At 31.1% G+C, this 72089-nt stretch overlaps 2 protein-coding genes and 1 long non-coding RNA gene across 3 annotated transcripts; all 3 read left to right on the top strand.

The window, feature by feature from the left end:
• Positions 1-36466: 36466 nt before the first annotated feature.
• LOC143084242 (uncharacterized) lies at positions 36467-44941 on the top strand. Its single transcript, XM_076260650.1, has 3 exons — positions 36467-36683; positions 43967-44164; positions 44928-44941. Exons 1-3 carry the CDS (start codon positions 36566-36568, stop codon positions 44939-44941), a joined length of 330 nt encoding a protein of 109 aa, XP_076116765.1. The 5' UTR covers positions 36467-36565.
• Positions 37240-39446, top strand: LOC143081871 (uncharacterized). Its single transcript, XR_012980127.1, has 2 exons — positions 37240-37301; positions 38860-39446. It is a non-coding gene; the product is annotated as an uncharacterized LOC143081871 (long non-coding RNA).
• On the top strand, positions 44933-46708 carry LOC143081870 (uncharacterized). Its single transcript, XM_076257538.1, has 3 exons — positions 44933-45024; positions 45458-45638; positions 46393-46708. Exons 1-3 carry the CDS (start codon positions 44952-44954, stop codon positions 46448-46450), a joined length of 312 nt encoding a protein of 103 aa, XP_076113653.1. The 5' UTR covers positions 44933-44951; the 3' UTR covers positions 46451-46708.
• Positions 46709-72089: the final 25381 nt, after the last annotated feature.

Below are 72089 nucleotides of genomic sequence, written 5' to 3'. Positions count from 1 at the left end.
TGTTTAATTATTGTTTATACATGTGTGTTTGCAGGTTTATGAATCTGAGATTAATTGTTTTCCATACCAATGTTTATTTTCTGATGGAAATTCCTTGCAATCTAAAATTGACTGTACCGTTAAAACTTATCATATATATATAGGAAGATGTGGTATGAGTGCCAATGAGACATCTCTTCATCCAAGTAGCAGTTTATAAAAGTAATCAATTATAGGTCAAGATACGCCTTCAACACGGAGCATTGGCTCACACCGAACAGCAAGCTATAAAGGGTCCCAAAAATTACTAGTACTAAAACCATTCAAACCATGGATACCATAGTTTACCGGCGAAACCCTTATACGTTACACTTTATTTATCTTCATTAGTTCATAAAAAAATTGAAAACAACACGTTTAATAATATCATGCGTCTGAAGCAATTTTCTGGATTTACCTTCATCAGAAACGCCTAAAGCAAAACATTTGAAATCCGAGGGACGTATAAGAACCGAAACTGTTGAATGGCTATATATCATAAAAAAAAAAATTAAAACAAATAGCCAAATTCATCTATAGTCAACTTTGCCTGAGGGAGTTGAAACCTTAGTTTCTGGAAAATTTCTAAATTTATAAACAGACAATTTTAGAAAAGTTTGTTAAATCATGTCAGTAGCGAAGTACTGACTACTGAGCTGATAATACCCTCGGGGACTGATAGTCAACCAGCAGAGGTATCGACCCAGTGATGTAAAAAAATTAAAAACAACATGTTCAATAATTTCATGCGTCCGAAGCGCCTTTCTGGATTTTCATTCATCATAACTGTCACACTGCTATTCCGGTTATTTCAGCATTTTAAAGCATACAACGCTCACATAATATGATTGGTTAAACGTCTCCTACCAAACGTTAGTTGTGTTTTAGAAGGTACAATACGTCGCTTAGCTACAAAAACAGAGAGCTCCTATCTAAACCGAATAGTTTATTTCTTGAGGAATATAATATTATGTCACAGCGTATCATTTGCGCGTTTTTACTTGCTTATTCGTTATTTTATTTTGTAGAGTTTCCGAGTAATTGAATATACTAATATGTGATATCAACTTTGAAATAGGCTATGTATCTATATTTATTCCAAAAATAAAAAAAATATATTTAAGAAATAATTCATGGAAGCCATAGACTTGTTGGAAAATTACACATGGCCTGGGCCGTGCTATTCGAATTTTATCCTGAGCGTTAGCGAGGGATAAAATTAACGAATATCACGGCCCAGGCCATGTGTAAATTTACAACAAATCTATGGCTTCCATGACTTATTTCGATTCTAATAGGACAAATACGATCATTTAAAAACTGAAGCGATGATGGATATACCGTGTGTGTGGCTGTTCTATTTTACCCACTGTTCGACAAATATAAAACAAATCTAATAAACCTGCATGATTGATTTCTTAACTAACCGCTAGAAAAAAAAGATGTGATTCCTTTTTTACTTCCCAGTAAACCCAACATTTGCAATTTTAAATCTATATTTTTTATCGTAAGTTACCGTCAAAATCACTGTTGACATGTTGTAACCAAGGAGCCGCCATGTTGACTTGATGAAATCCGTAAATATTGGGGTTCAGAGACCGCAAAGGAATGTTATATTGAAGGTCCCTTAAAATATAGAGTATTTGTTTCCAAAAACTTAGATTTATAAAATTAATAATATCGACTCTTAATTTTCAATGTGAATTAAGTTCTATGAACAAGATAAACATTATAGTTTAGCACATGGCACTGTCGTGTTGGTATTTAATTTTGACTTTAATTTGGTTGTCATTAGTGTTATGAGGCTTGTGTGAACTTTATGTGTATAGAGTTAGGTAGTCTATGAGCATAAGTAATTATTGAATAAATGTTATTTCATTTCTTCAATTATTACTAACGCTCATAAACTACCTAACTCCGTTTGAAGGAACTGAATAAGATTGAAATTAATTTCTTCCAGTTGTCTGTTCTAAGATCGTTATTTGTATTCATGCCCTTCATGGTATGTAACCATTCAATACGACAAAACCGACACTATAAGACGTGTCTCACAGTTATTTTATTTTATAATGAATTGCTTATGTGAATGTATTTGATGTTATATTTAATGTTTTCATTTCATAAGTATTTATAAATTATTGACTTTGTTTGTCGACAAAATATTATGTATGATAACGTGCAACTAAAATCAGCACATGGCACTGTTATGTAGGTATTCAATTTGAACTTTAGATTGTTTTTTACTGCCAACTAGAGTCATTTGACATTTAAGGTAGATTCATGGTATACCGCCATCTTGGATTGTACAATCACAGTACAAAATCGGTCTAGTTATTTGCCCAAAACAGCAAATTTTGAAACAGATTTGAAATTTAATGGTTAGACTGTTTATTTATATGAAGAAAACTTGTTAATTTATTGTATTAATTAGAAAATGTTAACAAATATCAACCTTTTTAGGTTTTAAAATCATTTTTTTCTAATGAGCCATTTAAGGGAGATAACTCTTTTAGTACAAAATTTATACTGGGCTAATAGGGAAATGTTTTATTTTTACTTGTGGCAAGAAAACAAGTTCGGCGACACCATGTTTTCTTTTTATTTTCTTAAAACATATAATGAAACCTATCTTCTCACAATTTATTTCAAAATTCTATCTCATAGAAATTTTGTTATGTTCTCTTATGTGTTTATCCATGAACAAACTAACCAAATTTAGGCAATTTTCAATGAATCATATCTTGAAAAATAGCACGGTGACCCATACTTTTTATTATATTTTTTAAAAAAGCATAGTAAAATCTTCATTTTGGCAAATTATAAGAAAATTCTGTCTCAAAAAACATTTACTTATGATCAGTGATGCTTGAAGCTAACCTTTTAAAAAACAAAACGTCATCTAAACACGACTGAAAAAAATAATAACTTGCAATCTGAATCAGAGCTATGCATGTGGGAGACAAAATCCTAAATTTTAAATGAAATATACCTGTCATGTTTGTTATAAGTTCGCCATAAACTTCTACTTCACAGAGACATAGTGGAAAAGCGTTGATTCGTCTTTTTATCCGTACGAATCTGCCTTTCACATCAGGAGGGCATGTTGCATTCATTAATAATGAAACTGGCTGCTGATAATGACAAAGTGATGTCCTTCCTTTTTGGAATGTTGCCCATTTATCACCAAAACGTTTTGAGTATTCTATTACATCAATGTCATAGTTCTGTAACCAGTTAGCTTAAATGACAATCATTGATGTTAATGAGAAACAAAAACAAACAAAAAACTAAAATATTACACCCATTTGTTTTTGTTATTTTGATTCCTATGATTATTCAGTCTTTTTTAAGTTTTAGGTTACTGTCACTTCGCATTTATAAGCCTTATTCATTTGTTTCTTTTATTGCAATTTAAAATGTCTAGACTAAAGTTTATACATATCTTATCTTAAAACAACGAATGGGCGTATCACGAACATTTTTATTACTAACATTCGAAGCTTCCGATATCAACCTCAGTTTTATGTGAGATTGGGGTTATTTGGTATCTTTTTGTTGTGTTCTACATATTCTATGTGACGTTTTGATTTGTATACTGTTGTGTGCCTTTTGTTCGTTTAATTTTCGTTTTTGCTATGACCTTGTCAGTTTGTCATCGACTAGTCAGGTGGAATATTTCATTATTGTTTCTCCCACCCAGTGTCAACACAGCACAAATGTGAAACCATATGTTAAAGAGATACTGAAGTACATTATAAAAGGTGAATTAATTGAAAATGAAAAAGCAAAAAATACCGAACTCCAAGGACAATTCAAAACGGTTAAGTGAAATGACAAAATAAAAAGCTCAAACACACCAAACGAATTGAGAACAACTGCCATATTGCCAACTTGGGAACAAACAATCAGTTATGGCATGTTCCTGTATACGTGTTTGTCAGACAAGTCTATATAGTGTATTTCAATGTTAATTTAATAGAAATATTTAACATTTGATGTATTATCTTCAATGTTTTCGGTCCTTATACATCTTAAGCTTTGAAATAATCAGCTTTGAGCGTTCGTGATGAAAAGCAAAATCAGAAAAGCGCGTCGGACGCATTGAATTTATAACGTGCTGTTTTTTTATTTTTCAGAGTAGTTTGAATACATAGAGGAAAATAAAGGATGAAGATTCCTATTTGGAGTTAAATGTGTTTGCTATTATGTGAAAATATCCTTCATGTTTCATTTTAGGGCTACTACCTTATGAAGGAAGATATTGATGACATTTATATTTTCGATTTGAGTTTCGTGTACAATTTATGAATCTAGGGATAACTATACAACTGTCATACAATTGACAGGTTTGGGTAGTTTTACAACAAGGTCTTATTCTCCATTTTCTATATAATGAAATGTCAGTACCAAATTAGGAATATGACATTTGTTTTCCATTTTTGAAATATTTTTGAGCTTTTGATTTTGCCATTTTGTAAAGGACTTTGCGTTTTGAATTTTTCTTGAAGTTCGACATTTATGTTATTTTAGATTTTTGAGTCTTACTCTAGTTTTATCTACGGGTTTCTACTTACAACATGAAGATTTTCTATTATATATAACAACATGTGTGACTTTGTAATGTCCTTCAAGGTCAACTGCCCACCAGCTTAACTCACTGGTATGTGAGCTGAGAGACTGTGTACAACCATACACACTTGATGGTAACCATTCTATATAGTTTCCATCGACAGCACGTTCAGATGTATATGTAAGGTAAGTTGTTAATTGCTTAGTTGGTTTTCCTAATGCAATGTTATTTCCTAAAATATACAAGGTATACACAGATGTATTTATACACTGATAACATATTGTACATATTATTATAAATTTAGAATATTTTAACAAATAAAATCATAAGCAGTCTCAGAAAGCATCACCTTATGCAAAACCACAATGTAACTATGTTTTTTTTTTATAGTAATCAGTGAAAATAAAGAGATGTCGAATACACAAAAATTGGATAGCGATATGTTAATGAAAGTTAATCACTAAATGTTACATCGCAGCTGTTTGTAATGATTTAGCGATGAAAACAATGAAAACAAGCTAAAGAAAAAAAAAGATCAACACAAATATCACCTTCAAACAGTTTTCTCAATAACAAAAATGCATGCACAAACAAGGAATCGTGTTTCATTTGTTTAAAAGATAGACTTGGACGTTATATAATACCGAGAGTCATACATGTACATATCTACGAAAGATGGTAAGCCAACTAATCAATCAATAAATAACAATTTCATAATAAAATGATTATATGTACTTTGCAGTTATATGTACATCATCCATAATGTCCAAATTTTATACATTCATTAAAGTGTTAAATGACAAAAGTATCATCAAATATTTGTCTTTACACTTGGAAACACATCAAACTAATTCAGTTAAAACGGGAGTATGAATTAATTATCGTCATATAGATTGTTTTCTCTTGATCATCAAATGATTGGACAAAGTTCAGTTGCAACTACAGTTCTGAATGTTTGTATTATTGATAGCAGCACTTTAAAAAGTCGTTATCATCACTTATTTCCACTCTTTTAAAAAGATCCGGCCACGGATTGAAATCGGTAATTCTAGTCATCGTCGTCTTCACCCAACTTATCCAGTCGTTATAGTCCGACTCACTATCGATAGATCCGTTAACATGTAGAGGAGACTAATCGATAGAGGACACTGAATCATGCGAGTTATTAGACCCTATAGATATCAAATTATATTGTTATTGACATGGTAACAAATCTATTGACTGTCTTTAATTTCAGTGAAATTAGAAGTAAAAATTCTATAAAGGGGTCGTTCAAAATTCTTAAGAAAAATTGACAACCTCATGTCAAAAAGAGAACAATTATTATTTAAAAGACAACCAACAAACTTGTTTAACTCCGTCATAATTCGGTGTGTACATTTGTATATATGACAGTTTTTATCCATTTGATGTGTTAGAGCTTGATTCTGCCATGATTTGTTTAGGAACTTTACGTTTTAAATTTTCTTCGGAGATCTGTTTTTTCGTGTTCAGGAGCCCTTGATTCAGTGGTTTTCGTTTGTTTCTATATATCATAATTGTGTTTCGTTCATTATTGTGCTCATAAATCAGGCGGTAAGTTTTTTCTTTTATATGAAGGATGGGAGAACTCATTGTTGAAGGACATACGGTGACCTCTAGTTTTTAATGTCTGTGCAATGTTGTCTTTTGTGGAGAGTTGACTAATTGGTATCTGTGTATTCTATAAGTCTAATAACCTTGTTTCCTATAATCAGTAACCACCCTTTGAAATACGGAGCCCCGCTAGTTACATGCAAAAAACAATATAATGTTCTTCGCAAAAAATAATATATTGTGCGTTAAACTTGAATATATTGTGCGCACATAATACAATATTTTGCTCACAACTTAAATATCGTTAAACTCAGAGAATTGTACATGCTTTTATACACAAGTATGACCAAAGTTATCAACACCTCCCCTTCCGACTGATAGATGTGGGCAAAAAAAAAAAAATTATCACTGCTTTCTCAAATTGATTATGATCAATATTAAAGTGTTACAAGACCAAATGATTCATTGTAAAAAGATGCTATGAAAAGATTACCTTCAATAGGAAATCTTCTTTACAGATTTACAAAAAATGTTTTTTTATGTTTTACAGAAATGCCATAACGCTCATCACCGTAAAAACCAGTTCGGGGACAAATCAATTTTATTAGGTCATAATGATGCAAATAGTTAAATCGCTTAGTTCATAGGTTTTTTTTTTACAAAAACGGTGAACCAAGAAAAGGGATATGTTTGGCTTATTGTTCCCATGGCTACGGTGTTTTTTAGCCCATATAATTAAAAGTCTTGTTTATAGGATTTTTTTTAATGAACTTTTGAATTAAAATGTATTACTAATGAATGGACCACATTTATTTATATATATATATATTATTCAGTTTTATTTTTTATAGTCACTGGCATATTCCAGAAGAATTTAAACACAATCTTCCTTAAAACAACGTAAACATATCGCAACTTTGAGCTTTCCACCTTAAAAAAAAGTGACGATGTTCTATTTTTTTTTAATTGATTGGATACGTCCTCCTGAACAAAATGATGTAACATAATAGTATAATATCAATAAAAAAAAGATCCAGAATTCAAGCCAACCTTACCTTAAATAAAAATGAACATGTCAGATAAATGTCATTATGATACTTACGACTATAGACGGATTGCTTCACATCTTTAAGATATTTCCCAAGATTTTGACACATTATTACTTAAAATAAAATGAAATGGCAAATGTGAAGCTATCAATTGTAATTTGTACAAAAAGTGTTTTTACGAATTACACTTTGTACAAAATTTGAATAAAATTCCCTTATAACTTTGACTATAATTTATGGTATTAATTTTGTTTAAAAAAAAAGCATCGATACACACCATAAAATGTATTTAATGATCACCCAATAAACCTCATTCACGAAATACATCAATTGTTTTGTTAGAGTATGTGAGTGAATTAAGGCATCGGAAATTGCACAAAATTGTTGTTACAATTTGTACAAAGTCAACACACAAATTATAATTCATAATACTGTTTGTGTACAAATTGTAATTTGTACATTTTTTTGGTAAATATTATAATTTTTACACAACATACAAAAATAGATGTTTCTCTGAATAGTCACGTTGAGATAGTGCGGTATAATAAGTTTGTAATGATTGCGCTGAAATGCTGATCGAGGAAATTCCATTGCTAAAGTTTGATTTGTTTTAAAACTTTTTTTTCAAAGAAAAGGGACGTAATTTGTACTTATAACTGAATGCATGGCTCAACCATTATTCACGTAGATAAGAAAGTTTATTGTCTTGAAAATGTTAAATTTCAAACAATTTACCTTTAATGCTGGAAACACAAATAGCAAGCAAAATAATGACAGTAGTACTCTTCATTCCCTGCAAATAAAACAAAAACGCATTTTAAACTTAAATTTCAAAAACACTCAAAATTTGAAAAATCCCAAATAAATATTATTTCACTCAAATAAAAAAAAAATTATGACTTACTATTCCTTTCTGTTCTATTCGTCAAAGATAAGCAATCAACTGAATTCTAATAAATCTGTATTGCTCTATGAACCTCCCAGTTTTCCTTTATATTTTAAAGTTACTGAATAATCATGAATATATACCAATATTAGAATTTTATACATAATATTGATATAAAAATTACCGGATGCAAAACAAAAGATTTCAAAACGATTTAAGTGCTCTATGAAATAAGAATTTAAATAGTAACTAGCGGTATTCCTGTTTCTTTTCACGCTCGATCTCAAAATACATTTATTGATAAATATTTTGATGGATTCAGTCGAGGATTATGACAGGCAATGGGCTAAGCGCGAGAAGGAAGACATAGACACTCTTTCCGAATGGATTAAGGCAGTGAGGTCGTTGATACAAATCAGAATAAAGAAACTGAATGGGTCCACCAATGCCCATGCTACGTCAATCGTTAAAGACCCAAATGTTGCAAAACACCTATCAGACCTCCATGACAAATATGTTGTTGTCCCCGCAGATAAAGCCCCAAATAACATCGTTTTTGTGTGTAAAAAACACTACATCAACTGCTTGATAAACGAATTAGGTATTGACAATTCACTTGGAAACTCAACATATACCCTCACGACACTTACCAAAGAGGAAATCCTGGATAATCATAGGTCTGTTCTATGTTCCTTTGGAATTTCAACCAAAGATGAAGAACTGGATCTTCCATCACTGTATTGGATACCTAAACTACATAAGTGTCCTTACAAACAACGGTATATTGCTGGGTATTCCAAGTGCTCCACGAAACCTCTTTCTACATTATTAACATCTATTTTATCAGCAATCAAAGACGGGCTTCAAAGTTATTGTGAAACTGCCTATTCTAGAGGTGGCGTGAATCAGATGTGGATACTTAAAAATTCAAAAGATCTTTTAGAGTCCATACAATCTAACTCTCTTTCATCTTGTAACAGTATTAAAACATTTGACTTTTCTACTCTGTACACAAGTACTCCACATTCCAAACTAAAAGACAAATTGAAAGAGTTGGTATTACTTTGCTTCATAAAAAAGAATGGCCAACGTAGATACAAGTATCTTGTCTTAGGGAGGGATAAATCCTACTTTGTAAAGAATCGGTCTGATTCAAACAAAAAATTCTCTGAAACTGATATTATCAATATGCTTGATTTCTTGATTGACAACATATTTGTTACGTTCGGAGGACGTGTTTTTCAACAGACTGTCGGCATTCCAATGGGAACAAACTGTGCCCCTCTACTCGCCGACTTGTTTCTTTATTATTATGAGGCTGACTTCATGCAGGAACTTCTTAGGAAGAAAGATAAGAAGTTAGCAATATCCTTTAACTCTACTTTCCGCTATATAGATGATGTTCTTTCACTAAACAATTCAAAATTTGGTGACTATGTGGAACGCATCTATCCAATCGAACTAGAGATAAAGGATACTACAGATACAGTTAAGTCGGCTTCATATCTTGACTTACATCTAGAAATTGACAATGAGGGTCGTTTGAAAACAAAACTTTACGACAAAAGAGATGATTTCAGCTTTCCAATTGTGAACTTTCCATTTCTAAGTAGCAACATTCCAGCAGCACCTGCATACGGTGTATATATCTCCCAATTGATACGATATTCCCGTGCTTGCATTTCCTATCATGATTGTCTTGATAGAGGTTTGCTGCTCACAAGGAAGCTATTAAACCAAGAGTTCCAAATGGTGAAGTTGAAAGCATCCCTTCGTAAATTTTACGGACGCCATCACGAGTTGGTTGACCGTTATGGAATAACCGTTTCACAAATGATATCGGATATGTTCCTTACGTCGTAACTACAATCCCCTTCCCTTTCATGAATATGACCTACCGAATTAGACTATTTACCGGATTTGTTATCACATAAGCAACACGTGGAGCAGGATCTGCTTACCCTTCCGGAGCACCTGAGATCACCCCTAGTTTTTGTTGGGGTTCGTGTTGTTTATTCTTTAGTTTTCTATGTTGTGTCGTGTGTACTATTGTTTTTCTGTTTGTCTTTTTCATTTTTAGCCATGGCGTTGTCAGTTTGTTTTAGATTTATGAGTTTGACTGTCCCTTTGGTATCTTTCGTCCCTCTTTTATTGAAATGCACTTATCGATCAATACATATAGAATAACCCATGCTTCTGAAGTGTTTTTAGTACATATAGACCTTTTTTGCATATAAGAGGTTATAATTTAACTTTTATCAATAGTGTAACAAATGATAAAAAAGCTACTTTTTATTAAATTATAATTCATTATTTTGAGTTGTTATAAAGAACATTATTTAGGTTTTGATAAAACTCTTTCTGTGTGTACCATTTCCGACATAACGAAAGGAAACGAGACACTTGTAACGGTTTAAAACGTGTTGATCATATCGAAAAAATATTTTGGTTCTAAATCTTATTACTAACAAACAGGAAAAGTGCTGAACATAATGAATATCCAATTTTTTGTTTGGCTTTTTTTTTAAAGGAAAACCATTTATAATTTATAATGATATAGAACAATATCTTTGTCGTTTTTAATCATGAATTAAAAAAAAGGTTTTTAACAAAGGATTCAAGTAGCTACTTTTTTTCTAATACAACAAAACATATCGTGATGGCCTGCATCTAACTATTCCGAAGGATTTTGTCTATGTTAAAATCGTCATCATTTGACGTTGTTATGCTAAAGCCAATTGTTTTGTCTGGAATTGAGATGTTTTGTTTACGGAACCTTATAACCCAATTGTGCCTTTAAATCTTCATAACTTGGAGACTAGAAGAATTTGCTTATATTCAAAGTTAAACTTTTTTGTGTGCTTGTGAAAAATATTTTCAGAAATATCCAATGATAGGTACACAAAAGCTACGATTCCATTTGAAATGTGCAAGTGTACTGACTTTTAAAAACTGACTTCTTGATCGAAAAAGTATCATTGTTGAAACAAATTATCGTGGTTCATAAATAAGGTGTTTGATGTGTTTTGTAATTTATGAAAGAAGGCAGGATCCATATATCCACTGACCCCTAAAGCATGCATAAGAGTTGATTTTGTCATCCACTTCCCTTTATAAAAAAAAATTAAAGCATGAAGTTTTATGAAGTTAACCTTTTTTTATTTCCATACAAATGACATTAAATGAAAAAAAATATTATGCTTAGAGTAGTCGCCAAATGAAAAATTGTGTGAAGTATCTATGTAGATATTATCAGCAAAAACCATAGTGATCTATCTTATAACATCTTATATGTATACTTACCTAATTGTCGTCACGCATTAGAATCCTCAAATCATTTCTTTCTTTTCTTCTACAGATCTTAATATCCCAAATAATAATTATTTCACTCAAATAAAAAAAAATATGACTTACCATTCCTTTCTGTACTATTCGTCAAAGATAAGCAATCAACTGAATTCTAATAAATCTGTATTGCTCTATGAACCTCCCAGTTTTCCTTTATATTTTAAAGTTACTGCATAATATCAAGAATATTATACCAATATTAGAATTTTATACATAATTTTGATATAAAAATTACCGGATGCAAAACAAAAGATTTCAAAACCATTTAAGTGCTCTATGAAATAAGTATCTAAATAGCAACTAGCGGTTTCCTGTTTCTTTTCACTCTCGATCTCAAAATACATTTATTGAAATACACTTATCGATCAATACATATAGAATAACCCATGCTTCTGACGTGTTTTTAGTACATATAGACCTTTTTGTGCATATAAGAGGTTATAATTTAACTTTTATGAATAGTGTAACAAATGATGAAAAAGCTACTTTTTACTAATAGAATTCATTATTTTGAGTTGTTATAAAGAACATTATTTAGGTTTTGATAAAACTCTTTCTGTGTGTACCATTTCCGACATAACGAAATGAAACGAGACACTTGTAACGGTTTACAACGTGTTGATCATATCGTAAAGATATGTTTGTTCTAAATCTTATTAGTAACAAACAGGAATAATGCTGAACATAATGAAAATCCAACCTTTTGTTTGACTTTATTTTTTAAAGGAAAACAATTTATAAGTTATAAAGATATAGAACAATAACTTTGTCATTTTTAATCATGAATACAAAAATAAAAAGTTTTTAACAAAGGATTTAAGTAGCTACTTTTAATTTAATACAACACACCTATCGTGATGGCCTGCTTCTAACGATTCTGAATGATTTTGTCTATGTTAAAATCGTCATCATTTGACGTTCTTATACTAAGGCCAATTGTTTTGTCTGGAATTGATAAGTTTTGTTTACGGAACCTTATAACCCAATTGTGCCATTCCATCTTCATAACTTGAAGACTAAGTATTTGCTTATATTCAAAGTTAAACTTTTTTGTGTGCTTGTGAAATTTTTTTTCAGAAATATCCAGTGATAGTTACACAAAAGCTACGATTCCATTTGAGATGTGCAAGTTTACTGAGTTTTAAAAACTGACTTCTTGAAGGAGAAAGTATCATTGTTAAAACAAATTATCGTGGTTCATAAATCGGTTGTTTGGTGTGTTTTGTAATTTATAAAAGAAGGCAGGATCCATATATCTACTGACCCCTGAAGCATGCATAAGAGTTGATTTGGTCATCCACTTCCCTTTATTAAAAAAATTAAAGCATGCAGTTAACTTTTTTTTTATTTCCGTACAAATAATATAAAATGAAAAAATGCTTAGAGTAGTCGCCAAATGAAAAATTGTGTGAAGTATCTATCTAGATACTATCAGCAAAAACCATTGTGATCTATCTTATAACATCTTATATGTATACTTACCTAATTGTCGTCACGCATTAGAATCCTCAAATCATTTCTTTCTTTTCTTTTACAGATCTTAATATCCCAAATAGTTATTATTTCACTCAAATCAAAAAAAAAAATTATGACTTACTATTCCTTTCTGTTCTATTCGTCAAAGATGAGCAATCAACAGAATTCTAATAAATCTGTTTTGCTCCATGAATCTCCCAGTTTTCATTTATATTTTAAAGTTATTGCGTACTATCATGTAAATATACCAATATTAGAATTTTATACTGTGGTTGATATAACAATTACCGGATGTAAAAGAAAAGATTTCAAAACAATTTAAGTGCTCTATCATGTCTATGAAATAACAATTTAATAAGATTTAATCATTAAGCATTAAATCAATTTAATAAATAGAGATTATCGTCTGCTAAACTAGGGTTAACTTTTCTTTAATTTGGAAGGAGTTGGGCGTCTTTTATTTACCTACATAATTTCAAAAGCGGTGTTCCCGCTTTTATTCTGTATAAAATTGCATGCTTTTCGTGATTTGTTCATTGCGTGATTTGAACTATTAAAAGGAACACAAAAAGGATAGGCTGATTCAGACATAAGATAAGTACATATTTTTTTGAAAAATAGATATAGTTATTGCAGTTGAATTTTCCGAATGATTTTATTTCTGTAATTTGTAAAATAATGGTTTAATTTTATTTGAAAGTTTTTTCTTGCAAATAGTTTGATTCATTAATTCAATTTATCGCTTACTTGGATAGCATTTATACTGATTAAACTATTATTTAATAGTTAAGTTACATTTGTGCACACTTATATTAACCATTGAATAGCATTTAATTAAAATGCTTTAATACAGGTGCACTATTTGTTCTGATTGTTTTCACAGTGTAGATACTATTCTGTACGCTATCCGGATGTCGCGATTTTCGAAGCGAGAACTTTTCGGATCACATTTTAAATTTGATGTATATACTGAATTAAACGGTAAGTTGATCATCTGAACATTGCTTAATGATTAATTCAGCTGACATCGATATTCTCAAATGGTTTAGAATTAAATTCAGCACATTCAGTATTCGTATCTTTATCAAGAGATTTTCAAGTGCATCACTAAAGAAAATCAGTCGGTGAACCTAAAAACAATCTTTTTACCCTCTTAGTGTACAAATTAGCTTAAAAACCAGACTTAATTAACTAAATGAAGTATATTTCAAGTGGTGGTAAAAGTTTCAACCAGATCTTTGAATCCAGAAATAAAAAAATTACGCTTGTTTGAATTTCTCAATGTACGATCAGTCTCGCTTGAAAATTTTGAAACTGTATGAGTCTTTATTTCACTGTATTCTAGTGGTGATTTCATAGTTATTTACGATACATTAGAAGGTGGCATTTTTCTAAATAACACAAATATATTTCAATAAATTCACATCCTGAAAACTTATGAAACATGTTTAAGCTTGATTGGGTGTATTCGACTTAGTACATTAAGTATAAGGATGCTTAAATGTTGCTAAAATAAGCGGAAGGTTTGTTTCAGAAATGTTCTACGTCATACTAAAAATTGTAAAAACACACAGGTTTAATTGTTATATAAAAATGCATGTAATTACACACATTCGAGGCCGTACTGTAGCCTATAATTGATCACAGTTCCTTCACTTTGTTTTGGATGAAGAGCTGTCTCTAATACTAATACCTGTCATTGGATTATCCTAAAAAAGAAATATATCTTTCGTTTACTTGAAAGCATCACAGTATTTATATTGATTTGAATTTAACATAAAATTGAGAATGGAAATGGGGAATGTGTTAAAGAGACAACAACCCGACCAAATAAAAAACAACAGCAGAGGGTCACCAACAGGTCTTCAATGTAGCGAGAAACTCCCGCACCCGGAGGCGTCCCTCAGCTGGCCCCTAAACAAATATATACTAGTCCAGAGATAATGAACGCCATACTAATTTCCAAATTGTACACAAGAAACTTAAATTAAAATAATACAAGACTAACAAAGGCTAGAGGCTCCTGACTTGGGACAGGCGCAAAAATGCGGCGGGGTTAAACATTTTTGTGAGATCTCAACCCTCCCCTATACCTCTAACCAATGTAGAAAAGTAAACGTATAACAATACGCACATTTCATAAAAAATTTTCAAATAACAAAGTCAGTGGACTAGATATTAATGATGTGCCTCCCTCTCAACCCATCCCAAAGTGGGTCGACCTATACCAACTTCTGGCCTGAATGTTTCTATAATGAGGCAGATGTAAATGAAAAATGAAGATAAAAAAAAAACATAACCGACTCCCAAGGAAAATAAAACAAGAGCCTTTCAGAAGAAAGCAATCCAGATTTTTTTTAAATTTATTTATATCTTACATTTTTTAATCTTTCAAGAACCATCTTTCATGAACGTTGAATGTGAAAATCATCCATATCATACTTGACCTTCATGTTATTATCAGTAACAACATATTTTAAAGTTTGAAAAGTTGTATGATTGAACTATTCATGAGTTAACGCACGGACACGACTGGAAACACCATTTTTAAATCTTTCAAGAAGCATATGAAATGACATGAGAGCAAAATTTACATTTTTAATGCACCTACCTAATACACGGCTAAATTATATATCACTGGAAAGCTAAGAATGTGTACTTTCTAAATATCCCGGTCGTCAAAAGAAATTATGGTGCATTTTTTTTTAAATCGAGATCAAAGGTCATGGGTGCAATTTCACTTCACGGATACTTTCAGTAGAAAAATCGAGTCAAAACAAATGCAAAAATGAAACAATTTTATAGGTATGCTGTATTACTATTTGGAAAATATATTTCTATCATAGTGTTACTTAATTTTGGTTGATTTAGCACTATAAAACCAGGTTTTATCCACCATGTTCTACATTTGAAAATGCCTGTACCAAGTCAGAAATATGACAGTTGTTGTCCATTCTTTTTTCATGTGCTTTGTTTTTTGATTTTGCCATGTGATTAGGAACTTTCCGATTTGATTTTCATCCAAGTTCAGTATTTTTGTGATTTTTCTTTTTATTAGTTGATTATTTGATATAGTAAATTGTATACATCAATTTAAAAGAACTGACACGGAGGGAAAACGAAATCGTGATACTTGTACATGATTTGACGTGATTTGTAATTTGTACAAGAAGGTAGGATCCATAAATCTAATAACACATGAAGCATGCATAAGAGTTGAATCGGTCTTTCAGTTCCCATAAAAAAACATGACATATTCTAACTTACTTTTTTATTTCCACATTAATGATATTTTATGAAAACCTAATCTTATGATAACCGTCGAATGATAAATCTACTTAAAATTGTTTTTTGAACAAATATATAAAATTTCCCTTTTATTATCAAACCATGATACTGATAATCCGGTTTTAGCTCCATTATACAAAGTTTCTCATTAATGGATTTGTTCTTCTTGATAACAGCACTTCGCCATAATCAAACACGTCATTCATCATGGGATTTGAGTTTCCAGCATTAAAGGTGCTTTGTTTGTTAATTAAATTTTTCAAGTACATTAAGTTTCTCATCTACTTGATTAAAGGTGCACTAGCTACGAGATTTAAAAAAATCTAAAATATGATGTTTTTTGCGCAATATTAAAAAAATGGAAATAGTGAAATAACTGTTTGCTTTTAGAAACCAGTATGGTTTAAATTTGTCAAAATAAGCTAAGAAACATTGATGATGAATTATTTACATGCAAGTGAACAATTCGACCTCATTGAATCTGTAATCATGTGAACTTCAATTTAAAATCTTTAGTTACGTATAGATCGATAACGCATGCATTATGTGTGCAAAGGTATCAAAAGGAAAAGAATGCCAATATTGAAAGTGAAACAAAGGTAAATCATTTAATTGACTGATTCGATACACAAAATCATTCTTATAAAGGTAAATCGACGATAAACATATATTTTTAATCTATAATATGAAATTAAACACACCCCACAAAAAAACAACAATTGCAATTAAATTATTTATGTTGACATTGCTTATAGGGTCATTATTTTTACTTTTGATACTTTGTATAAATGCTTTAAATTGTTATAAACCATATATTAGAAACTTAGTTTAACCGGTTAAGATCAATTTGGCAGTTAGTGTCCCTTTAATAGTTGAGCCCTACATTCAGTTATTATAACCAATTATGTCCCTTTTCTTTAAAAAAAATATTTAAAAAAAAATATTACTTTTACAATAACATTTCCGTATAACTGTTATGACCCTGTCTTGCTGGACTCGCCCCCCTATGTTTTTAAGCGAAAACAAATTTTGTTGGTATATAACCCTTTAAACATGAGAAAAGAAGATTTGCATGACATATTTGCCTACATTTCATTTCAATTAATATTATATCTATCACATACGTTGATATTTTAATGCGGGGATTTTTCAGGTGTAGAATCAAATTGGCTCAAACAAGAGACAGATTTGATGCGTCGACCTGACAAGTCCTCCTGATATGCATCATCACCCGCAATACGCACATGTCAAATAAAACGTCGAATATGGTCATACATGTAATTAGCTTCTTTCTAATTTTACAACGAATTCGCACATGTCAAATAAAACGTCGAATATGGTCATACATGTAATTAGCTTCTTTCTAATTTTACAATTATTCAGCTATTTTATGATCTAAATATATGAAAACATCTAGTGAGTTGAGAAAGAGACCTATTGTATCGGTCAATCAATTCGTTATAATTACCAAACTAGTTTTAGAGTGTGAATTTCACTCTGACAATTTTTAGTAGAAAAAAGACGCTTATGCAGTCTGTTCAGTATGAGTAATCAATTAAGTCATGTAAACTTTACATGCTTTAGAGATTATTTTGGTTATTTGGAAGTTATTAGTATCATATTTGTCATCAAATTTAGTTTAATGCTGTCATTCTGTATCAAACTCGAGGGAAATATTAAAATATGAAGCAAGTCGTCTAATGTAATAAGTATCATTATCAAATATGATATGTAAATTCTTATTTAAATAGCTCGCTGATTCCTATGTTTTCAGCCTGCAGTTTTTTATTATTACAAAATCAAAACGAATCAAAAGTCAAAACCGGAACTTATTACGAAATGAGATTTTGACTCATTAGACCATCTGCCTTACAAATTGACAAAATAAAATAAATAGATTCTGTACTTTTCAGTATCATATGCATAAACATTATATATAACTTGACAATACTTATAGCAGATACAAATACACTATGTCGGATTTTAAACGGTTGTTTCTTCTAATATGAAAATAAGGTTGTTATTGGACTTGTTTTTGGGTCACCGTTTGGCATTAAACAAAGAGTAAAACCTATATCAAATAAGAACAAACAATAATCGCCTGATTTGTCTACAAAATAATGCACAAAACACAAATAAGCTTTATAGAGCAAAGAACGAAAACCACTGAATTAAGGGCTTTTGATTTGAGATAGTATACACATAATAAGCTGGTTTAAACGTATGTCCGGTACGAAATGACAAATGTGGGTACGAAATGGTAAAGGTACGAAATGACTTGCTCCCCTTTCTGTCAGTGTCCTTCTCGAAGTTAACGGAGCGATCGAAATTGAATCGGAATATAACGACTTAAATACTCTAGTTTCAACAGTGGAATCAAGTACTTCATTTCGATTGTTTGCCGGCTCATTCAATATATTTAACCTTTGAAAGAGTGGAAACATAAAATGATAATAATTAAGTTCCTGCTTCCAACATAACAAATAATATGTTAAATTGCCATGCATATACGTTGCAACAAAACTTCGTTAGTTGACATGTAATGCCAGTTGATGATCTATATGAAGATGTGCTACTACTACCATGGTCCGACACATACTTCATTCTATCGCTCTACTTTACTAGTTTTTTACATTTTAACATGTAATCTCGATTAAAAAATCGGTATTATACTTTGTTCATTATGGATGAACCAACTACAAGTATAAACAATCAATTCATAATGGAATGGTTATTGATTATAGTGTCTGACAAGATTTTGTGAGGTAGACGACCGTCTTGACTTTTGATGTCCACAAATTGGCAGATCGGACATGTTTTGACTTTATTGAATGATTTCTTTAGTTTGGGATTAATTGTAATTAAAATATTCAAATGAGAATGAAAACTGTTTTTCTTATGAAGATAAACAATAATTTTACCTGGCGTATCCGTCCGTCAAATGTATTTCGGCATTTCTCTTCAAAAAATGACTTGTATAATGAAATAAAACTTCTTATTCGTAAACTTTCTCTTTTTTCTTCGGAATAGGCTTTTGAAAGATAATATATTTACTGTGTATTCGTAAAATTTTGTGAAAATAGAAGAAGTGGCGATTCTTACCTTTTATACCTTTACTTGCATTCATAAAACGTAATATCGACTCGTCCAGTGTCCAATTTGAAGGTCATTTAAATTACTGTACACATTCATATGAACGTTCTGATTTCATCAATGGTCATGTATGCAAAGCATTAGGTTATGAAGGTAAACTAATAACACCTTAATCCAATCAAATTTCATAAGATTCATTAACAATGACCAGTCCACACCATAACAAGTAAAAGGGATAAACTGGGTAGGTAGACTATGTCAGATATTTAAGGTTCAAAATTTTTAAATAACGAATAAAAAATTGAAAACCAAAAGTTTTATTTTAATTTCATAAAATTTCGTTCTATATTTGTATAGTTTTTGAATCTTTCATTTGCGTATTTAAAGCAATAGTAAATTTGGGTTTCAAGAGTCTACATAATTATTGACTTTATAAAAAATAGCCTTTTAAAACATTACATAATGCACAAGTATTAAGCGACTTCAACGTAAAATCATTTCTGAAAACACTGCAGATAATTTCATTCTTATTGATATAGTGGTATTGTCATAAAGTGCGTTGGAATGAACAGTGGTATAGCAAATATCGAATTCCTTCACAAAATGTTATAACACACTATATTTGTCATCTTTGAATATTGTGTCGTGTCTGTTGGTATGTTGAAATATTGATTGAAGGTCAACAAACGCTAAAACATATTGCTTGCTATTGAGACTTATTATTACGCAATCTCTGATTCTTACATTGCAGCCTTGCACAAGTACATAATTTCCAGGACTGCTTATGATTTTATTTGTTGAAACTTTCATCATGTTCAATTTAAAAACAATTCTAAACCTTATTACAATATGTCAAATATGTTATAAGAGTATAATTAAATTTGTGTCTGCCTTGTCTTTTTTTTTGTTATAGAAAATAACATTGCATTTGGAAAAGCAACTAAGCAATTAACAACTGTTAATCCATGGACATCTGAACATGCTGTCGATGGAAACTATATAGAATTCACATCAAATAAGTTTGAATGTACTCATACTAAAGCATATTTAAACACTGAGTTAAGCTGGTGGGCAGATGACCTTGGAGGATATTACAAAGTCACACATGTTGTTTTAACCGGAAGGACGCATACATGTTGTAGTGAGTACAAACCTGTACATTAAGATAGATTAACCTTTATCAAGACTGTTTAATAACAAGACTACCGACCTACAAAAAAGTTCAAATGAAAAGCCTTTAACAAATAGGCAAATCCAAAGGCGCAAACACACCTAACGAATGTAAAACAACTGTTATATTCAGGAATTGGTACAGGTATTTCCTTACGTAGAAAATGGTATATTGAACCTAGATTATAGCTACATGTAACTTAACCTTCCACGTTGCATAGTCATCCGTTAAATCATAAAAGGTACACGTACCTCAAAGCTAAAATAAAGGTCTCATCAATTTCTTTCTTAATAAGATAGTTGACCGTAAGAGAAACATGACGGATAAAATTAACTTCAAAAAGTTATCTTCATCATTTATTTCCCCTGTGCATTTGGACTGCCCTGAGAAATGAAAACAACACTTTTTTTACGTCCGAGGCGCTTTTGTGGGTACCCTACCCAGGAACGCTCAAACCGAATACTTGAAAGCTTAGGATGAATAACAATGTATAAGGACAGAACATTTTGAGATGAAACATTAAATGGTAAATATTGCTTATATTTTAACTTTAAAATACGCAATATAGACTTCTCAGTGAAACACACATAAAGGACATGTCAAAACCTTTTGTGTGTTTTCAATTAGGTTCACCTTTTAATTAAATGCATTTTTCATGTAACAATATTTTTCATTGGCTCAAAGTTATAATCAAATCCACAGTTGAACAGTCGTTACTAAGGACCCCTATTTTTTTTTTCATTTTGTAAGTTTGCATTTGTATGACGTCATGTTTAGCCCTGACGTTTTTGCGCCAAAATCATTCATGAAGTTTTGCTGAATTCTATTTTATGTCAAATTTATACATTTTTTCAAGCGTATTATTTCTTTTCTGCATTAGAGTTTTGATTTTGATTTGACAGACGCAAACTTCCGTTACGCGTCACCAGTTAACTGCATTTTGGACCGTCAAAACTGAAAAGGACGGTGGCAACAAATCAACTGCAGTACTTCAATAGCTCTTCAACTGATGGTATCACTTTTATGTTGTGTTGACATTTAAAGAGGAACAGAAACAATCAATGAAATATTCAAATAGTTCTATTATTCTTTAATTGTACGTCATAAGCTCTTAAACTGATGATATCATATTTGTGTTGTGTTGGCATTAAAAGAGAGGCAGAAACAACCAATTAAATATTCCGGTTGCCTAGTCGATGACAAACCGGCAATGCCATAGCAAAAAAGAAACCCCCAAAAAAACTAAATAACACCAACCCAACGAAAAAAAATAAGGATGACATCGGTGCTCAAAAGATTAGTAATAAGAAAGTTTGCGATAAAAATTAAAGCACGTTCTTTATTTTAAGATAAGGTTGAAACTTGACAATAATAGACAAAAAAGTAATAAGGCTCATATTGCGAAGAGACAGCAACCATAAACTAAAAAAGAGGACCAAATACCTATAGGAATCAAAATAACACAACAAGTTGTTGCAATGTTCTCGTTTTTAATTGTTAGCACACTGGTTACAAAACTATGACATTGATGTCATAAAAGACCCTCAATGCTTTTGTGATAAATGGGGAACTTTTCAAAAAGGAAGTACATCACATTGTCATTATCAACAGTCAAGTACAACATATTTGAATGCAACATGCCCACCAGATGTGAAAGGTAGATTCGTCAGGATAAAAAAAAAGAAGCAACGATTACCAACTTTCGCTCTGTGAGGTAGAAGTATATGGCGATCTTATTACAAACATGTCAGGTAAGTGTCATTGAAAATTCGCCTTTTCAAAATCTAAAAAATCGTGGGAAATTTTGTTGTTCGTATCCCAAAATGAAAATAACGTGACGTCATTGGCTAAATTTCCATGGTTTTGGACGTTTTTAACCAATCACCACGTTTTGTTGTACATTTTTGAAAATATTACCCAGAATGCAGTAGATTCTGAAACGGCGAATTCAAAATTGCATCTCCTGTATTCAAATCTCTTAATCTAAGTCCCTCCTATGCTTTTAAATTTGTTTTATAATACTCACTCGTCAACATTTCTAAAATCTTTCGTTGTTTGCCTAAACTTGAAACATAAAAACAGCAGCACTAAAATTATTACCTCTTTAGTGATGCTGAATTTTAATCAAATTACAAAAACCAATTTTTATATAATTTTGAAATTACATCTTTTAATTAAATATGTTACATATGTAACCATCATACTAATTGTATCGTAAATTATTGTTGCGTGTACAATCATATTTTGTAAATGAACATGCAGACATATTCTAATAAAAAACAAAACAAACTCTGAAATGCTTGATGAAACTTACGGTGTATCCCAAGGTAATATATTAGGGCCGCTTTTATTTTCTTTCAATTATGTCATTCAATTAAGTGAATGGTTTACAAGTTAGCATTGATACTGGTTGTAAGGTTTTCTCATTTTTTACATTCATATCCAAAACTGATTTCTAGAAATAGTTATCAAAGGTATCAGGCTTATAATGTAATACGCCAGACGCGCGTTTCGTCTTCATAAGACTAATCAGTGACGCTCAGATCAAATTAGTTAATAGAAAGCTATCACATATGTTGAAATCATGTAAAGATTGGCTGGTTGATACTAGTAGTTAGTTTTCTCAACACTTAGGATAGACTGAAAACCGTTAATTTGGACCAAAGACAAACTTCAGATTGTTAATGAAAAATATTTTTCCATTGAATGAGATCATATTAAAATTGAGAGTAAATCATATAAAATATTTCGGTATAATTTTTTATGTGACGAACCAGTTTTTGATAGTATTATAAATAAGGCTAATTATCGAATTTTTATAAAGATATAGAGAATGTTTGTCTCAACAATTTAAAACAAAAGAGTTTGTATTGCATTATGGCAATGCCATCTGGATTATGCATGCGCTTGTTGGTAAGGACGCTTATCCATGAAATTTAAAGACAAGCTTCGGGTTCTTCTCCAATAGAATTATATAGTTTATACTATATCCTCCTCAGCGAAAACGAATCACTTTAAATGATTTCGAAAAAAATGGATCATTGAAGGTTTGTAACCGAGTGTAACAACTTCGTCTAAATCAAGTATTTAATGTTTTTCACATCAAACAATGTCCAAATTACTTAAAAACTGATTTTACAAGAACTTCCTCGAATAGAAATACTAGAACATATGCTTACAATTGATCTGTTGCAACTGTCAAAGGTGTAGAATATTTTTCTTTCGTTTTAGTGGTATTCAAAACGGGAATGCATTGCTAGGTTTTGTAAACTTTCATGTGAATTCAAAAATGAAATTTAAGTATGAAGTAAAAAAAAAATCTAATGAGGAAACACAGGTCAATGTCAGATTCAGATTTTATATTTTATCAAAGTCCTTTTATACAAATATTCTAAGATGTTAAATTGATTGATAAATTATTAATGTTATTATCAAGACTATAAGGACCACTATTGGAAATAATATAAAAAAGAAGATATGGTATGATTGCCAATGAGACAACTATCCACAAAAGAACAAATTGACACAGACAATTAACAATTATAGGTCACCGTACGGCCTTCAACAATGAGCAAAGCACATACCGCATAGTCAGCTATAAAAGGTCCCGATAAGACAATGTAAAACAATTCAAACGAGAAAACTAACGGCTTTATTTATATAAAACAATGAACGAAAAACAAATATGTAACACATAAACAAACGACAACCACTGAATTTACAGGCTCCGAATTGGGACAGGCACATACATAAATAATGTGGCGGGGTTAATAAACATGTAAGCGGGATCCCAACCCGCCTCCTAACCTGGGACAGTGGTATAACATAAGAACGAACTATACAAATCAGTTGAAAAAGGCTTAACTCATCAGATGGACAAAAATAAATAAGCCTATTTGCTTTCATGAGTTATCCTCGGGTTAAGTCATTAGTGGTACTATACATATACAGTTGCTATATTCTAAGGTTGTATTATATATTTGTAAATATTGCCTTACCTGAATAAATATTATTACTATTATTATTATTATTTCACACTGACAACCAAACCGTAGGAGTTTCATTGAAATTCGACGGAAACAATCATACACTGTTGTTATTTAGAACATGGCTATGTATCATGTGTATCTTGTATTCTACTTTGTATTCCTCTATTTCCGAAATGAACTTGATTGTTACTGGTTGAGGTTTAAATCAGTAAGTTTTAACATCATTTAAAACAATCTGGTCAAGGCTACGACTGCCAAACTCTGTTCTCTGCTCGTACCGTTCTATATAACGTAATTAAAAGCTGTTTTCAGATTATGCAACAGTAAAGACTGTGCTTGCGTTTCCAATACGACTAAACACTGTGACGGTATACTATAAAAAAATTAAAACCGAATGAATTCGTACGTATAAATGCAGTTATGGTTTCATATCCTTATGTTATAAATGGCTTACATCAAAACAATTCTAAGGGGTTATTATGGAAACACCGGAGATTATAAAAACTAAAATAATGGACACTACTTTAACTGCATTAAGGATAGCTGGAAAAGTACTGGTAATATTTATAGAAACACTCTCCTTTTCCAAAATACCGTGTCGTTGATGCAGCTGTTGGTTACGATTAAAAATGATCTAATGAACCGCTTTAACTATGTGTGAGCAGTCAACATATTGGTGTTTTTCTGAACTCGTAAAGTAAACGAATACACGATTCATTGCTTGAGATTTATGATTGCTTGATTGATTGGTTTAATGATTTGGTGATTTGTTTACTCAGCATCAGCACACAAAAAAAAAAAAAAAAAAAAAATGCCAGATTAAGAAATTCTCGACTTTTCAATATATCTAAATTTGAAGTTCAAACTGATTTTGCAATTATTCAAAATATCCGAGTTCACGTTTCTGTTTCTGTTTTTGTTTGTTATATTATATTATATATGCATATGTGTGTAAAACGGCACAATTTTGATTTCAGATATATATCATCCATATAAAACTAAAGCATACGAATTTCCTGGTAAAGTTTACAATGGTCTATTCCTACAGAAGATGCTTGCCAGGAGTAACTTTGAGTGCATAAACCAATGCATTGGACACATGGGTTACTGTGCTGTAATATACAATAAGGCGACAAAAGAATGCTCCTTGATGAGCAAATCTGACAATAATGAAGAAACGACCCATTCGTTTCATGAAGATGATAACTGCTCATCATTTCTTATTTAAAATGGTTTCAAGAGCAATGAACCTTGACCATATCTTTTTTAATCTATTTGGTTATAAAAATTGTTATTTCAAAGTCTACCTGCTTACAAATTAAGAAAAACCTTAATTAATCACTGGTCCTCATCTTGGCTTGTTTTTATTTGGTTATTCGTTTTCCTGGTTAGTAAACCTTCTTTGAGTTGATGTATACTTTCCTTTAGAATTGTCTTTCTCACTCTGTTGTCATTATATTATATTTGCTGATCTGTCCTTACATTATCTCTATCTTTGATACATTGTTTTCTTTTGAAATTCGATATGTTTGAACTATTACTAGTTTTCAAGTTTATATCTTGATTTAGCTGTTCGTTGTGTTCTGTTTTTTTTTGTCCATGCATTGAATCTTTTTGTTTTCAAAAAACTTATTTATCCTAAATGCTTGTTAAACCCAACAACGTATTGGCAATGTTTGGCCACAGCCTTTAATATTATTTAAATGTATACAAATTGTATGTAAGCAATCTCAAAATAAATGTATGTATGTGCCGCAGATCGCTGGCAATTTAACTGTTACTTGTATATCTGAGGTTACCTTCATATTGCTGATTATGACAACCGTACAATTAAATATATATATAAATGACTACAACAGATTGTGGTAACTTGCTCCTTTAAATTTAAGTTTGGTATATGAAGTATGAACATTTATTTTGCAGACCAATATCAGTCTTTTCAAATGTTTCTCCTGAGAGATATCCTTTATTGTTATTGTATTTCACATTTTTGAAAATATCTGTTTCTATTACGATGTAAAACATTTTGCAACACAACAAAACGTTTGATTTAAATGTCAAGTGCATATATGGACATTCTACACAAGTCTTTAAAAAATTGGTCAATCGAATAACACAACTCTATTCCAAACTTACTTATATTTACAAAATAACCAATTTACTGAGAAGAATCGGGGTTTCGTGGTTTTATATTAGAGTTCAATTGTCTCCTGCCTTCCGATTTGGATTCTAATTTAAAAAAGGTTCGTTACGTCAGATTTTAGGGTTCAGTAACCACCAATGAGATTATGTTACAAATATGTACATAAACTTACTAATAACCAAACAAAATATATAGGGCACAGCGCACCGATAACTGATGATAACTAAATAGAAGTACCTGACATTAATTCTAATAATACAACAGAAGTTAAGGATACAAAAGGGACATTCAAATTTATATTTTGAAAATAAACAGACAATGCAATGGTCAAAAAAGGACAAAAGTCAAACAGACAAACAATAGTACACAAAGCACAAAATCACAACATAGAAACTTAAAGACCGAGCAACACGAACACCTACAAAAACTGGGGGTGATTGCAGGTGCTACGGTAGGGTAAACAGATTTAGCTCTACATGTGGTACCCGTTGTGTTGCTCAAATTAGTACAGGCTCGGATCATAAAGAAGCAATAACCAAATTTGTGTAGCGAAAAAAATATCTGATCAGTTTTAGAAATACACAGCTACCTTTGCATAGGTACTATTTCTGAACTAAAAATATGTAGTACTGGAAATTTACTTTAAAATTTAATTTTCAGTACTATTTTGTTACTTTAAAATTATTGTAATATTTAGGTACCTGTATTTTACAGTACTTGATTTGTACTTGATATTTAGGTACTACAAATTTTTGGTTACTACCGTTACATTTTCAGCATTTTAAAAGTATTTCTATTTCAAATCTCTTTACATTATGATTTTCAAACATGAAATATTGTATTATTTCTGTACCAAAATATTTAGTACAAATCAAGTACTGTAAAATACAAGTACCTAAATATTACAATAATTTTAAAGTAAAGAATAGTACTAAATATTAAAAGTAAATTTCCAGTACTACATATTTTTAGTATAGAAATAGTACCTATGCAAAAGTAGCTGTGTAAGAAGATGTGGTGCGAGTGCCGATGAGACAACTCTCCATCCAAGTCACAATTTGTAAAAGTAAACCATTATAGGCCAAAGTACGGTCGTAAACACGGATCCTTGGCTGACACCGAACAGCAAGCTACATTGTATAAAGGGCTCCACAACGTCAAGTGTAGAACCGTTAAAACGGGAAAAACATATCCAACTATCTCCGTCATCACGTGACTTTTACACTTAAGTTGTATATCATTAATGGCCGATTGATTATCAATGAAAGTGAACGGGGTACATAGATAAAACGGTCATAACTTTTTTGTTATAATGTATATTTTCCCTCCCAACCCCGCGTTTTACAGTTAATAATTTTTTACATTTAAATATGTTTTAAGTTTCAGTTCAGAAATATGATTTCGTGCTTCGAAATAAGTTTGAAAATTGAGATGACATAGCCACACAGCCCCCGTTGACATCTTCGTTAAAACTCGATAAAATTGCAATGGGACCTTTTTTGTAAAATCAAATTTCTCAACTAATTTGTTGTTACTTATATCCTCCCAACCCCTAAAAAGATCGACAACATATTTATTTAAATGAAATTGCAAGCCATATCAGTTCAGGTATTAAACTTTTTGCTTCGAAATTTGGTTGAAAAGTTCATATTTTGGCAGTTTTCAGTAATATTTTCAAAATGGCGGCCACTGTTGAGGGTTCACAACGACACAACATGCCGGTATTAATTTAGTTATAAATCAAAAAGTAATAATTCAAAAATTTATCAAAGTGTGTCTTTTTGTACGTAAGAAATTTCTTTTTTTAACATGTTCTTCAATATATTTATTAGAAACAGTCTCTCACACTAAAAATAAAGATTTACATGCACCGACCATGCAGTTTACATGTACATTGTTAGCTTGGGGCGACATGGGAATATATATTTTTGAAGATTTGTATGATAAAAATCAAAAAATTGTTAGATGCATGTCTTTTCAATAATTGTCTTACCTTAATGCAGCATAGAATTAAACATTGTTTCCCTCTGTTAAAGTGGATACATGCTATTTGTTTTGATAAAATTTCGAAGTTACATATAACAAAATGGCGACCAAATAATTTTCAAACGTAGACGATGTTCGACACTTATTGTGCACATGCAAATAATGCAATAAGATTTAACTGTTTGTATTGCAATTAGATATGACACGTTCTTGTAACTCGTATGATAATCAAGGATAAAACTTGATTGTAGAGATATTAATTAAGTCATCAACGTGATAAAAGAAAACAAACATGTCAACGTGGCCTAATCACGATGAAGTTTTGACAATACCTAATATATATATATATTAGTATTATACGATTGTTTATGAAATCATTTTATTATAATATTTTATATTAACAAAAGGAAACCACGGATGGATGGTAAACTAACAAAGATGAAATATCTATATATATATATATATATATATATATATATATATACATATTTTGAAATCATTACACGGGTAACCAGTACATTTTACATAATCCTAATTAAACCAGTCACATACAGAGTTATCGAACCTAATTATGACTGGAATAGTTGCATATGCCAACAGTTTCATCCATATAAAACTCATTAAGCTATTTTGAGGCTAGACTTGACGGCACAACAAGACATCCCTACACAGAACACTTAGCACTTCATACTCTCAATAGTCATGCACCAGTAGTGACCTAGGATTAGTAAACCAACAGTAAGTTGTCGATTTATCTATTTCATGTATGGGTGAATAACTGAATGTCATTCTTTACCACCAATGAACACTTAACATAAAATTGATATATCCTAACATAGTCAGTATGGTTTATATTGTTTTTGGCAAAACCTTGAAATACTAAAATTGAAAGCAAATACAGATGTTATGTTGCATTAATTTTTTAGCTTAATGACACGTTACATCAATAAACTTGTTAATAAATCAGGCTTGAACCATTGACGGATGTACAAAATCGGTTTTCTATATTGGCATTTATATTTAACTTTATAAAACAATGAATAAAAAATTAAATAAATTAAAAATTTGGATTGCCCTCTTCACAAATTTTACTTTCTACTGTTTTTTCCATGTGGAATTTTCTTTTCTTTTCCTGTTTTTCCAAAAGCCATTCGGTGCAAAACAACAAAAAAAAAGCAGAATAATCATCAGTAATTTAAATTAACCATTGTTCTTCTATTATCGATTGTGACACTCATATTGAGTAGATTCGCACAGTGAGAGATGAATGTAGTTTTTATAGTTACATAATATTGAAAGGCATTATCGCATTGTTTTATTATAATTTCCATATTTTTTTCTGGATTAAGGTTTAATGAGGAATTTAAAAAGATCAAAAATGTCTACAAAACCCCCCAAAAAAATTAGCTGTTTATCAAAATATTATAACATATCATACTGGTTTATATGACTTTATATTTTATTAAATCACTCTTTGATCATTGTATGCTGTCCTGTTTATTAAGTGTTAACTTTGTTGAAAACATCAAAAACTCCAGAGATCCTAGATGTAATTCTCCAGAAAAGTTCTGTTGGAACGATCATTCTATTTGTAAGTTTCAACAAGCTATTCGCCTTCCCTCTGTCACATCAAAACTAGATCAGTTTGTACATAATATTTTTTTTTTTAGTTTAGATCAAGATGGCATATATAAAGCGCTGTATATGATTTTCAATCTTGTATACATGTACATGATGCAGCTAATTTTGCACTAAAGGTAAAAGAAAGTTAAAGTTACAGGGAGGAAGAAAAAAGATCAACCTGGGTATTATATATTACTACATGATTTGAAGAAATCACCAGACCACTATAGTAGACTACTTGCCCTTAATCCATTTAATAAAGGACTTAGAGCTAAGTGTCTTCATTTGAGTAAAACATATAATATGACTAGAAAGGACAAACATCGTATTTATTTTAAAGATGTAATGGTTAAATTGAAGAATACCAGCTTCCAATCTAACCCTTAGGCATTTTGGGATATAATAAACATCTTGAAAAGATCTTATCAGGAGAACAAGGGGAGTGGTAAAGATGCAGACTCATGGTTACTTCACTTTAAAGAGCTTACTACTGTAAACAATTAAGCTCAATTTGAACTATAGATACTGGAATGCTTTAAAGCTATGTAAAATTCCAAAATTCCAGAGTATCATTCTAAACTTGATTGTAATATAACTGTCAATGAAATAAGTAAAGCCTGTCAGAAGTGAAATGATAACAAAGCTAGTAGTATGGACAGAATACTTAATGAGATGTTGAAATATGGCTTGGTTATATTGCCTGGACTAGAAAAAATGTTTAATTTAGTCCTAGATTCAGGTACCTATCCAAGAAATTGGTCAACCGGTTTCATTTTTCAAAATTTTATAAGTGGTGATCCCACTTAACCAAATAATTTTAGAGGCATTACCATTAATAGTTGCTTATCTAGCTTTTTTAACTCTATTTGAAATTCCAAATTTGTAAGGTTTTTAAAACTTAATTGTATCATATCAGATGAACAAATTGAATCTAGACAATGTTGCAGAACATCAAATGATATTTTTAAATTAAAGACTAGTCTGGATAAATATTTGAATAAATCAAAAACGATATATGCCTGTTTTATTGACCTATGAAAGGCATTTTGTTTTGTCCTGCACCCTGCATTCTTATTCAAATTAATAAAAGCAGGGATGGTTTGAATTTTCGTTATCCTCACTGAAATCCATGTATAGCAATATAAAGCTTAGAGTTGAATTAAATAATTTCTCACTCTAAGATGGGTTTTTTTTGTGGCATGTTCCAGGGGACAATCTTAGTCCAAGTCTTTTTAATGTACTTATTAATGACATTACTAAGTTATTTGATGCTTCATGTTGTCCTGTATCATTTGGATCACATTAACTAAATAGTTTATTGTATGCAGATGATGTATTAAAATCAGCTATAGGCTGACAAAATTGAATGAAAAAGCTTCATAACTGTTGTGAAAAGAAAACCAGGTTTAATCCACCATTTTCTACATTTGAAAATGCCTGTAACAAGTCAGGAATATGATAGAGCGCGTATTTACAGTTTGATGAAAATTTCCATATAGGCGATTTTTTGCCTGATTAAATCAAATATGTAATAACAAATATACCTTCATGTGCTACTTTTTGAGTAAAATGAGGTCGAAATTTTGTATATTTTCTCAAAATTCGGATTTGTGGCCGTATTTTCCCTTTCGAAAGAAAGTCATAACTTTTTTGTTTAAAAAGATAAACACAAATTGTTTTTTGTTGAATAATTTTCAATTTTCTCTATTTTATAAGTATCCTAAAAAATTATGCATTTTTTATTAAGAAATAACACATATTTATCAAATGGTCATCAATTGAGGAAAAAAACGTCATTTCTTGCTGTAGATTTATCAAAATTAAAAACAAATTACTATTAACAGTCTTAAAAAATTTAGTCCACACAATCTCCCTGCAAAATGAAACAAAATTTCGTTTAAAAAAATAGGGGTCCATGCACTCGTTTTCAAATTAAATCAGTTTGAATGATAAAAATCAGTCGAAAAATGCATCTTTTCCAGATATGTCACAGTTTGACGTCGCGAAAATAACATTTTACGTTAGCAACGTCATTACCTCCCCTGTAACTGTATCGTATGCCATTAAGGCAACCGATGGGTATTCAACACAGGGAGAAAAAACCAGCACCCAGAGACGAACTTCAGATGGCCTGTACAAAAATTGTACTTGTTCAGTGAAAATGGACGTCACACTAAAATGCAAAATATTAATGAATTAAGATATAAATGAATTAAAATTAAAAACAAACACTCACAGAGGCTCCTTAATTGGGACAAGGGTTAAATATGTTTTGTTAGATTAAAACCAACACCCTATACCTTTATACACAAAGGATAAAAGACAATATTAAGAAGTTGGTCAATAAAAAAAAAGATGTGGTATGATTGGCGATGAGACAACTCTTCAAAAAAGACAAAATGACACAGAAATTACAACTATAGGTCATCGTATACATGGCCTTTAACAATGAACAACGCCAATACCGCATTGACAGCTGACAAACCAAAACCGACAACATCGGAATCTAAGTTTCACTGTGCATGTTGTTGTGTGTTTTTATATTCTACATTGGTTTACCAAAAAATACGTTTGCAGCTCAATGTATTTGTTGCACTTAACTGTCTTTAAAATAAAACAAATTTGCAGCTCAATGTCTATGAGCACTTGAATTTAGCTGCTTTGAAAATAAGAAAATTGCAACATATACATTGAGCTGCAAAATTTTCTGATCATCTACATCAAACACACCCTAACATAAAACGGTGCACTCGATTTTCTCTTTTCGATACAATTATTACCCATTTTTTGGATTTTTGTCTTGAGTCACATGATGGAAGGGAATACACGAAAATTAATGAACTAATAGATTGATATGTTCTCCGTCCATGGTAATTTTATGCATTTTCTACATCAAACTTGATATATACCCATGTCGTCGACTTGATATCTAATTGTTCTGCATTACTATGTAATAGATGAATAAGAAACTTATGCAAATGGTGTTTTTAAAATAAAACACTTCGTAATTGAGGAGAAAATTGTCGTTTTATTTGTTTCTATTAACTTTTACATTTTTTGTTACTATAGTAAACTTTACAGTGAGCATTTATCGCCTTCTCTAACAAAGACCTTCGATTCCTTTGTTCTATTTCAACTGGGTTTCCGCCTGGTCTACATTTAAAAATAGGCATTATTTGAAAATGTTGTTTACCACAAGTGTCAAGATGGGCACTGATTGGCTAATTTTTGTATTGTGGGTGTTTTATTTGTTCTTTGTGAACTCGCACTCGTTCAAAGAGGCTTTTCCCGGTCTGTCCAATATAATGTTCGTCACGACCAGGACACGTGACGCAGTAAACAAGATTGGTTGTCTTATAAGTCATATTGGCGTTCACATGAAATGTTTTGCCATCTTTAAATGATTTCATTTTAGGCAGCAACCATTTGATTTTCTGGGGGGGCTATGGGTTTTTTTTCTGGACAAATTTTTTTTTTCGCCTGCGGCGAAAAACAATCTATTTTTTTCGCGACAAGTGGAAAACAATTTTTTTCTTTCAATTTTAGCATTACATATAGTGGCAGCTGAGGGTGAAACAAACAATTTTTTTTTCTCGGATCAAAAACAAATTATTTTTTTCTCCAAAAACTGGAAACAAACTTTTTTTTCTCCAAAAAATGGAAACAAACTTTTTTTTCCAAACAAAACCATAGCCCCCCCCCCCACCCCAGAAAATCAAATGGTTGCTGCCTTACCCGTTTCCAAATATTGACCGCATACACTGCATCTTGAATCACCGCAAGACTTTATGTCAAAGTCAGTAACTTTCGGTTTGAACCGAGCTCTGGTTAAGTGTTTCTTTAAGATTTTAGGTTGTCTTCGGCTGTATATTAAGTTTCCTTTCGGTATCAATGTTTTCATAGTTTCACTTTCATGTAGAAGGTTTGATTTTATTGTATTAACAATGTTTGGTAAATACGGTCATGTGTACAGACAAACGGTATTTTCTTTTAGTTTTCATCCGTGTCTGTACACTCTGTAACTTTTTCAAATCAACATGGATTTTCATCAAACAATGGAGCTATCTTAGTAATATATTGATCTTACTTAATCACAAGTCGTTATGTAATTTGTAGTATTGCTGACAAATTTAAGAATTAAATTGATGTATGTAAAAAAAAAAGCTAGAATTTGTAGTTCAGACAAAATTCAGATAGAACACTTTAGATTATTTCAAAGTAACTTGGATTTTAATTAAATTCTACTGTACCAAGTCAGGAATATGGCCATTGTTATATTATAGTTCATTTCTGTGTGTATTACATTATAACGTTGTGTCGTTTGTTTTCTCTTATTTTGTAGTGTAAATTCACATTGCGATAAGACGTGTCACGGTACTTGTCTATCCCAAATTCATGTATTTGGTTTTGATGTTATATATATATGTTATATTTGTTATTCTCGTGGAATTTTGTCTATGTGTGTTACATTTTAGTGTTATGTCGTTGTTCTCCTCTCATATTTAATGCGTTTCCCTCGGTTTTAGTTTGTTACCCCGATTTTGTTTTTTGTCCATGGATTTATGAGTTTTGAACAGCGGTATACTACTGTTGCCTTTATCTACAGCTATCTTTATTATATATTATTCTTACAAAAAAACCAGGTTATTTGGTAATTTAGTTTATTGCTGTCAAATCTAAATATTTAAATTATTGGTATCTATCTGCATTTTGTCAAAACTGAAAATTATATTACGGTCTTTACCTATTAACTAGGTCATTAAATTTGATAGCAAAACACCAACATACAAAATAACCTTGGTTTTTGTATGAGAAATAAATAATTAAGATAGCTGAAAAGTTTCATGACGATCCAAGCTGATTTGAAAAAAGTTATGAAATCTTAAAAAAAACACCTTTTTTTTGTTAAAACAAAAATTTCATGAACTTTCATAACAACCTTTTAAAAACAGAAATGTGTTCCAAAGTTACAGTAAAAAATTATTTTAATCAAATCTTACAATATTGTTTTGTCAAATTTAATGACATGGCACTTAACATGGTTTGATTACATCAGTACACATGAGTTTTACAGGTAAAAAGAAAGCCCTACTTTTCTTAAACTCGTGTATTACTTATCTAGAGTGAATTAAAAAAGCCTTGTGATTTAGATTTAACAGGATGTTGCAACTTTGAATAAATGTTATTAAGAATTTAAAACTCTCTGGTAGATGTGATCTTTTAAATAAGTTTGCCCCAAGCAGAAGGTTTTGCTTTATAAATCACCACAATTCAGAAAACTATTTTAATAATTTTTTTATGTTTCATCCCTTTTTAATATAAGTAATAAAACATTGAAGGAATTATAAAACTATTTTATATATACTTTTTCCCAAATTATGAGGAAAGATATATTTCTAATATTGTAAGCTTTTTAACCAAGATTAATTACATTCTTTAATTTGACAGAAATACACCAAACTAAATAACAACCTACATGTATGATTCAGTAAGATCAATACATTGCAAAGATAGATGTAGAGTTTGATGAAAATCAAAGTTGATTTGAAAAAGTTATTAAAAAAATTAAAGTGTACTATCTCTATTTTGTGCGAACTGCAAATCCTAGCTTTTTTACCTAGATTAAATTAATTCTAAAATTTGACCACAAGACACAAAACTTCATAATAACCTGGGATTCAGTAAGATCAAAACATCACCAAGGTAGATGTATAGTTTGAAGAAAATCCTAGTTGATTTGAAAAAGTTATTAAAAAAATTAAAGTGTACTATCTCTATTTTGTTCGAACTGTAAATTCTAGCTTTTTTGACCTAGATTAATTTAAACCTTCAATTTGACAGCAATACAACAAAAAATCAAAATGACCTGGGATTCAGTAACCTTAATATATATCTAAGAAAGCTGCATAGTTTGATGAAAATCAATGTTGATTTGAAAGAGTTATTACAAAAATTAAAGTGTACTACCTCTATTTTGTTCGAACTGCAAATTCTAGATTTTTTTGACCTAGATTAATTTAATTCTTAAATTTGACAGCAAAACAACAAAAAACAAAATGACCTGGGATTCAGTAACCTTAAGGAGATATAAACCTGACGAATTTGAATTTTCTGCGCAACTCGAACTGTCGGTAAAGTACGAAACTCATTATTGTACAAATAAACAATAAATATAAAATTTATTCAAAGATTGAATATATTGAAAATTTTGTTTGTAAATGAAAGTTGTTTTAGTGTTGTTTTATGGAAACAATTTTGCGACCGCACGATTACGACATCGTATGATTTCCGGCGCCATTTGTAAACAACAACAGTCATCTGCTGTAACGTAACGTTTGGTAGCTGCAGTTATGACAAGAATACATAAACATGGCTTTAAATCTAAAAGATATCTGAAGGTGTCGGAGAGTCAACATGCCCGATGGACCAAAGCATCGACTTACTGCAATGATCACAACTATTTTTCGAGTAAGTAATCCATTTGATGCCCGAAAAATACACGACAACATCAACCTCAACACAACTACAGTATAATATCAAATTAATAAGTTATATACGTAAAATTATGTTGACCATGAAGATAATCTTTATATAGTTTTACTCCGAGATTGTTCTGACATCCAACGGCTGTTTAGCCAGAAATGATTGGACTGAGGGACCCACGCTGGCACAGCCACAGCCAGCTTGTGCAAGTTGTGGCAAACAGCCGTTGGACGTCAGAGCAATCTTGGACTAATGAGTTTTAACACCAGTAACTGAGTAAGGTTAACATTTGCTTTCAAGAATAAAGGTCCCAGACTAGTCATATTTCAATTCAACTTTCAAAGGTCCATTTGATAAAAATCAAATACTCTTTCATACATGTAATCAGAGACATATAATACAAGAGATTGGCAACTCTAGATCTAGTAGAGTCTATATAACGGCAAATGGAATCACTTGGCTACCGGAAGTGCTTGGGATTATGATGTAACCTGGGATGAAGGAGGATCGAGATGAGAAAATTCCGCCTTTGTTGTTAAGAGAGACGATACGCTTACAGATTTGTTTTCTCGTTTATGTCGATTGTTTTCCCAGCTAAAGCATGTAAGTATATTCAAAAGATACATCTAACTAGTTCTACCAATTTGATTATACTATAATGTGCTGAGATGATGATAATAATCAAATGCAGACCAATTTAAACTCAGTCCATTCAGCTTCCCTTCTTTATGGCTGTAGAACCGATGTGGCCCACCATTTATTTTTCATAAAACTTTAAAATTTACGATTATATATACAATTTTATAGTGTTATTCTACTCCCGAGTGTTATCCCGTTAAAATGATACTATTTTCGTATGTTTTGATCAAATAGTGTTTTCATAAAATACCATCAAAGGTGATCTATTTTTTTGACATTGATACCCACCTGACCCAAATCCAGCTATTCGAGAATTACCGTTTTTTTTTCATAAAACTTAGAAATTATCGAATAAATATGCAATTTAATAAGCCTGTATTAATTCAAAATGTTATCTTGTTAAAATAAGATCAGTAGGGCATATATTTGTATACCATGGACATGTCACACATTCCCAATATATTCCTCTTTTCTTTGATATAAATTTTGCCCATTGTTCTCTGTTCTTTATTTATTTAATCACCCCATCATTCTCCAATCTTGATATCTTAATAAATTGTTTCCTCTTGTCTTTACTTTTCTGATTTCAATTCATTCAGTTATTCCAATACTCTTATTGTATGAATGTAGGACAGTGTCAGAAAGTCGCAGTGCAAAAAGTCTCAATTCATTTTTTCTGATTATTTTCTTTGAACAAAAAACGCTTATTTCTATTCTTGAACTATTGTATATAAACCAACTTTGTATACACAAATTAACAAAAACATATCAAAGATGATCAAATAATTGTTAAAAAAACAAAATGTAAAACTGGTTTGGCACTTAAATGGCTTCATGCTGCAAAGAAATTTTTCTTTTGCAAGATTAAAATTAAATAAATCTTCATTTTTCAAATATAATGACACATTTTTTAAACATTAATATGAGTATATGTATTAAAAAGTAAATATTTAAAGATATTTCTCTTAAATATACAAACAATTGCCAACAGATGACTTTTTGTCCTACCAACTTTGTGACTTTATGTCCTGTGACTTTCTGTCCGTTTACCTTTTGTAAACACCTTCCCATTGACGGATCCAGCCCCCTTTTTTTGAAGATCAATGAATTTGAATGGGGACATGTGGTTGGAACCCCCTCCTTTATCCTGGGTTGGGACCCCCTTTTAAATTGGCTGATCCGCCAATGCTTCCAGACCCTCATTGTAAACCCCTTCCAGGCACTCATGAGATAGAAGCAGAGACTAAGTGAAGTTGATGTCAGCAACTTACATTGTATGTTCACTGTATGACGTTTAACAGTTGACAAACATATCAAATATTTGTACCTAATAGCAAGCTTGAAAGATCTATACATGACAAAATGAAATATAAAATAGATTTAGCATAATAAAAACCTGCAGAATGTTGTATGACATACATGTAGGAAGTAAAATTTAAAATTAACACAAATAGATGTTGTATAATAGGCTCTACAAATTCAAATTTCTTTTCAACTCTAAAAATTTTTTTTTTTAATTTAGAATGCCAAAAGAGGAAAAGATGTAGTAAGTTAACAAAAGGAGTTAAAAAGAAAGGTAATCTTCGACCATGGGCAGCTGTTGGTACCATTATGGAGGAGATATCTGTTGCAGTTTCAATCCACACTGAAGATGAAAAGGATCATCCAACTATGATATATCTCTGGTCGTGTTTGTACGTTCTGAGGAAATTCTATTTCTATCACTAACACTTAGATCACACTTAAGCAGTAAAAGAACAGCCATTTTAGAATGAAAAAATATGTACACTTGAATTTGATTGTCATGCTGATTTTTTTCCTGCACCACTGGAAGGCACAGAGCAACTGATTACACAAGAAATTGAGATATTTGCAGTGAATGAGACACACAATGAATATGAAGAACTTTGCCTTTCTCCCTTTCAGACTTTATGCCATTTATTACAAGTTAGCATCAATGATACATATATCCTTAGCTGTACCGAAATTTGCATATAGTTGAACTGTACCAGATCAGTTGCAGGGAAATTAGCATAAAGCTCTCAGTTATCATTGACAATAACATTATAAGTGAATGTTTGATAATAAAAATATTATTTATACCTGGAATGATTTTTGTTTGCTTATAGCTTGGTTTAATTATTGAAAAAAGGACAGAATCATATGTAGTGATAGTCTAGATATATTGTATACATAAATATATGTTCTGATTCTCAGTCTGACTGGTCCTTTTCATTTCAGAATACTGGGATGTATGTCGGTGGTTTTTTTACAGATGTTATTTGGTTTATCCTAAAGCCACAGCAAATTAATTGGTTTATAGGTTTTGTAGATATGCTTACTGTGGGGAAAAACATAAACAAAAGAAAAAACCAAACAAGAACATAAAATTGTACGGCTTGTGATAATGGTGAAATCTATTATCATGGCTTTATTATATTTGCGTCTTTCCAAAGTAAGAAGCTTGTAATTCATTTGTGGTTTGTTGCTGAATATCATATTTGGATTGTTTTGGTACATAAATCGGTCCGTTAGTTTTCTTGTTTGAATTGTTAAACCTTTTTCATAAATAGACCTTGTATAGTTGACAGTGCAGTATGAATTTTACTCATTTCTAAGAGCCTTATGGTTACCTAAAGTTGTTTTAAATGTCTGTGTCATTTGGTTTCTTGTGATGAGTTAAATATTATATTGCATATACTGTACAGAAAAGAAATGTCATACACTCGCACATCAATATATAAAAAATATGAAATATTTTCCACTGGACGTTAGGCAACCATCAATTAAATCAGCCTGATAAAGAACAAAGGTAGACACATTTTCGTGCAGTTTGTATAAAGTTAAAGAAAAAGGTTTTAACTTTCAAATCAAGTCAAATAGTCTGTTTCAAAACTAAAAGGAGATTTTAACTAGTCCAAAAGTAAAAAAAAAAAAAAAGATAAAGGGAAACATGTACATTTCGAAACATTTAGATATCAATAAAAAAAAATATATGGCATTAAAACTGGTGTATGCTTTGCAGTCAACTTGCCAAGTTAACAGAAGTACATTGTATAACATAGTATTAAAAATGTTTCTTCTTACAATGAAAAGGCAGCAATACCTGCTGCTGTGAGTTCTTATCGTATATTTAGCAGTTCCTTACACTTAAAACATGGTTTAATCTCTGTATATTCGAGGTCAAAAGTAAGACTTATATTGCATTTTTTTCTATTAAATGTAAGTCCTAATTACACAATCCGTGAAAAGGAGAAAACATAAATTTACCGACAATCATAAAAAACGAACTCAATGCAAGCTCATAATGTAAATTTTGAAAAAAAACACTCTTAGAAACCAATTTACCGAGAATCATAAAAAACAACTTAATACAAGCCCAATTAATAATGAACACAAAAAGTAATCAATTTTGAAATGATATATACAAATTATGAATATAAGACAAAGTCGATCATGATTAACGATAAATAAACAAACAATTTCATTTTTTTTCTACACATTAATTAATTTTATATTTTGTAAATAGTATTTTCGGAAAGAGTGTGGACACCTGTGGTGTAACAACTTCTTGTGTACCAGGTGTCAAATAAAACTCTTTTTAACAGGTTGTGATTTACCTGACCATCGAAATAATTCAAGCCTAATATACATGTCACACTGTGAAATTATGTCTCCGAGACAGGTGTATATTTAAAAGAAACCCATTATGAAACTATCAAATAAAATAAACACTGATACAATTTATTAAGTGCTAATTATTTAATATCGTTTTTATTGTTAATTCAATATGAAATTATGTCTCTTTTTCAATAATACACATAATACAAATCAAAATTAAAATGACATTGAAATAAATAATTATGTATGAACTCTAATTATTTAATTAATTATGTTAAATTTAACACTGAAACAGTTAATTTATGCTTAAACATTCACACTTACTTCGAGTACTTTTAATACTTTGATAATGACTCGATTACCCAAAGAGATCTCGCGAGGTTTAAATTTGGCCGTGTGAAATTACGAGATTTCTTCGAGTTGCCAATCTCTTGTATTATATGTCTCTGATGTAATACCTCAATCTTTATTACAATGTAACTGTAAAGGTTGAAGTTAGCACCAGGATGTAAAGGGATCAGGTCTGTTTCGCGCCTAGTCCAAATAATTATGACGTCTGGCAAGGCTGTTTTATTATTTTTCTGGGACGCCTTCTTATGACGGTGTCCCAAAAAATTAAAATAGCCTTGCCAGACGTCATGATTATTTGGACTATTTTGCGCCCAATAAACATGTTTATCGTCATCCCTTATGCCTATATCACCCTGCTCAGTCGCTCCGTAATTCTCGTATCAAGGTTTCATAACAAGACCAGGCATTATCAGTTACGTCACAATGTGAGAGGAGAAGTTATCAGCGATGTCATAATGCGAGAGGAGATGTTTTCAAGCTTGCTTCGTCAAGAGTAAAACTGTCTTAGGAAGAGGGAAAAGACCAGTAATAGAACAATAAAAAGATATTCGAGTTTTATTTTTATAGATATCGTAAAATATCAGCCACTCGAAATAATGTGAAACTTTTTAGCTCGTTCACTGCCCTCACTCGTGAAAAAAGGTTCACATTGTGGTTCTTGGCTGATATTTTACTATATCAACCCAGCGATAATCTATATGTGTCGCACACGTTTGCGACCTACATCCGTTCGCACCTTACACATTTGCACCCAATTTTTATTGAAACTCCAGTTGAATTATTATAGATATTTTTTCATATGTATATTATATTCCCTAATATTTAGTACTGAATAATCCATATTCCCTAATAAAAAATATATATATTTCCAGAATAAAAATAAGGGTCATTTCATATCAAATGTTGTTTATTTTTATCAAATTGATGATTAATTATTAAATGTTATTTATGTACATAGATGATTGCTGTTAATTGGTTTAAGCTTAATTTGGTCTCTTGCTTTTATATAAACACTGCAGATAGGTATGAGAAAAAAATTGCAGGGTGTGAACATGTATACATAGGGTGCAAACAGACATGAAAATCATGTTTTATCTCCTTTTATGTAAATACTGCAGCCAGGTGTGAGTGAAACATTGAAGAATTTAAATGAAGATGAACATGAAAGATCGCAACACAAAAAAAAAAAATACTTCAAAATAACACTTTATTTTGAAGAAATGAAAAAAAAATATATTTATAACAATATACTTTATACCAAAACTCAATTACCAGAACTAATAAAAAGGGTACAAAAGGACTTTGGGTGCGAACATGCAGGGTGCGAAAGTGAATGGGACAAACATGAATGGACGCAAACTTGTTTTTGGGCAAACAGACCTGGATTCGATGTACATGTATATGACACGGAAAAAAATCATAGATTCTGGGTCGGGAAATGAGTATGCAGGACTAATGACTTCCACAAATTTGAACTCCTCCCTAACAGATACCTGTTATTGAAGATCTAGCTAATCCAAGCCCCCTTTCCCTATACATGCTATAAAAAAAATGTTGCTCCGGTACAAATGTTAAAATTTACATAAGAACATTTATTCAAATGCGTGTCTCCAGCAGGGGATATGTTGTACTAGTCCTTATCACATAAGGGAAAAACAATTTCACTTCAAAGGGGGGGGGGGGGCATGTTGTTTTTTTATGCTACCAATCAAATTATTTTATCAAAATTTAATACTTAGACATGTCACATGTAGGTTGTTAGGATAATCTGGATTCAAAATATTTGTATTTGTCATCTGCCTGACCAAAATTCTGTTTAAATCGGTTACTACATTAACATGTATCACACCTAAAAGTTTAGACCATTTGAAAGTGCATCATCCGATTCTATATTAATCCAAAAACAAAAACAAAAATTTCTGATTGTTGAAACTAAGTTACTTCTAATAACAAGGCTTTATATGGGTGGGTCTTTATAATAGGTTTGGCTTTCTTCATGTCCAATGTATATGCATACATAAAAGAAGAAGTTGATTTGTATTCAATGAAATTTTGTAACTTTTTGAACAGTTTATATGTAATGTATATGTATACTCTCCTTTTGGGGGTTCGACAACGAAACGAAGCTTATATTTGTAAAAATATCATGTAACCAGACTTAAAATAAACTTTCTATTTATTCTATGTTTATTGCCACAGTGCACATGGAAAACCTGACGAAAAACAAATTGAAAGAGGGAGGACATTTGTTTTGATATACTTACAGAATAGCCATTCAAATATATACATGTATAAAACATTACATTTTTTTTTTTGAAATCTCATATGACTATAATTCAAGATAACAGTTGCATGTAAAATGTTGACATGCCCCAAGATTTAACCTTCTACAGTTTAGTCTATTATGATAACTCCTGAACTTATATGGCTCTCTCCGTCATTGTATCTTTTATTATTCATTTATGTTTACGATTAATGACACCAGTAATGATGTGACTGTGATGGTTGATAAATACACAATTATTCCAAAAATGACAGCAATGCATCCTAGTTGAGTATCATCACTCAGAGTATATAAACATTATATATATATGAATGAATATAAAATGTATACATGTACATTGTACCTGCATTCATTATTTTTTTTATAATTGTAGTTCCAAACATCTCAAATGCAACAAGGGAGGAAGAGGTATCTTATGAAAGAAATCAGACTAGGTCATCTGAAGACTGGATAGAAGGGAGAAGAATTGTTGAGCTAGATGTCCTTGCCACTGGTCTAAGAGCATGTCTTAAATATGGTTTCCCCCTACAGCTTCGAAATACTATTCACATACAGACATATGGTCTTGGAGGTCTTCTGAAAGTAAGTCATTCGAATTTCAACAAAAAATCTAAAATGTCTCAACACTTTGAATCAATTAAGCTTTTCTTTCTATCCATCACAAATAATTTCCATCTATGATTCAAGAACAGCCCTGAATTTTAATCATCATCATCATTGGAATATATGTGTTCTAACAAGAACCAAATCTTTAGGTCAAAGTTCAGTATTCAGAAAATCAAACCAGAGAAAGCCTATTTCAAAAGCTAAGAGTCAATAGACAATACTTAATTTCAATATGTAATTAATGAGCGCTAACTAACTGGTTGTGTTCAATGCATTGAAGACCTCAGCAACACTCACCTAAACAATTTGCTAGAACTATATTTATATTGGAGAGCATTAAATATACCAAATACATGTTCATGTACTACTAAAAACATGGGGCTCTGTAATCTTGAATGGTATAATGTAAATTAATTTCCAATGTGAAATGGAAAAAGACAATTTTATATGCATGTTCATACCATACCTAATGAAGCATTACAATAGAAAAAAAGAAGGATTTTAATATGACATGCTTCAACTGTTTTGATTACAAACCGATGATGTAACTATATGTAACGGTATAAAATGACTTACTCCCCCATTTTTTCTATCTCTGCCTTTTTGTCATAAAAAAGTATTATTGAAAAGATGGGGAGAGAGTAATGACATCTAATTTTGATGAGATTTTTGTCATACAAATACTGACATTTGACTGCCTCTTTATAAAATCAACCATTTTTTTTCAGGTACAGTGTTTTAATACCAGTTGTATGCATGTAGACAGTGTTCCTACTGGAAAGCGTCATGCCAGAGTATGGGATGTCAACAGTAAACTTGCAACAGGTAAATGGACATGTATGCACATTATTATCTAGTCCTGTAAATATAGTCAATCAGCATCCAGGCAAAATTTTTGTCACTATCACCTACATTTTCAGGGTTCACTTAGATGGTTGAAGTTTATGTCATACTTAACTATATCTAAGCCATTATATTTATTAGGTCATATAAACTTACTAGCATTTTCAAGGATACAGTTTTTGCAAGATTTTTATAAAACTTATACTATAGAGCTAGTTTTAAAATAGTGGATGATTGACTTTTTGTCAAAGAGTTATAAAATGGTGGGACATCAACTGTTTTTTTAAAGATTTATGCCCCTTGGAAATATAAAAAAATCATCAGCATTGCGAGATAAAACAAGTCTGCAAATATTCATCAAAATTGTACTGCATCATGATCTAGATCATTCTATCTTTGATTATTTTTATTACAGCCCTTGTTCACTCTGGACTTGGAGAAAGACAAGCTTATAGTTTCCTATCAGAGCTAAATATTCCAGCATTTAGTTATAAACTGGTTAGTGCAAGACTAAGAGAAGTAGGGAATATTGTTGAAGGGGTAGCAAAGGAATCAACAAATGAAGCACCGGAGAAAGAATTGGCAGCTGTAGAACAGTATGTACCTAAAAGTAATAAAAATTAAAACATTAAACTAAACTCAAATTCATCAATGGGATACTTTTAATTTAAATTATAATGATGAAAAAGAAGATGTGGTGTGATTGCAAATGAGACAACTCTCCACAAGAGACCAAACTGACACAGAAATTATCAAATATAGGTCAATGTACAGCCTTCGACAATGAGCAAAGCCCATATACCGCATAGTCAGCTATAAAAGGCCCCGAAATGACAATGTAAAACAATTCAAACGAGAAAACTAACAGCCTTATTTTAAATTAAAAAATATCAACGAAAAACAAATATGTAACACATAAACAAACCACAACCACTGAATTACAGGCTCCTGACAGGCACATACATACATAATGTAGCGGGATCCCAATCCTCCCCCTAACCTTGTGCAGTGGTATAACAGTACAATATAATGAGCATTGATTTATTTCAATTTTCCATGCACTGTAAAAAAAATTGAAACACATTGTTGTCATTTCAGTAACTGAGACCTTCAGTTTTCTTTATAAGAATTTGGAATGTTATTTATAGTTATTTAAATTTCTAACATATGACTAAATAAATTATAATTTGATCCAATAATACTTATGGTTAATATGGGTTGGGACACAATGACAAACATTATATTTCTGACTACAATTGTTGATTTCATTTGATTTATACAATCTTTGACATCTCCAGTTACATTTTATATTATGTTTAGCTTATTTACTAGTACTTTTATAAATTACAGAAAGAAGGGTAAACTTGTGGTTTGTAGATGCAGGATGGCAGAAAAGAGGAAGTGGTAGAGCATATGACAGCAAATCAGGTATAACTAGACACCATCAGTTATAAGAACGAAAATAGACATTGACATAACATCATATTACAAATAAAACAAAGAAACAAGAAAAACATGATGGTCTTTAGAGTATTTTCACCATTTCATGTCAAATATTTATATCTTTCAAGTCAGGTTGAGTCTATTGACTGTTATGAGGTCAAATATCAAGTAAACAAACATTAACTACATGTACAAACATGCCATTTGGAAATGATGAACAGTTGTCTTATTGCCGATCATACCTCATCTCCTTATTTTTGTCAAGCCTTCTGTCACATGTCTATTGTCCTTGACCTAATTTTCATGGTTCAGTGTCCACTTGAGAAAAAAAGTTAAGGTGAACATGTCCAACTGTCAGGTGCCATCTGACCTTGACTTAAGTATATAAAGATTATTTATAAGATTACAAATATTTATCAAAAATCTTATGTATTGATTATGTAGCAAACAAAATATCTTAAATATCTTATAAAAACAGATTACATAAGATATCTTGAAGTTAGAATAAATAGTAAAACGGCTTGCCATAATAAATACATATCATAAACAGTTTGATTTTGAGAACTTATTTTTAATTTCTAGGTCATTGTTCCATAGAAATCACTTAAAGAAGATTCTTGGAAACAGTATTTACTCTCTCAAGAAAAATCATCCTGTTTTAACTGTTAAAATCATAAAATATTTACAAAGTTTTTTTAACTATATAATAGCCCATGGTGAAAGTAATCCAGTACAAATAGCAAAAGATCTCAATGCACTTTCGAAACATCTTTTTGGCGATCACCAATGCTGACCTAGTCGATGGTGTAAATTTCTAAGTAATCTGAAGACTGTTTTAAAATCATTTTCTCAAGGAAAACCACTGTCAGGTTTAAGTCTACAAAAGTCTCTGGAAAATGTTTTTGAAGGATATGTTAAGAACAGCATTAATAGTCAACTGTTGGTAGTACTCAAGCTAATGAGAGTTTCAACAGAATGTTTTCTGCTAAAGCACCAAAGCATGTACATTAATGTTCTTCTGGAACTTTGAATTACAGAATTGCAGCAAGTGTTGCCCAGAAGAACACAGGTCACAGATACCTAGTTAATGTAAGTTTTACTACTGTTGATTTATTAATTTGTGGGATACTAATTTTCGTGGGTTTTGAGGGTACATGTGAACCACAAATCTAAATGTTCAACGAATAACATATTCTTAATAGGCTATGTATACAGAGATTGGAAAAACCATGAAATCAAATATCCACGAATTTGCAAGTTTTCAGAAAACCACAAAAATTGATATCCAAAAAAATAAATGAATCCACAGTATATTTATTAGAGCCCCTACTTGAAAAGAGGGCAGTATATAGTGTTTGTTGTGTCCTTTTGTCTACCCATTTGTCTGTAGACATAGTAGATTTACATATTTTCCCTCCTTTTTGATAACACCAACTTTTTAAGAGTTACGGGACTTTGACTGTGACTCATCGAATTCAAATAAACATCCAAGATATATATCTTTGTATGTAGAAGCATAAATTGTAAAGATTAGAATTATACTGAAAACTTCAAATAATGTTGACATAACACCTCTGTCTTGTTTTTGTAGGTCAGCATTCAAAAGGATGTCTGCTCTTGTAGTGTAGATCTGTTTACTAAGCACATATTATTTTGTTTTTTGTAAGAAAAAAAAGTAAATATAAATATGAAGTCTTATTTGTTATTTTTTATTTTTCAGGTTAATAAGAAGTTGGGGCTTTCACCAGGTTACCATACTCAGCGACTTGCCAGATTAAGAGATTATCAGCGATCAAAGCAGAGGGCATTGGCAACTACAAGAGCATTTAAAAGAAACGACTGGAAAAGAAAGCTAAGATGTAATTAATGTATATTTTATTTCAAAATATAACCCTATTAGTTAGCTTGGTATAACCCAAGAAAAATAGCAATGTTCAATGAAAAACCATATTTTTCATTGTGGAATAACCTTAGAAAACCACATCTATTGAATAACCTTATTTTTCAAAGGGGAATTACCCTAGAAAAGTACAACTTTTAGCAAATAACCTCCAAAAGTTTCTTGTAACTCATAGATTAATACTGAAACCGCATAATTATATATTTGCTGTTTCAATTAAATCAGTAAAAAGCTTTTATTAAAATTAGATTTGATATTTTTATAACTTTAATGGTAGTTTTCAAGACAAATAATATTGAAATTTTAAAGCATAAAGACCCAAATGGTAAAAAAAAAAGATTGGTTAACTATTTTCTTGATAATTGAAATAAATCTTATTTTATTTAGGCACCAAAAGCTTGCATCTGCAGAAGTCAGAGAAGGTGTTTCCTATCAAACAGGATGTTCTCTTGATGCAGCAATATCGGATGATATTCAGTCTATTCCTGCACCAGTTAACACTCCAGAATATCTTCTTTTGGAACCAAAGACCTTGAATGACAGTTGCATGACACATTTTGATGTTGAAACAACAGGACTTGGTATAGATTACGTATTATGACAAAAGGCTTTAAATATTTAAGAATTGAATACCTCTTTTTCTAGATTTACTGGGGTGTAAAAGTATTGACTGAAGTACTTTTTGGAGAAGCACAGATTTGCTTCATTCTAAAAATGTGTGCACGGTAAACGCTTTTACAACCCTATAAAATTACTTAAAAAAGCATTCATTAATAATAACATACTATTTTGTAAGGATCATAAAAAGAAGATTTCTTTCCAGTTTTTTCTTTTATTCACCTGTGCACTTTATTGTGAAAGCCAGTGTCATCAGAAAGTTAAATGTCATTTTGAAATAAAGGTTACTTTTAGAATGATGCGAGATTATTGTTAACCAATCAAAATAATGTGTTATAATGATACATAGATGTAATGTTATTATATAGATATAAGTAGATGTGGTATGAATGCCAATGAGACAACTCTCCATCCAAGTCTTCAACATTGAGCATGGACTCATACTGGACAGCAAGCTATAAAGGACCCAAAAATGACTAACTAGTGTACAACCAATGTCATATATATTTGAGATCTACAAAAACATTGTTTTTTTTGTTTTTTTGCATCAGCTAATTTAAAGTAGAATTATTAGAATCACCCCTTGGATGTAACTTTATAAATATGTTTTAATCAGTTCTAGGTAGAAACTTATTAGGTTACTACTAGATTAAAACTGTCAAGATAAATTCAACAGTAGAACTGTCAAATCTGTTCAAGACTATTATTGTTCTATATAACTTTAAAAGAAGCTGTTCTCTGATCGATATTCAACAGTTGTTGAAGATATGAATGACATGTAGCTGTATGGCATAGTTTAGATTTAAAAAAGTTAAATAGCAAAACAAGTCACAGTTTTGAATATTTGTTAATTCTGTTATTTAGCCATGTAAATAATAAATCTTTACCCGAACAAATGGTAACTTTTATAAAGCAGAATATGAAATAGGATATGTTTTCCTCTGAAAGGAATCTAAAAAGTCCGGGGTGTTGTTTGCCTTGTACAAGTAAAATAAAATATTTGAAAGAATAGTGACAATTTAGTGTTGGTATTTCCAACAGTAATGAACGCTATGACGGTATAGAATAATAAAACATGTGGTGCTTGATCATATCACAGTTACATCACTTAAATATCACAATGTCCTGATGATGGAGCTGTTGATTTAAATTTAATTTTTCGATTAGACGATTGTTCAAATATTCCGCTGTTATCGTTTGTGATAAATCTAAATAAGCGCTTTGGACCCATGAAATTATTTATGTGGTGTTATCAATTTTTTCAACAATGAGTCGGTAACTCTTCTGGTTATCTATCAGTGCCGAGGGTTTCATTAGTTCAGTAAGCAGTACTTTGGTTATGACATAATTTTTAATATTCTTTTCCAAAAATTGTTAAATTTTTAATCATTAAGAAACTGAGATTTTAGCTCCCTCATGCAAAGTTGGCTTTTTATTTAGGTATTTTTTTTTATCATAAAGCTCTGTGCATGTTTCTATACTTTGAGTGTAACCGATTAAGTTAAATCCATACTGAAATTAATAAAACTTAAAATATTACAATGACAGAGATCAAAGTCCGCTTTTTATTGTTGTATTATAACTACATTGTATAGACAAACCTGGATAATTTTCATTTCAGAAGAATCTAATCCACATAACACTAGAGCTTACGGATTTCCTGGTAAAGTTTACAATGGCCTATTTCTACGGAAGATGGTTGCCAGGAGTGACATTGAGTGTACAAACCAATGCATTAGACAAATCGGCTGTTGTGCTGTGACAAAAAAATGCTCTTTGATGCGCAAATCTGACAATAATGAAGAAACGACCCATTCGTTTCATGAAGATGACGACTGTTCATCATTTCATTTTTTTTTACATGGATATGAATATTTACCGATTCATGTCTGTGCTTGTTGGTTTATGTTACTTGGTTATATATACCTTTGGTTAATTTAAGGCTGATATGTTTCTTATCATGATAGTCTATATTATGCATCCTGTTTTATACATTTCAGTTTAATTTGTTTGTTTGCGATAAATCATAGGGATAAGAGTTTATCCTGTAAAACAATTGTGCTTATATTTCTAGTGCTACATATGGAACAAGTAAAGTTGAGTACAGTCGAGTAAAAGTGCTCAATAGAGAATAAACACAATTAAAAACAAACAAACAGTTTTGGCATTCTTTTTTATAATATGTTTCTTACGGACAAGTCTGTGTTGTGAAGCAGGTAAAAAATGTGAAATTTCAAAGTTTAGTTATGATCAATACGTACCATTTAATATATATGATTTGATATGCATATTTATAATTATATATTATTTGTTTGCAATAATGCGAAAATACCTTTCATTTTTCTTTTTAGGTTTATCTTGTTAGGGGGATATCGGTGAGTCCTGTATGTTATATCGGTGAGACCTACATGCTCGCTTTGAAATTCATTTATACTGAATTATTTTAAGATGGCTTATAGTTGTTTGATGTGTTTGAGCTTTTGATTTTGCCAATTTGTAAATGCCTTCCGTTTTGAATTTATTTTTGGAGTTCGGGATTTTTTGTTATTTTACATATATCAGTCTTTCTCTAGTTTTGTCTACAGGTTTCTACTTACAACAACATATTGTAGTTCTTCCGTATATAACAACATGTGTGACTTTGTTATGTCCTCCAAGGTCAACTGCCCACCAGCTTAAATCGCCTGTTAATGATGCGTTAGAATGTGTACCTTCGTACATAGGTTGTGTTGAGTATTCTATATAGTTTCTATCGACAGCACGAACAGATGACCATGGATTTAGAGTTGTTGATTGCTTAGTTGGTTTTTCCAAATACGATGTTATTTGCTAAAACATATGAAGCATTAACAGATTAGATAGTACATGTTGGAAATATTTCACATGTTCTTGTTAATTTTCAAAAGTTTTCAAATGAATGATTTAATTAAAGACCTGTCCGGGAAAGCATGACCTTTAGCAAGGCATTAATGTAAGACGCCACAGTAAGCATAACCAATATCTGGCAAAAGTCATAAAGCAAGGGAAGCGAACATCCTTAAGTTGAAATTAAATGACAGTCATTTCATTGAAAACGATTCCTTATCCTGACTTGTGCTGAAAAACTCGACACGCCTTTAATAAAAAATAAGACCATGCCGGAAGTTTGGTAGTGCAAAAACAGATTTTTTTATTGGAGCAAAAGGGCAAATATGCTCTCCTACATAATTTCCTATTTTGTCCCCTCATCATTCAAAAGAAACATTTAACGTGTTCTAACTTGATCCAAAATTATAATTTGAAAAACACGCGTCTTAGTTCATTAGAATGTTACAAAATAGCAGTTTAATAATGTGTTACAAAACGTAAAAAATAAAAAATAACAAAAAAGACTTTTAATTTAAATAATCTTGTCACAAAATTCACAATCGCGATGAAACGTCTAGCTACTACTTAATTTACTGCCGTGAATAAGGCTGATAATTGACTGGTAGATGGAAAATGATTTAAAAATTTAAGAGCCTTCAAGATCAAATTGCCAGTTATGACCAAACTTCGTTTACAAGTGCTAGATATAAATAAGATTTTATATTAATTATTTACTTATTTTGTTAAAATACGCAATATATTTCTTTAGATCAAAAAATTTGAAACTAGAGATAGAAATACATGTTGTCTGGTGAGCATATTTATTATTTAAAAAAACAAGATTTGGAATGTATACTTATCATTTTGTTGACCTTTTCATCCCGTTTTACATTTTAAAAAGGGTTAACACATGCTTTTTACGCACTAGTTCAACAATTATGAATATTTAAACAATCTTAAATCGAAATTAATAAAGTCTGTTATATAAGACATGTCTATCTTTTTATGATGGCATGTCAGATACCCTTACATGTTTTTAATACTTCATAAGAAACATGGTATCAAAATAACGACGTTTAATTCACAGTGAGTTCAAAATATGATATCGTCGGGGGGCTTTAAATATGTAGTACACTTATATTTTGTTTTATATTTCTCACTAACAGACTTAAAAGATTTGTCTGGAATGCATGGTTCCAAAATAACGTATGAGACTTTGAATAAGTCTCTAAAAATCTGTAAAATAAAAACTTTGACATTTCTTGAATAAAAGCATACTACTTCTCTTGAATTGAATTTTAAATGTGCGTTTTGTTATGCATTTACTTTTCTACATTGGCTAGATGTATAGGGGGAGGGTTGAGATCTCATAAACATGTTTAACCCCACCGCATTTTTGCGCCTGTCCCAAGTCAGGAGCCTCTGGCTTTCGTTAGTCTTGTATTTTTTTTAATTTTAGTTTCTTGTGTACAATTCGGAAATTAGTATGGCGTTCATTATCACTGAACTAGTATATATTTGTTTAGGGGCCAGCTGAAGGACGCCTCCGGGTGCGGGAATGTCTAGCTACATTGAAGACCTGTTAGTGACCTTCTGCTGTTGTTTTTTCTATGGTCGAGTTGTTGTCTCTTTGACACATTTCCCTTTTCCATTCTCAATTTTAACCTAAGTTTCACAAAAAATAAAGAAATATGCACGTTTTTGATTCCCAAACCAATTATACAGCACTTCGTAAGTCAACTAACAACATAATAGAATTAAACTTTAATATATATTGGACATTTTGTCACATGTTTTCTTTTAAATGTCTTCATTGATCCAAATGTTTATTCTTAAGAAATGTCTAAGATTGTTTCCAGACAAGGTAGTGTGTTTATATGGGGACGAAGTCCCCAATAACAGTAGAAAAATCAATAAAAAAAAAAAAAAAAATCGGGAAAAATTTCATTGTACTAATGAACTCAAAATCGTTCAATTTTTTTGATGTCATGTTTTGAATTCCCGCATCTGCGCAGAAAATTTGAAAGATGTGTAGTTAAAGGGAAAATATCTGAAGTGATATGTTATAACTTCAATCTTAATACCAAGATGAAAAATGAGTTGCGAGGCTTCCGTCAATATGACAGCATCCAAAGCACGTTATCATTCAAAAAGGATAATTTGAGATGACGATGCTCGTAAGATTACATTACCGTAACACACAACTTCTTTGAATGTAAATACAAACGAGTCCAATCGTTATAAAAAGTACCAGGAGTATAATTCAATACACAAGATGCGCGTTTCGCCTACATAAGACTCAACAGTGACGCTCAGATCAAAACCAAATATAAGGCCAAACAAGTACAAAGGTGAAAAGCGTTGAGGACGCTTAATACCAAACGTTGTGCCAAATACGGATACGATAATCTATGCCAGAATTTCTTTTTTTTTTATAAAAATTTAAAGCTCCAATCAATCTCTTATTTAAATATATCCACTTTGAAAGAACGGACAGAGCAATCAAAACGCTCAAAAAGTATGTTACAACCTTGCATTTTCCAATCCTTCAGGTAAAGAGGATTTTCCTTATTTGGCTATTATTTTCACTGTTTAGGTTTTTATACATCCTAAGATATCAAACATTCAGCTTTTATTTTTTATTGTGGAAGCTGCAATTTGACAAACGCTCTTAATAATTGTTTAAACATGGTGTCAGACATAACAAAATGTACAAGTCTATGTTTTTACGTTCATGGTATATGTAAAAATTAGAATCAAACATAATCTATAAAAGATATGAATGCTTTTAGTACCAATTGAGTTTAATGTTTTGATTGATTGCTTCCAGTTATAGTTCAGAAAATATAGTAACACAAAATTTGTCAGAGAGTCCGCCATGCAAACATGTTTGTATTTGTATTAAATCAAAAGAGCATGCAATTCAGTGTTTGTTTTTTGCTGCTGTTTATCTTATATATTCTTCGCTAGGCCGTTAGTTTTCATGTTTGAAGTGTTTTACATGTGTCTAGTTGTGTTTTGTTTATGGTTATACAATAGTATTTATCTCCCAATGAACTGATACGATATTCTTGGACTGTTATTTCCTATCATGATGTTTTTGATAGATAATTACTTCTCAAAAGGAAGCTATTAAACAAAGAGTTCCATTATGGAATATCCGTTTCACAGATGGTATCGGATATGTTCCTGGATTCAAGCATTGATTTGAATTTACATTAACATTTCTATGATCAAAATTAAAGATAACCCCCTAAATCATTCCGAAAATAAAAGGATAGAATGTGAAGAAAGAGTGAACTACGGAAAAATTAATCGTGTGTGCTTTCGTTACTTTCGTGACATTATTCCTACACTATCCGATTGAAAATACAAAAATTGTGTACATATCCGGTGCTACGGACTGGTAAATTGGTCCTGCTAATATAAACATAAATATAAATCAGGATATGGTATAAGCCACTTGATTTATCACAAACTAATTAATTTAATGATACACGTTTTTTTACAATAACAAATGCGCATGCTTGTGACTGGAATGCATCATAAGGACTATAATGAAAAAATAAAATCACCAAAAAACTGAACTCTGAGGAAAATTCAGAATGGTAAGTTTCTAATCAAATGGCAAAATTAATAGCCTAAACACATCAAACGAATGGATATCAACTGTCATATTCCTGACTTGGTACAGACATTTTCCTATGAGGAAAATGGTGGATCGAACCTGGTTTAATACTAGCTAACTGTCTGACTTGTATAAAAAGAACCGTATCAGACATGATCTATAAACAAACAACAGAGACAAACGTTTATAAGCATATACATTAGATACAGATTTGGTAAAGATTCAGATCATATTGTTCTTGAGCAATGTCTAATAAGAAAGGATGAACAGTCGCCATCTTCATTAAACGAATGGGTTGTTTCTTCATTATTGTTAGATTTAAACATCAAGGTGCATTCTGTTGTCACTTAATAATAAATTCCAGCATACCACCTTATTTGTCTTATGCGTGTGTGTGTACACTCAAGGTTACTCCTGGTAAGCATCTTCTTCAGGAATAGACTATTGTAAACTTTACTAGGAAATCCGTAATCTTTAGTTTCTGTGGATTAAAATCTTCTGAAACCAAAATTATCCTTTTATTTTTGTATTGCATAATATAAGAAACAACAAGGCAGCACTCTCACCCGCAAAGTGGAAAGGGATGATTATAAGTTGCAATAACTTGTTTTCCCAATTCATTATAAATAAATAAGTTTAAACAAAAAAAGAACAACAAAAGCGCAGACATGGATCTCTGTAATTTTCATATTATAAGTTATATTAATTTCAGTATGCTTTTAAGATCAAGATATAATGATGAGTCGATAAATCTTTAAAAATCTTTAATCATAACCCTAGAAATATCAATTAGTCAATCGGCCAACAATCGTAAGCTATTCATTGTATATTTGTTTACTTGAGAGTAAATAAAAACAGCATCTTGTTTTAAGAGTACAATCACAAAAAGAAAAAAAAAACACACTTTCAATAGAATCATGTTATCTGTATAAGTACAGAAACAATTATACAGCTTTATGATAAAACATACATAAAATAATATAATAATATCTTAGGCCAACTTTGCATGAGGGAGTTCATATCTTTGTTTCTTTATTATTGTTGCGTTAGAAGTTTTACATTAATACACACCTTGTGATGGTCGTGTTCGATCGACAGCACGCTTCTACTTCTACATTTGTTTGATCGCTGGTCGAAGGTTTTCTCATGCGTACATTCCGATTTTTATTCTTTTATAAAAGATACGTAATATTCAAGAACTTTTCTGTAATATTGCATACAACATGATTTAAGATACACAATATATTCTAAACTAGTTAAGATTAAGAAATAAAAGGAGATTTTCATTACAATTTGCAATGCATTTTTAAAATAAATGATTTAAGTATGAGAGATAGTATGATTGTTACTCATTTAATAAGGCGTCACACCAATTGCAAAAGCGAAAATGCTTCATTATAAAATTGAATTGCATTGTAGAAGGAATCCATGCGTTGACTCATAGAGATATGTTTAATGTTTGTCCCTAATATTTTATAAACTATGCATTTCCATGCAGATATCGCAGATCAAATTTATTCGTTCATAGTGTGTTAATTTACGTTTTCTGATTGAGTTAATCCTGCCATTTGATATTTCATCGTGTGTTTTTCTATGTTGTGATGTTATGCTATTGTTTCAGAAAAAGGGAGAAGGTTTGGTACCAATAAAACGTTTAATCCAACTGCAAATGTTTGCACCTGTCCTAAGTCAGGAATCTGATGTACAGTAGTTGTCGTTTGTTTATGTAATTAATACGTGTTTCTCGTTTCTCGGTTTTTTTTATATAGATTAGACCGTTGCCCAGTTTGAAAGGTTTTACACTAGTAATTTTGGGGCCCTTTATAGCTTGTTGTTTGTTGTAAGCCAATTCTCCGTGTTGAAGGCCGTACATTGACCTATAATGGTTTACTTTTATCAATTGTAATTTGGATGGAGATTTGTCTCATTGGCACTCACACCGCATCTTCCTATATCTATGAAAACAAAATGTTTATTTCTGCATACTGTATGTTTTATTGATTTCTGTAACTCTCGACTGAGCGACTAATTTTTCATTAAAGATTACCGATGAAAAAAAGTATAACGTAAATAAAAAGTTATATTTTTTCCAATGTTATTTGAATGGTTGAACAAAAGAAACATTACAATTTTACATTTCAAGTGATTTGTCTTAACCCACGAATATTGAATTATTTGATTCAATCTTAATGTACATGTATTTCCGTCTATTGGCTGTTCAGTATTAATGTCTTGAGAAAAAAATCTAAATTAATTGTTTTTTCATTAAAACAGTAACTGACAGCTTGTTTGGTTCTCCATTTCATAAACAACTATTTTTAACTATTCAGCCAAACAATAATTAAAAATACGAGAAATATGATACATCTGACATTATAGTGTAGTATACAAAATAAAAGGTAAGACATGCAATGATTGGCAGGAGGTTTAATAATATAAAAGATCATGCATTGACACTTAATACAACCATTTCAACCAGCTATCCTATCCGAGGAGCTCATTGATAAAATTGTCTTAAACCAAAAGGTGAGCAAATATTAAAAATTATATACTTTTACAAAATTTAAAGAATATTTCTTTCACCATTTCAGAAAATTGTATATTATGCAAATAGTTCACAAGTTAAATCACAACGCGCTTGAGTGTATTAAACAATTTTGATTTAAACAGATTAGGCTTGACTAGTAAATCAATTTCCATAATAAAGTTGTTTTTGTATCAAATGCATGTAAGTCTATAGATACGTCTGTTGACATTTCTCAAAAAGACAACCAATTAGCGACAATAATGCACCATCAGCTAAATTGTTTTAATTTGATAGCATCAACATTTTTACCTTACTTTGAGAACCTCTTTATAAAAAATATATGCATCACCTTATTTTCTATTACCCTTTTATAAATTTTTGCTTTCTCATATAGACTCTAAAATCAATTGTAAGATATTAAGCAAGCAACATGTTTTCCCTTTCTTTAAATTATCAAACTCTTCAAAGTCTGGCGTTTCCAAAAGTTTTGATGGATTTTGTTTGCAACTTCGTATTAAATGAATACAGAAAAAAACGTTTTCAATTCATCACTTTTACTAGTACTTTCACTGCTTTCACAGATCTTCAGTTTATTAATATTATATCTATGTATTTTTAAAATGTAGTCTTCTCCAATTATTTTCTTAATTCTTCTAGGGTGTTATGTCTTATGGCAAATAATAACAAAGGATTAATGCTTTAATTATTTTCAAATACACAGACTAGTCTGAAGTTAGAGTAGATTTTGATTTGTTATGTAGCCATTTCAACAATATTGTCTAAATTAAAGTGAAGTGTCTTATACTTTTTGGAAAGTACATTGGAAAGAAACAAATGTTATATAAAGTAAACATCCTTTTACGATTCCCCCCTTTTTCAGTCAGTTCAATTCCGGTCTTTTGTTTTGTTATGTTCGAGCTTTCTAAACCGTATTCAACAAACATATGATTAAATCTAACACCGATGTTTGTTTTTTAATTTCAAAAGAGTGCATTGGATTAAAAAACAGATCACTATGCAAAAAATGCAAATCGGACTGTTTAAAAGTTAACCTTCGCTAATGTGTTTTTTTATTTGTTTCCAATATTCATCGTCACTGACATGCGAAGTTTAATATTCATAAACAGGCAATAATAACAGATTATTGGAGAAAAAAAAAAACACCTTGTAATTTAACACTGACACCGAACAACTATTAAAACCTGTATTCCACAAGTTCACGAAGCAAGTTTTTGTTTTGTACATTGTACACAGGGTGCGGTTTAGGTTGTTAATCAAAACATGATTAGCTATGTTGTTCAACACTTGGAACAAAACATTTATTTGAAATGAACGATGTTATCTTCATTAGGATAATACATTTATTCTACTCGTGGTCTTTGTATTGCAGCATGATCTTATGTCTGTCTGAAATCAGGAGCCTGTAATGAAGCAGTTGTTATTTGTTGCTGTGTTACATATTTGTTCCGAACATTCATTTTGCGGTTATTTTTTTTCATTTGAAATGTACCTTTTGCAGTTGTCATTTCCCACCCTTTTATACCGACCATTGATGACGGCTGTACTTGTGGATTGTTCTCTTTTTAGCAGTTATACGATATTTACCTTTTACATTAGGAGAACTTTTTTTTTCATTTCAATTGTAGCTGATAGAAAGAATAGGAGCAATACCGGAGGTTGATTTTGATATTCAACATGTTCAATGACGGACAAGGATGTATCTGCAAAAGACAAATACACAAAACATAAAACTAACAACGAGCATTTTCAAAACAAATTGGTGATACAAGAGACAACCCGAAAACATGCAAAAAAGGCTGTAAAATAAGAATTGCCAGTGTTAAAATCAATTAAAGTCTTGATATAGAAAACTTATTACACTAGAAACTAGAAGGTGACTTTGATAAAAAAAAACTTTTGTAAAATTGGCATTTTTTTTTTTATTTCGTTTCATTTTTTTCAGAATTCGATTGATTTAGTTTTCAGTTCTTGAACTATCATTCACCTCTAAAAATCAATAATTCAGCTATCCAATACTTTTTTCTAAAAAATATTGGAAAGGTGAAGATAACATTATGGTTTCTTACAGGCAAATGAGAGTCCGATCACGAAAAAAAAACGGGTTCAAAAATAGAATGACGTCAAAACAATGTTTTAAATTCATAACTTCTATACATGCATAATGTTTATAAATCTGTTACAGAAATGGGACAGACAGAATCAAAGGAAGTAGTAGAAGATGAACAGTATGGAGCATTTAGAAAGATTGCCGAAAAGAAATGTCCGGCTGCAGTGTCAAAATACCTTGAAGAACATGTTCATAAATGGAAAGAAGAGAAAGTATTATTTGCTGTAACTGGCCGGTCAGCTACGGGAAAATCAACATTTATTAATAAAATACGAGATGTTAAACCAAAGGATCCAGGTTTCGCCAAATCTGGAAGTGGAAACACTACCATAGAGGTTACGGCCTACGAAAACCCACAAAATAATAGGACAATTTTTTACGACTTACCAGGTGTTGGAACTATGGAATTTCCCAAAGAAACATACGTTTCGAAAATGAATTTAGAGCTATACAACTACTTTTTCATTTTTTTTGACAAAGTTGTAAGTGAGGATGATTATTTTCTAGTATGTGAATTATTAAGATTACAAAAATCATTCTGTTTAGTAAGGTCTAAAATTGATGAAGATTTAAGAAATGCAGAAGAAGATGGTAAGAGCGAACAAGAAGTTCTTCCAGCAATCAGAAAGCAAATTGAGGACCAAGTATCACGTTATGAACATCTAAAAAATACTGATTCAATTTTCCTCATTTCTTCTAGGACAAAAGACACAGGGGACTGGTATAAGCTTTTAGAACACATTGGGCAAAAAATGCCAACCTCAAAATTTGAATTATTTATGTATTCCCTCCCAACACTAGCAGAAAACGTCATAGATTTAAAATACCAAACACTAAAGAAACGTATAAAATTCGCCACAGCAATTGCCACTGGCATAGCAGCAGTTCCTATTCCCGGGGAGGACGTGGTTGCAAATATAGCAATACTTGTTGAAGAGGTATTACATTACTTAAGAGTATTTGGTCTTGATAAAAAGACGCTTGCCACTTTAGACGGATTTGATTGTAATCAGCTGAAATGTGCTGTCGTTTTGGTTCCTGTTGTAGATATTGGGAGGATAATCACTTCCCAATTAGGTAAATTTGCAGCCATTGAAACTGAAGACGACATTTGTTTGCCTACCTTTGGATCAATTGTTTCAACAGGAAAGTCAACAGTTTTAATCTACCACTATCTAAGCAGAACTCTTGGCGAATTTAGAGATGACGCTGTTATTGTTTATAGATATATTATCGGAAGTCACAGGGTGGGATTCTGAAGTGGATAGATGGACCGAAAGTTCTCATGTGTAATCATCGCGGGGCAAAGTTCCATGTTTAAAACTTTGTTTTAGGTAGAACAGTTATTGAATCTGGATTTAAGTGTGCATCGTATATGTTAAAAGCGTTTGTGCAGTGTTTTTGTCTTATTATAACTATATACACACATGTGTAAAGATTAAAATGTCAATAGAAATGTGTATCCGGGCATGAAAGAAAGTGCAAGGTCATTGTTTACCCACATCAAAATTAAAATCTTACATTAGAAAAATATCCAACATTTAATTCATTCAATAATAATCGTGCTTGTTACCATTGAGAGTTCTCTATACAATGTGTCCTCATCTTCTATTTTCGTTAAAGATTTTATATCAGACAGAATCATTCCTTATTTATGAAATTGAAATACGCATAGATTATTTTCAAAAGTTCTGTTAATTTGTTTTTGGTTAAATAAAAAAAACATTCTATACAATAAATTCATATATGCTAGACAACAAAAGAAACGATACAAGACAATGAATATTTCATATATAATGAAATTGGATACCGTTTTTTAAGGTTAATGAATGCGCAATTTTACAGAGTGTTATTTTCTGATAAAAGCCATTTATATATTTTAAAACAAAAAATTATAGCAAGATACGTTTATGTTTCGTACCATTTGATTATTTGAACTGTACACGTAGGGTCTGGACAGTGTGCGTACTTTTTCAAAATACGGTTGGACTGTACGTGTAAGTTTGCTTAATATAAAATGTATTTTTCAGGTCATCATAACTTTAATCTCAAATATAAATAACAAATTGTAATTGAAATAAAAACTACGCCTCAGGGCAATAGTTGCACCTTGGGGACAATACACTTACTATTCCACTCATACCCAGTCAATAAGTATACTATGTCAATCGACTATATCTAGCATGTCATTAATACATTAATTGAATTATTCTCACTGAAATTGAAGTTATCGGAAGTAAACAACAAATAGGAGGAGCATTTTTTTTAGAATATTTTAGTAGATATAAGAAGATGTGGTATGAGTGCCAATGAGAAAACTCTCTATCCATTTCACAATTTATAAAATTAAAACATCAAAGGTAAAAACACGGTCTTCAACACGAAGCCTTAACTCACACAAGCTATAAAGGGCCCCAACAGAAACTAACGTTAAATCATCCAAACAGGAAAACCAACCGTTTAATCAATATAAAATAAAAGAAACTAGAAACACTTATTGACCACATCAACAAACGACTACTACTGAACATCACATTAGTGACATAGGACAGGTAATTGCTTTAATAGTTTAATAGGTACCAACATTCACCCTTATCTGAAACAAAAGTGTAACATCACTTTATAGAAAGACACACTATATAATATCAATTGAAATGGATTAACTCAATCAAAAGAAGTATTAAGACAAATGAACATACACAAGAGGAACACATTTGATCTGTGATACAATGTAAATACAAAATCAATTATTCTCAGGATAATGCCGTCGGACTGCGTCGGAAAAGAAGTGGACGTAAAGCTTATTTGTCGAACAATGCATGATAAAATTCATTTAACAAAAAGAAATGTATCTGATTAAGGTGGCTTACCCTAATAGTGAACCTCGGTAGATTTTTTTTTATTTTCACGTATTCTGTAGATTTTTTTATGCTGAATCCACAAATGCAAAGAAAAAAGGGGGTCACCCGGCTAGTTTTCCCCTCAAATAGAAGCGAAATGTGCGATTTTGACCCTATTTGCAAACATGTCCACCCTTTAAACAATAACGTTTACATCAAATTCAAAGACTTTTAAAACCAAGTCAGTATGATTTTTATGTGAAAAAACAGTAGAATTTGAAATGTAAACCTTTCCCTTGGTTGTTTTTAACTTAAAAATCCTTTTATTTTCAGATTAATGTCTAAATTGTGCATTTTCTAATTTCAGTTTATGACAAAACATATTGGTTTAATCGTTTTTTCGTAGAATTTCCCCGGTAGATTGTTTTTTAAAAACATATATGTCAAAGCTATGAACTTTTCGAGCATTTTAAGGTAAAATAAAATGGGGGTCACCAGGCTTTTAAAAAAGTTACGAGCTTTTGTTTAACCCCTCTACCCCATATGGTCTGATTCAATGCACTCCATTTATTACTTAATTGTGAATTCGTTATTAATGGCTTGAACAAAATAATGTTTACAATTATATCTATAAACGATGGCTGAATATAAATGTGGTTATCGTATAACTGTTTGTTATAAAAAAGAAAAATTATGATTATTTTTGTGAAATACGGCAATTTTGTCAGGCGCGAGTTGCTTCCCTCTAATCGGGCGCCATTATCGGATCAGAGGAATTTCAAGGTCGCCATTGTCGAGCAGCATATAACATTGATGAATACGACCATGTACATGCATATCAGACATTGTGGCGAATATACAACAATGAAGGTACGGTTATTACATAAGAAAACATAGATTTCGATAAATTAGGCAGGCAAATGTTATCAGTATGTTATGGGGGTTGTCTCAAAATACTCGTTACTGTTGAAAATAACTGCGGCTGAAACCTTGCAAGGGCTCAATTTCTGTTCCATGGGAAGTATCCGAACTGAAACTGCAAAGAATATTTTCACCTTGAGTAGCATAAACATTTTCATTAGTCTCTAAAGAAGCAATTCTGTCGGCAAGAAACTGGAACCATTCCGTTGTATTGTCATCTTCACAGAGAAAACTTCTCCAAACCATAGGCGTTCTACCAGAACCAACAATTTTCCGTCTTGCACCTGTACTTTGCCTTTTGTTTTCTTACCAGCTTTCAAAAAATTAAATAATAAATTTAGTAAACATTCAAATCGGTATCTACTCATGGATCCTTATCGAAGGAAGATTTTATGTAAGGCAGTATGATAGCATTTGCATAATCATTCTGACACAAAGACAGAGGAGCTGTTGGTTGCCATCACTAAAGAATAAATGAAAAATATAGAAAAGATATCGTAATCAGTGTTTAGATTCTATAGCATTGTTTTTTACGAAGAAGTTTCCAGTTTCATTTTACGGCTTTTATATGGAAACGTCATCTTTCATCTTGCTAAAATAATCCGATTCTCCTTCGTTTCGCAATTGCTTTAAGAGATCGTACTGTTGGGACCCAATATATTGGAGTTTATATGCATATCTTACCTACTTCTGAATCAACAATTTCTTTAAAAGAGTAAATTTTGTATAAAATCTGACGTCTCTGCTAGAAATTCATCGCTTTAGAAAGCTTTTAATGTTTTTCGAAGAAATACTTTTGTGTTTTCGTAGAGTCTTCATAACGTTGTGCATATATTGTAGAATGACTCAAACCACTAAATCTTTCAAATTCATCTGCCAGCTGTCTACTGACTTCTGATCCAGTTACCATCCATCGTCTCGAAGGGATCTTCAAATAAACGTATGGTACCAACATCGCCATTCACGACTCATTACTCTGTGCTTGTGTCTGATCAATTGTAATATAAAAAAAAATCAACTTGCTGGTCTTACGTACAGTAAAAATTACCATTTGCAAATTGCATTGCCACTTGTGGGTGAAGTTCGTGAAGGTAAGCCATATCTTAGAGATGGATTGGTAACCATCGAGCATATTTTACACGACCAAGACCAAGATTGGTTTCAAAATTGATAGGGACTGTTTGTGAAGTACGAAATCTGACTCGTGAAATGATCGTACTACCGAATTCATATGAAGTTCTTAATTCATAATTGAACGCCAGAAATTAAACTGTGGTCGATATGACTCTCTTTCCTTATACCCGTTGATAACATTTTTGAACGTCACAGAGTCATGAACTATATTTTCTGTGTTTACATTCTCCTAACGGCTGGCATTATCAATTTAAGCAAAACACTTGCGTGTGTCTATTCTTAATTACAGTTGAACATACATGAAAAGTAGCTGCCATTCTAGCTGTTGCAATATCGGCTTCAGTGAGGGCACATGTCTATCAACTATCACGCAATATATCACTCAGAATTTTAAAACAAGCTATTTTAATGTACAATTCACCAAACACGACGATAAAATTATGTTTTCCGTACGAATATGGACATTCTAACGGAAAAGAGTAGGTTCAGTAAGACCTCTTTTTGGCCCCAAAATATAACAGTTTTACAAAACTCTTTAAATGTATATACTTCAAGTTATTTATTGGAAAGCAGAATGCTTCTTCTACACAAATATTGACTGTTTTTGACAATACAATGCATACATATCGGATACTAGCATCATTAAGTCATGCTAAATTACTGAAATCTTCACAATTTTAGCATTTTAGTTAAATTTTAGACGGTTTCCGTCTTAAATTAAAGTGGCCGCATTCGTGTTTATTCTTTATATTGAAATGTAAGTTGTATTCGGTAATAGTACATACCATATATAAAGGTTGGGGATGAACACAGATGCGGCCACATTTATTTTTGACAAAAAACATCTGAAAAGTGATATTTTTGGGCATATTTGATAGATTTTTCATAACTTAGCTAGAATCGGAGCGTTTTTAATGAGAAAATCAGTTAAAATCTTTCACATTAACTTATTGAATCAACTGATTATAGACACTTAAGTGTTTAAAAGTGTCTAAAATATTTCGTCAGCTGAACGTGAAATTTGAGGCCAAAATAGGCCATTACCGGACCTATTCCTTTTTTCGCCAATACCAAAGGGATATAATTGAGTTGTGCCCGATATTATGAAAGTTAACCACCTTGTCCACCTTATCCATCCAATACTTGATCATTGCAACTGAAAAGGCGTGTTTTCAAATAGTGGCATTGAAGAAGTAACACGTTATACTAGAACAGAAGAGCCTAGATGCTTAGAGGAATGAATGACGCCCAAGATATGTTTAAAAAAGTAAAATCGTCACCTGTTAGATGAACTACGATTTCCATCATGTGCCATTGTAGTGTGTGTAATTTGTTCTTTATTTATAAATAGCTTACGCATGCTCGAAAATTTTAAACGCATACGTACATGTATTATAACCTTAAAAAATTTCATCGAACAAATTCATAACTTCATTAAAAACTCAAAAACGCAAAGCATGTAATAAATAGTTCAAATATTTGAGTGAGATTTTTTAAAACATTTTCACGCATGCGCAAACCTAGAACATGTCAAATATACATTTCATGTATATACATCACACATAAAGACATAAAGACCACCAAACCTGGTAACATTTTTTACTCAAAGAAGGTCAAAGAAAACGTTTTCCAGAAAAATAATTTCAATCTGGAAAAAACAGACATTTAAGAACAGGTGGTGGCCATCTTGATAAAAATAAATTTTCGTATGGCCAGCCGTTTTTTCTTAAAAAGTATAGGATAATGATGCTTCGTGCTAATATTCATGCTTGTATCATCATAAGCACAATTCCCTTGATTTTGCTTGCTAATATCTTTCACTATATTACACATTTTGAATTCGAACTATCGAAAAATTATCGATTGCATACAGTAATTTCATCATTTTCCCGCTGTACTAATCAAAACGAGAGAAAAAATAGTATTCTCCAAAATGCAGGCGACAGACTTTCACATAATACTCGTTAATGCCATTTACAGAACAATAACAACACCTCCTTATACGCTTGACAATTAAACAGGTACTCAAACGCTAATTCAAATTAGAAATATTCCAATGTTTTTCATCAGAATCAACTATTTCACTGTCTATACTAAGGTCAGACTTTCATTTACCGTTCTTTTTTCAGCATTTGTCGATAACATCTGCGTTAGCCACAACCGTGAACCCACCTGATCTGAATAAATGAAGACCTCTGTTTCCATCTGCAAAAATTGTTCTGATTCTCTGAAGAATTGATGATTTAGCCTCATTGAAACTTTTTTATCATCTTAAGTAAACACTGACACATAATACAAGACCTATTGATTGACAAAAATCATCAAAACCCGCAAACCTAGTGTACTTTATAAACCTTTTGTAAGTACAAGCATAAGAAATGCCATAGACACTTTAGAGCTTAGTCAGTTTGCGTTTATGAATACACAAATCAAATTTAAGTATTTGAACATCAAAAACACGTAAAGAACTCCCTTCTTCAGATTTAAAAGAACATGAAATAAAACAGCCGTGTAAAACTCCTAATACCAAGCGAATTCTGAATAATCTTTAAACATATAACATATTTCAATAAAAATTTCAGGAGTATTTGTAACTTTATTTGTTATTTATTTTATGCTTGTCTTTTAGAAACTGCAACAACTGATTTAACGAAAGTTTGTAATGTAGGATTGTTTAGTTAATTTATCTCAATTTATTACCATATGCTGCGTTTAAACAGAGTGATAAGTTGAACCATAAGTAAATGTGTTAAATAAAGTGAATCATGAGCTGGGTAGGCTGGAAGATCTGTCACCTTGCAATGCAATGCAACATTCGTATCGTTTAAAAGAATTGAAATATGATTAAACTGTATTGTCATTTTTAGTACTCAGCTTCGGGTTACCTTCGTTGAAATAAATGCATTTTGTACTGCATAGTTTTTGTTTTACTACATAATTTGGACTATTTGTTATTCAGTACCCGGACTCATAAGTTTTTGCAACTTAAATAAGAATTGAAGGTTGGAAAATAGTAACAAAGAAATTATAGCAATTATCATGATAATCAACATTCAATTTCACGTTCCATTACAGTCAATCAGTAAGATGTGATAGGTGTATATATTTATTTAATTTAACATCCTATCAGCGAAAGATGCCGAGGTACTAGCATTAAACTTTACGTTTTGACTGTTAACATACTATCAATTATAAAGTGCAAGAGTTACATCTTTTTTTACAAATGATAGATGATTTTGACTACGATTGAAATGTCATTATACCAGAACTCAGGTTTCAATCGAATCTAACGAAGGTCCATTGTTTACTATCGATGTGCCTACCTAATGATTACATTTCACGACTCCCGACAGTTTATTTTCGAACGTACCTGATGACGGTTATTCAAAGAACTACTATACACACTATAAATTATAGCATACGTATCTTTTTTACTACTATGTTCCTTGATGGCTTTATTCTTTCACTTAAAATCCAAAACCATAAATCGATTGACAACATTTTTTCAAAAATAGGAAAGACGATTAGAATAATAGTCCTCACAAAAATTAGAAAACTAACAATTTTGCAAGACCAACCCGTCCAGCAAATTTGAAATAAAAGATTCCATGTTTTGCTTTTGAACTATTTTGTTGCAAGTTGTATAAGCGGGATACTACAAAAAGGAGTTGCGTTCATCGATATGTATATCATACGTAAAAAGAAAGAAAAACTCAATAAATTTTAATTTTATTAAAAATGTTGATCGTCTTGTAATTGGAAGATAGATAAATTGCTATGTGTATTCATCACGGTAACTTTTGAAAATACACTCAATAATAACAGTTGCAATTAAATCATGGATGATCTGATATGTTTGAATAAACAGACACTAACACTTAAAGGTGGCATTTGAATCGTTGACAAGAGATGGTATCCTACTTTAATAAAATTAACGATACCAATTTAAATGTTGATACTGCTATTTAGTTGTGCTTAACACGCACTTCCACAGGAAGATGTCTTTAAAGTTGACTATCAGATAGGAAACTGTCAATAGTAATGATAACAAGCAAATTTAACGGTTACAGCTTTGTAAAATTAAAGTAGTTTCGTCTATTGTCCATGTATGGAGATAACACCATGTAATCTCTATATCGTTTATATAGTGTTACCAATATAAACATTAATCTGATAACACTTACTGTGGGTATATACATAGATATACATCTGCGCATTAAATTAATTGGCTGACATATTCTATATTCAGTACATTGTTTCCATTTAAAGAGACTTGGAGGAGTATCTTCATTTCTATCATTATTAATATATCTGTAGATTTGTTTTCTCATCATTGCTGGAAACATGCATATATTCTCATGTATCTTTTAAGCCCATTATTTAATTTATATTGTGTTGATTTATCTGATTTAAGTATATTTAATAATCCTTGTGTATAAGCATGGTTGAATTTTGAATTTCAAATATCAGATTTTATCTTATGTATTAAAATTTTACCATTTTAGTCAATACAGAAATACATACAATACCTTCTTTTAATCAACTCGTTATAATAACATCACATGTATGTTTCATTATAATGCGTTATTTTGATAGGCCAACAGCAATATGGAGTCATTTTGTATATAGCCTTCAATTCAAAATAAAATGTAACATTCCTAATAACACGAACTATCATAATAATGTGCACTAGTATAGAAAACAAAACTTGAAAGATATCGTGTATTCATAAATCTATAACGAAAGTAATTATATGTATTGAATTCTTATTTAATAATGTTATAAGGTTGTAAAAGCGTTGATCGTGCACATATTTTTAGGATGAGCTCGGGTCAACGCTTTTGCCCCCAATACGAAATAAAAAACTACAGACATTTCTTTAAACTTCAACATCAAACTTGTTTTTTTTTATGTTACTTCAATGTTGTACTTTGTACTAGGTTTGTTCAATTTCTAGTTTAAATCGTGAATGTTATAGCAGGTAATAAACACAGTCTGGATTGAGATAAAATAACATGTAATCAACACCAAAGAAGAAGGTTCATGAAGAGCTAAATTAAACAAACGATTTAAATGCCTCTGTATTTTAAAACCAGACTGAAAATTTCACTTTGATATAGTTGTGATACTACTACCCTGTGGATTCATCTTTTATGCGGGTACTATTTTTGGAGAATTGACGCAACATTGTGTTTACGTGGATATATCTAATTTTGTTGTTTTGGTAAAGGTTGATTACATTCCTTTAATACTCGTGACTCTAATGTTCCCACGAAATCCACGAAAATTTGAATCCAACAGTAATATGCAAATATGATCTGGCACCTTACATTTAAAATTGTTAAGTTAAAACCCCTTTGAACATGCATTATTTTGTTTAAACCTTAGTTTTTGTTCAATTTGTCAATAATTTATGAAACCTTTTTGGACTTGCCGCTTTCCCTGATACAGAAAACACCTGCTTCTAGAAATTCAATACAATTATTAAAAACTTGTAATTGCTCAGCATATTTTATTGTAGGTTACGGCATTAGTGTTCCTCTAGATTTTAGGTCCAAAACATGCAAAAAGTCCTTGTAATTTAACAATTTCTCCAAAAAGTTAAATCACAAAAAAAGTGAACTACGAGGAAAATTCAAAACGAAAAGTCTCGAATCAAACGGCAAAATCAAAAGCACAAAAACATCAAACGGATGAATAACAACTGTCATGTTCATGTCTTAAAAATAACATTTTCTTATGTTGAAGAAATTGGATTGAACCTGCATCTATAGCTGGCTTAACTTCTTAATTGTATGACAAACGCAATAAATTCCATTATCTTGTAAACGATTCTGCCTTTCCAATCATGTCCAAGATGTAGCAACATGCCGATAAAGTCGATATCGACAATGTCGACACGCTTTATAATCGATATCGATGTTTACAAGCATACAACATATAAAATTCAAAGCATTAAAAGATAAAAAAAAAAACTATACCAACACAGTACGACATGTTGTTGAAATTACAACAAAACTTTTGGTTTACAAATTTTTATTCCTTATTTCAATAAAACAAATTTTAAATATCTGTCACAGTCTCCCTACCAAGTTTAACCCTATCACTTATTATAATAAGAACGAGTCACTGTTAATGAATCTTACGCAATTTGATTGGATTAAGTTATTATTAGTTTACCTTTAAACCGTTTATGCTTTTTATACATGTATATTGATTAAATCCGAACGTGCATGCAAGTGAACAGTAAGTTAAATAGCATTGAAACTGGACACTGGACGAGTCTAAATTATGTCTTCTCAATGAAAGTAAAGGTACATGAAAATAATTGCCACTTCTTATATTTTCATGACATTTTCCGAATAGACAGTAGAAAATAGTGTACGTATAGCCTATTGCAGAGCACATAGAAAACCTATACAAATTAGACGTTTTATTCCATAAAACAGTAATTTTTCGAAGAGAAATATCGAAATGCATTTGGCGTACGGCTAAGCCTGGTAAATTATCGTTTATCGCAACATAACAAAACATTATTCAATCTCATTTGAATAGAATGAAAATTAAATAAAGTCAAAATATGTCCAATCTAACTATATACATGTAGTTAAGTCAATTGAGGTCATTTTCGTCTCCTTAGTTTCCCTTGTCGCCGTCTTATGGTGTTTATAGGCTTAATTCGCTCGAGTATGAAACAACGTATTATATTTTAGTGATTGAAATTTGTGTATAACTGAAAAGTAATTAAACCAGGTTTTTCGATATCACAAACAAGTCAAAACATTTACTAAATGTTATGATCGGTTCAAGAACATCATTCGTAAATATAATCCAACATGCAGACATCTCATACGTTCAGGTGTTTCACATCCATTTTGTTATGGTAATACTCTATGAAAGAACAAAAAATGTCGACAATCACCTCAAAAGCTAACAAAACCTTTAAACAAACTGATTCAGAAGGGATATAGTTACGATACTGTTGCCAAGTCAATAAAGAATGCATATTTCGGCTTTAATGTTGATTCATGTATAGGGTCTTTGCATCGGACATAAACACA

This window comes from Mytilus galloprovincialis, chromosome 7 (assembly GCF_965363235.1).
Source record: "Mytilus galloprovincialis chromosome 7, xbMytGall1.hap1.1, whole genome shotgun sequence".
Taxonomy (NCBI): domain Eukaryota; kingdom Metazoa; phylum Mollusca; class Bivalvia; order Mytilida; family Mytilidae; genus Mytilus; species Mytilus galloprovincialis.
This window is presented reverse-complemented; position numbering and strand designations above follow the sequence as displayed.

What these genes read in the sequence shown, in the direction of transcription:
- LOC143084242 (XM_076260650.1), top strand. Translation starts at nt 36,566, where the DNA reads ATGACAAGAATACATAAACATGGCTTTAAATCTAAAAGATATCTGAAG. An exon ending in TGATCACAACTATTTTTCGA is followed by an intron (nt 36,684 to 43,966) that starts GTAAGTAATCCA and finishes TTATAATTGTAG; the next exon opens with TTCCAAACATCTCAAATGCA.
- LOC143081870 (XM_076257538.1), top strand. Translation starts at nt 44,952, where the DNA reads ATGCATGTAGACAGTGTTCCTACTGGAAAGCGTCATGCCAGAGTATGG. An exon ending in CAACAGTAAACTTGCAACAG is followed by an intron (nt 45,025 to 45,457) that starts GTAAATGGACAT and finishes TTTTTATTACAG; the next exon opens with CCCTTGTTCACTCTGGACTT. An exon ending in GAATTGGCAGCTGTAGAACA is followed by an intron (nt 45,639 to 46,392) that starts GTATGTACCTAA and finishes TATAAATTACAG; the next exon opens with AAAGAAGGGTAAACTTGTGG.